General features: G+C 39.2%; 4 protein-coding genes across 7 annotated transcripts; 2 read left to right on the top strand and 2 right to left on the bottom strand.

Moving 5' to 3' along the window:
- The first annotated feature begins 33,835 nt into the window (after positions 1-33,835).
- mrps18a (mitochondrial ribosomal protein S18A) lies at positions 33,836-36,978 on the top strand. Its single transcript, XM_051408513.1, has 6 exons — positions 33,836-34,007; positions 34,535-34,566; positions 35,570-35,674; positions 35,792-35,915; positions 36,300-36,372; positions 36,467-36,978. Exons 1-6 carry the CDS (start codon positions 33,869-33,871, stop codon positions 36,609-36,611), a joined length of 618 nt encoding a protein of 205 aa, XP_051264473.1. The 5' UTR covers positions 33,836-33,868; the 3' UTR covers positions 36,612-36,978.
- A 54-nt stretch (positions 36,979-37,032) lies between these two features.
- On the bottom strand, positions 37,033-40,727 carry rsph9 (radial spoke head component 9). The gene is made up of 5 exons (XM_051408511.1): positions 40,168-40,727; positions 39,922-40,081; positions 39,410-39,539; positions 39,071-39,217; positions 37,033-37,328 (listed from the first exon to the last, which is right to left on the bottom strand). Exons 1-5 carry the CDS (start codon positions 40,392-40,394, stop codon positions 37,168-37,170), a joined length of 825 nt encoding a protein of 274 aa, XP_051264471.1. The 5' UTR covers positions 40,395-40,727; the 3' UTR covers positions 37,033-37,167.
- Positions 40,728-46,734: 6,007 nt separating this feature from the next.
- On the bottom strand, positions 46,735-59,264 carry tmem63a (transmembrane protein 63A). Of its 3 annotated transcripts, none has more exons than XM_051408509.1 (23): positions 59,158-59,264; positions 56,632-56,816; positions 56,296-56,372; positions 56,054-56,132; positions 55,733-55,770; positions 55,411-55,553; positions 55,002-55,053; positions 54,782-54,890; positions 54,450-54,520; positions 54,229-54,309; positions 53,703-53,820; positions 53,328-53,461; positions 52,857-53,000; positions 51,682-51,835; positions 51,495-51,601; positions 51,325-51,411; positions 51,008-51,073; positions 50,450-50,612; positions 49,813-49,918; positions 49,446-49,613; positions 48,933-49,048; positions 48,785-48,841; positions 46,735-47,920 (listed from the first exon to the last, which is right to left on the bottom strand). In XM_051408509.1, the coding sequence occupies exons 2-23, from the start codon at positions 56,797-56,799 to the stop codon at positions 47,786-47,788; spliced, it is 2,373 nt and encodes a 790-aa protein (XP_051264469.1). In that variant the 5' UTR covers positions 56,800-56,816; positions 59,158-59,264; the 3' UTR covers positions 46,735-47,785. The 3 variants fall into 3 exon arrangements, with proteins under 3 accessions (XP_051264469.1, XP_051264468.1, XP_051264470.1); XM_051408508.1 differs by lacking the exon at positions 59,158-59,264 and adding an exon at positions 58,917-59,085; XM_051408510.1 differs by lacking the exon at positions 59,158-59,264 and having other exon boundaries at positions 56,632-56,837.
- A 927-nt stretch (positions 59,265-60,191) lies between these two features.
- On the top strand, positions 60,192-67,197 carry LOC127368069 (G-protein coupled receptor family C group 6 member A). Of its 2 annotated transcripts, XM_051408506.1 has the most exons (7): positions 60,193-60,483; positions 60,612-60,778; positions 62,056-62,171; positions 62,727-63,509; positions 64,094-64,315; positions 64,943-65,069; positions 65,219-67,197. In XM_051408506.1, exons 1-7 carry the CDS (start codon positions 60,317-60,319, stop codon positions 66,385-66,387), a joined length of 2,751 nt encoding a protein of 916 aa, XP_051264466.1. In that variant the 5' UTR covers positions 60,193-60,316; the 3' UTR covers positions 66,388-67,197. The 2 variants fall into 2 exon arrangements, with proteins under 2 accessions (XP_051264467.1, XP_051264466.1); XM_051408507.1 differs by lacking the exons at positions 64,943-65,069; positions 65,219-67,197 and having other exon boundaries at positions 60,192-60,483; positions 62,727-64,120.
- The last annotated feature ends 4,614 nt before the right edge of the window (positions 67,198-71,811 follow it).

Below are 71,811 nucleotides of genomic sequence, written 5' to 3'. Positions count from 1 at the left end.
ATAGGGCAACACAAATCTTATTTACTGCCCTATTAAATTCATTCATAGGTTTTGGTGATGGGAAAACATATAGTAAAGAACCTAAAGGAGAGAATCTATGTGTTTTAGTTGAATCTCAGGCTGCAAATAGGCACCAAATTGTGGTAAACTGCAATGCATGCACAGAATTCATGGTCAAAACACAAGATGAGTGTTAGGTATAATAAAACACATATCCACGAGTGTGCACTATACACACACATATACACACACACACTGAGGCCTGCATCTTTCTGACCTGCTTTAAGGGAGTAAGCTTGGAGTTTCGAAGTTGTAGTTATAAACCACTGACCTTTTTTACCCTCAGCTTCCCACGTTACTTTTCCAATTGAAGTTGGAGTTCACCCTACCGTGGAAGTTGCTGATGCTTCATGTCGAAGGCTAATACTTCAGCTTCTTTGAAGATGACCCACATTCTACACATGGCTGAGGACACAGCAGGAGAAAGGACTACTTTCTGACCCTGCACTACACCGACCTGTGGATGACCTCTGCTGAAGTAAGAATGGGATCCCTTCAGTGAACACCGTCAACCAAAACACTGACCATTAACATGTCAGTTTTCACCAATCAGAAAGGTGATCCATGAACAAAGGCAGTGTCAAACAAAGGTAGAACATGTGTTTTAGTTTTGACATGATTTCTAATTAGGAGCCAGGGTCAAACAACATTGTCTGACCTTGATTTGGTGATTCTAACTGATATCACTGTTTCTCTTTTATCCAAAAAGCATCTGTGTTACCAAAACATCCTCTGGCTCGGCTATTTCCACCAACTTTATTTAAAAATGCTCCACTCATTGCCATGATTAGATCATCCTGTTTGGGGAAAGAAAACATCTTTTGGGTAGGTAAACAATGCAGGCGGAAACGGTGGTCACTTTAACCTCAGACCTCAAATATTCAGGAAAAACATTGGTGGTTTAGGAAGTACTCAAACACAACCAAACCAACAGGCAGCCCGGTCATCTAGATGGATGCCTGTTTTTCCTCTCCTGAGGTAGTTCAACACATGAGGATGTAATCTTTACCACCTACCAACACACACACCAGAAAAACACTAGATTTTGTATCATCATGGTAATTGTCTGAGGTAAGCCACAAAGGTTCCTTTCCTCTTGACCTCTTAAGAGTGTAACGACGCGAGTGTGTATGAAATGCCAGGCTGGGGTTTTAGGTCTGGGTTTCCTGTAAAATACCACCACAGAGAGTTCTCACTCTTACCAAAACAATAAACAGCCAACCACAACAAGATCACCACTGTTACGTTAGTTAGCCAGGAGAAAAACAATGCCAGCGTATAGCAGAAAGCTACCTGAATGGTTTCTCTGCTTATTTTGCGACCAATTAAACTCACTATTATGTTAATATAAGATAAGCTGGCTTTGGCATTTTTACAGCCGGATAAGCAGGTGCCTTTTTAACATCAAGGGACAATGATAAAATTGTTTGGGAGTTAAAGTCACAAGTAAGAGTATCAGATAATGTCAGAACAATAAAATGCTATCTAAAAATGTAATACGTTTTACACAAACCTCTTAATTATTAAAAGTGAATTCATTGTGGTGCATTCATGATATATCAAGAAATATATATCAGTCTGTTCCCTGAACTATGCCTTTGTTTGTGTGTTTTTACATTATGACCATCTACCAATCCTAGTGTGGTAGCACTTCAAGAAATTGCAAAAATAAAAATTACAAATAGTAACTAAAACATTTTTCATTTCAGTGAAGCATATTCTGACTATATATTTGTATTACTTGCTGTGGTAGGAACTTTAACAAATTACCATTAGGTTACTTTAGTCTCTTAGGGGATGTATAATTTTTTTACAAAAAAGGGGTTTTAAGCAACTTCACACAAAAATGTCTCTGAACAAGAGAGAAGAATCAAATTAATACAGAGTGAGCAAAGAGAGGAGGAAGGGCAAGAAGTTAAAGTAAAAAAAACTTTCAGGGAAAACGAGGGCGTGTGTGTGAGTTTGGACTTGAAAACTGATGTTGTGGGGACCTAAATATGTTTACACAGTGTCTTTGTGAGCACTCGCCTTCTTTTGGGGACAAAATGCGAGTCCCAATAATGTAAATAATTAAATTTCCGGGTGAAGACTTGGTTTAAGGTTAGGGTCAATGTAATGTCCTCTGAAGTGACGGAAACACGCCTGTGTGTGTGTGTGTGTGTGTGTGTGTGTGTGTATGCCTATGTGGTTTTGCTTGCCTGCACCTCTAAACAGGGCTGCTGGGGCCAGGTAGGGATGTGAGGAATAGTTGTCGACACACAAAAGACTGCGCTTTTTGTCACCCGGAGGAAGGCTGCATGCCAAAACTCGTACGTGATGTAGACAGATGACAGGCCTGACAACATCAAGAGTATATGGCCCGAGTAAGTCTGTAAGTGTGTTTTTGTGTGCGTGCACAAGGCAAAGTGGGCCTCAAGAGACAGATTTCTCCATTTGATTAGTTTTCTTTCTCAGGCCTTTGCTCCCCTCCTCCAGCAGCTTAAAACTGAATACATTTAGAGGTACAGTCCATTTGTTAATGTCTTGTTTCTAGTTTCTCATGTTTAATCTGCTTGCAATCAGTGCCAGATATTTAAACGCTGACTAATTTCCCCTTATTTCTAAAATAAAAACTTAAAAGGTATCTGAAAGCAAATTGGTGCTCTCACGATCCAGATAAGAAGATAGTAAAGTTTATTAGATAACATGCTGATTGATGAGTGGAGTACCTGCAGCCTTACTCATCCACCCTAAAATTCTCTAGGCTTCACGTTTTCTATAATGGATGATCTGCTGTAAAAGGGGAAGTTTTCAAAACTTTTTTTGTTCTGTACATAAACAAATGGCAGCAAAACCTCTGAAGGGAGGAAAATCTCTAACTATGTTGACTTTGAGCTTGTGCCAGTTTCAATAAAGTAAAGGCGTGCGGCACCCAAACAAAAAGTAAAGCGAAAAGCCCCAGAGAACACACTTACATTTCTCTCTCTGGCGCTTTCTGTCTCTCTCCCACCTTGCTAGTTTTGCAGAAAGTCAATATTGACCTTCAGTCATGCAGCAGGGTTTCAGATCTAATGTAATTTATTGCATACAGTAAAACCCAGAGATGTAAAGAAGAGAGCCCCCACGCACAAACAGACACACGTATGAAGATGTCTGGTAGATTATTTTGATTCTCGGTTATATTAAAACAAAAGTTGTGAAACGGAATAGATGTGAGGGGAGGGAGGAGGAAGGGAGATGAGAAGAAGGAGAAGGCTATGGAGAGGATGATAACACAACATAGAAGGCCTGGAGGAGGTGTTAAAGGCCAGTAGGTGAGAGAGTTTAGCAGGGGGACACAAAAAGAAAGGCAAAAGCCTGAGAGCAGTGCTGGAGGGCAGTGAAGGGGAAGAGAGAGGGGAGACAGGAGGGGTGAGAGGAGTTTCAGGGTGGCAGTGAAGGCTACTGAAGCTCTGCAGGAGTTTGGGAACCAGTGAACCTTGCCTCACCCCCCAAGCCCCCCCTCCTCATCCCCCTCTCCATCAATGTGAGGAAAGCCTCCTGGCGTGCTGGCGACGCGTTTCCCATGAGCTTTAACATGCGGCCCATTAACCCTTCTCTGTAATGTCCTGCGCTGTTATTATTCTGTGTTCTGTGGAATCTTTAGCGAAAACAAAACAATATTTAACAGAACACAGAATAACATTTTCGGGTAGGCAAGGGTGATTAAGATGAAATGAATGGAACATGCAGTGGTGGCTGTGGGGAGGATGATGATGGTCAGTTTAAGGACAATGACACAATGGTTTTCAGGGATAGAGATGTCGTCAGTCGTTCCACCACTTTAAATATCCACATGGCAACTATGGTAGGTTAAGGAAAGATCCTGGGTATGGCAAATACACTAAGTTTAGTTAGTCTACTACTTTCTGCTCTCACCCAACAATATGTTATTCCTTGTGTCAACACAGGAGGCGTTTTAGATGCATTTTTCAGTTGTTTGTCCCATGCACGTCATATCAGAGCGTACACTTCTATATAATCAATCCAGCTGTCTACACAGGCCATGTAACAGAAGTGTCTAAACGTTCAATTCACTGCTCACAAAGAGTGAACTTTTTAGTGTCTGTTGTAAAGGGAGTAGTATAGGAGTGAAGGAGGGAGTGATTTCGGACACAGCCCTGACCTTTTTCACAGAAGACATTTTGACCTGTCACAGTAGGAAAAGCACAGGTGTAAATAATACAATGATTGATGGTTGAATTCCATTTAGCTGCTTTCGTTTCAAGGTCCTGGTATCATTCATGCTGGCCCACTGTCACACTATCATGTCTTACTGGGACACTTGAATATAATAAAGCAATCATCAGTGTTCTGGTCTTATAAAGGTCAAGTCTTCTCATCAAAATGTATGAATCCACATATTTATACTCTCTGTTTTAATTTTTGTTTTTGTTTTGAGTTTTTGTTTTTGTTTTTGATACTTTGATACAGAGCCACATTCAACTGAGACACAACCAAATAATAAAAAATATTGAAATATTAATAGTCTCATTACTGATGGGAAGAACTGACTCCCCCCACCAACCCCCGATGATTTCACCGTGTATGTGTGTATGAGTATGTCTTTGTGTAAATAGGCAGTGATTAGATTCAATGCAAAAGCTCCTATATCGGACACACCCAGACACCCAGACAGACAGCTCTGAACTAATCCTGCAGGATATCAAAGAGAATCCAGACTGCTGGGAGAGATGGAGGGAGTGACTGCGGACGAGAGACAGACAGATGAGGGAGAGAGGTCAGGAAATAAGCAGGGAAGTTCAAAGAGGAGATGGAGAAAAAGAAAAGGAAGGAAGGAGGGTCTAGGAGAGAGTTAAGAGAGTTCAAGTGTAAAATTAAGAGAATAAAACCCTTTGTAATCTGCTACTTGCCCAGTGGTCAATCACTGGTTACCCATTGCTCACTGGAGCTCTTAAATCAGCTCAACCTCTGTAAGCCTTTTCGGATTTACGCAGGGCTTTTCATAGTCTTAAAGGTCATTTTATTGTCCGACTCTGCCATGCATACTACCAGAAAAAGGAATATCCAGCAGGAAGTGCATTTATCTCGCTAATGTGCCAAATAAACACCTGGAATTATTTAATTATTTTCATCAAACCTTTCTCGCTGTCATTACCAAGGTGCACTGAGCACTTTACAGTAAGGAGGCCAATGTGGAGTGTGTTTTGTCTGAGCGGCCCCCAAAGCCCGGAGCTGGCCTGCCTCATCAGCCTCCTCTTGTCCCGTTGCCCTTAGCGACACATCCCACCTGGAGTGAGGCCAGCACCCCATTAAGGAGATCAAAGCTGGATAAAGTGGATGAAGCTCTCTTTCTCTTTTTTTTTTGTCTCCGTTTCTCTTATTCACACGTGTTTACAACTGCCATGCTTTTTTCTCTCTCTTTGCAGTTGGTCCTCACTTCTTAATATTGTTCATAAAAATCCTCTCACTTGTCTTATTTATTGCTGTGACAGAGGGTCAGTGGAGGCAAGTGACAAAAATAAAAGTGAGCAGAAAGAACTTAAAGGCTCATGCAGATTGGTTAACAATTATCATCAGTGACAGTTTACAGATGTTGGTTGGCTACACTGGCAATGGGGCCTCCCACGCTGTCAACCAAAAAATGAATCAGGCATATTTTCCTCCCTTGGTGCAGAGGCTAACTTCTCCTAACTGTCAGCACTTTGCTTAGTGGGCAGTACTTTAAAGAAAAAGTCATGTTAATACCCACAGCCACTTCAGCCCTTCATATTTATGTTTGGTAACACTGGCCTCAAAAATTCATGCTCCCTGTTTGTGTAAGTTCTAAATATGAAACATAAATAATGCATCAATGACAAAGTCATGTACAAAAACAGTTGGAGGAGGACAACGGCCTGGTAACACAAACAGAGAGCTGGTGTTACTCTCATATGTCTCCTTGCTCCATTTGCTGTGTTTTAAGGAACAGTAGCGAAACCATGAGGTTGTCTTGGACGCCCTCATCTTCTGTTCAGTCCGGGTGAGTGGAAAATGGGAGTCATCAGAAAGGAGGCCAACTTGCAAGCGAGAAAGTCTTCCCAAAATAACTCCATCACTGTAAGGGTAGTATACAGTAAAATTAATTAGAAGAAACGTAATTCTAGCTCTTGCTTTCGTAGTTAAACAGGCCAAAAGGGGAAGTCAGCCTTGTGTAAATTCCATCATCTTTTCCTTAAATTTTCCTTTAAAAAAAAAAAATCATTGAACGGCAAATAAATCTGTAAGTTTTATTTCAGGAGACAGTTGAGTTATTTGCCTCGTGTTTCCTGAAATGATAGCCAGCAGTAAATGTTATGTCATGCATATGTTAAATACAGTCCATGCATAAAGCCTGCATGTCTCTGACACCTCTGTCAAATACTGATGGCTGGCACCTGTTGCAGCTATTAAACACTCAGAGACACAAGGTGAGTGTCACTATCCATAAATAATAATCTGCGATTTAGCTCAGCAACCTCCTGTAGCCTTTTATATGAGACACACATGAGGAAAAGTATACAGTGGGGGTGGAGCAGTAATAATATCATACCTGAATGATTGTGTCACTCATCTTGTGTATTAAAAGGTTTGTTTTCTTTCTCTGGAGGCTTTGCAGTATATAATGGGCTGAAAACAGTGTTTTACGCGCATTTGCATTTCTATGCTTCACGCTTTATGTCCGACTTTTTGTTTCCTCCAAGACTTCAGTGGAAAATAAATAAAACAGCATTATGAATATGTACTGCAAGATGTTTAGTCTTGAAAATAACGGCGTGGGTCACCAAAATGATCCAGGAACACATGAAAATGTTTATATTTGTGCCATTTAGTTATAGTCTAAAACAACTTTTTTTTGCTTTTAATGTAAATCTCTCTGTCTTTGTCAAACTCAGTAATGCTTTAGCGTGCAGCGTAGATTCTTACAGATTTAAAAAAGCAGCTTGCAGAAAAAGCAGCAAGGGTAGGCAGGATAAAGCAGCTTAAATATGGCACCTGTATGAGATTTGCCAATTGGATGCACGGAAAGGAATAAGCTGAGCAATCAGCTGATGTGGGCTGGCTTGACTTCATGGCCTGCCTGAACTAATGCTATACTAAACTCTTTGTAACCGAACGCTGTTACAAATGGTACTGCAGCTGATGTTGTGGTCTGTTTGTCACAACAAGGTATCAAACTGACAATGTGATCATGCCATAGTCATGTACAAACTTAAATAAACATTTCATACAACACTGCTATCATTTTACAAATAAACAATGAATTTAAGTTACTATTCCAGACTCTAAGTCACGTCAGAAGGCGGTTTGTATGTGAGTTCATCCCTGGGTTATTGTACAGTAGCATCACAGGTCCAGTCTGGTTTGTGTGGGAGAGGAATGTGAAGATGCATCTGTGTGTATTCTACAGTATCAACAAACAGGCATGAGAATGTGATGCCTCCAAGGCAGGAAGGGTTAGCAAATAAAGTAGCAATGCTTTGTTACTCAAGCTACGTAGATGTGGACTGCATGTTTTACTTGCACGCTACTCTGATTCTGGTTTGTATCTGTGTAAAACATAAGTCACCTTGTGAATCAACACAGCTGTGTACTGCTACCACTAAGAGGAAGTGGTGGATAAATATGGAAATTTACAGGATCCAACAACTGGAAATGAAGAAATTATTTTCATTGCTAGAGGGGAATCCTTGTTAAAAGTGATGCAAGCTCTGAATGCTTCGGTAGAAATAAATGTTGCCACCATACTTTCAGAAGCATGAGTAAAAGACTGGATACGTTCCAAAATGGACATGGACAGATGTGCATACATACATTGTGTGGCTGCATGTAGGCAAACATTCACACAAAGTTGAGGAGGAAAATCAGCTGACAAAACACAATTTACTGTAGTTTGCAGAAAACATGCAAATGTGTTGGTATGGTTGCTTCAGGTACTGGTCAGACAGTGCATGAAATTGTACCATCAATATACTATCGTGCAGAATTGTACAGCTCTGAAAGGTTATTTTGCTCCCTGTCTCTCTAAAATGGACAATTAAACAGCAGATTTTCACTGCTCATGTTACATAATGATCTTTTTGTCAGAGGCTTTTGCTTCTCAACCCCAAACCATTGAAATCAGCAAGTAGGCTGGTTTTTGGATGCTGTGCTGACGTTACTTTAAACACAGCCAGAGAATCCGCCTTCACTCCAACAAAGTCTTTCCTCCATGTATGGCATTAATACTTATTTCCATTTAAATCGGATAAGAAATATCTAAACTTTTTCTTCACTGCTTTTCTATTAAGTTTTACTTTTATGGCATCTGGAAACCTTTTTCCAACACTGTGTAGTGGGAGTTTGTGGATAATCAGCTTGCCTGTGGAAGCCTGGCTGAGGATCAGAAGAGTGTAACTTGGGAAACTCAGGTCAGTAGGGATCACTAAAGACACCCCCCTGCTCCAATAGTCTGCAGGAGGCAATACAGATAATGGTTTATAAACAGTAGTTGGGTTTATTCTGAGCAGCCAATGAACCTAAACACAGTACAAGTTCAAGACTGCACACGTACACTCACAGAAATGAATGACTTTCAGTGTTTATTGAAGAATTTGTCTCATCACTCATACACTCAAACCTACTTGTGGACATCCTGCTCTACTTCACGTTACCGCCGTCTTTGTTAGGCAGCAGCTTTACCAAAAGCCAAAACTAAACAAGGAAGGCATCAGAGATATTTGATCAGTTCCCATGGTAAACTCACAAACATCCCTGTATAGGGAAATACTCTACTGGCTGCAGTTACTGACAGGTCCTCAGGAAACACCGGCAAAAGCCATTTTCCAATTACAGTAAGTTTTGTCATCACTCTTCTCAAGTACCCATGTGACACCGGTTATGAGCCACCACTGCCTCTTGGATCAAAGTCAAGCACAGAAAGGCAGAAGGGAGTTTTGGGCCTTTCTTTTTATTTGAGGACACAGACAAACCTGTTAGTGTCAGACTGTATAGTGCCTTCATGCAATGATTCCGTCTGGCTGGCCTGTGAGGTGTCATACTGGAGCAGTGGTTCTCAACCTTTTTCCTGAAGGGATCCCTTTTCTATAATTTAGTAAACTGATGACCCCTGGCTGAGAGACATATTTTATGGATATTTCATATTATATTCAAAACTGTACAATTAAATATTAAATATTGAACTCAGTAACAGCACACAACAACACAGTCTGTGTAAGTAATTTGGATAATATTTAAGCAGATTTTAGACCCTAACCATAACCCTAACCCTTTTATAATTTTTAACAATCATACAGACTTAATTGGCTTTTATTTTCACCTAATTAGGTGTTTTACCGTGTCTGGTGCTAGCCCATCATTCTATTAGACAATATACTTCACATTCTACAAATTTTCTTGCACCCTGTAAAATCTCTGGCAACCCCTAGTGGGGGTCCCAACCTCCAGGTTGGAAAGCAATGAACTGGGGTATGTAGAGTTCTGTCTATAAGCACCTCCGAAAAACTACTGTTGGCCAAACGGTTTACAGAGCTGACCATGGAGTCTCAACAGGTGCTCTGAGCTGTATGCTAATGTAAAAAAAGTAAGAAAATTTGATGTGGTAATAGACTTTTAACACTCAACTGAAACATCACTTTCATTTAGCACAGGCAGTTGATGTTGGCGTTTGGACTCACAATAATGTGTTCCAGTTTTACCTGAGCCTCACTCTCTGGTCCAAGAACAATCATTTTTTCCATTTTTCGACTGTATTTTCCACAGGCAAACTGCCCAAATGTCTCTGTATGGGCTTTTTCTTGCCTACATTCTTCTAGGGAAGTTAACTGATACATGCTGTTTTTCTACAAATGCATGGTGTCAAAGTGTTCCAGTGAACAGCTGTGCTGTAGAAATCCTCATTCAAGGACAACTCAAAAGTAGCTTTTTTGAAAGAGTGTTTCTTATTAAATGCTCACTGACCAGTGCGGCCAGCCTTGTCTGGGGATCTGAAAATAAATCCTGTAAGAAGCCTGAAACCTTCAAGGTCTGATCCCTCATTTTTCTATCCTGTCTTTCAGAATAAAAGTCCTTTAACTCATTCACTGGTTAATAAGTGTAATAACTTTTGGACCATTTTATGTTCTGTCACAATAATAAATAAATAAATAAATAACTGTGAAACTATAACTATATAATAACTGTCAGACGTTGTATTATATACTGTAACATATATATCTGAAGAATATATATATATATATGAAGAATATATTTATGAAGATGTCAAAATAACTTCTGTTTGCTCACAAGAAAACTCCACAGGGCCCCTTTAAAAATAGTTTCACTGCAATTTTTTTTTGCCCTGGCGGACTTTGTTAATGTCACTTTGTTTTCAAATCTCAGCAATTACTTTGTATAGTTTCACATTATAATTACTGAAAGAAACAACAAGCTGTACTAAATTGGAACGTGAAGTTCTCAGTAGAGCTCTAACTGTGTTCTCAGTGATATCGCGTAAAACACTCACACTTGAAGACATCACAGAGCGCCACAATCAGCAAATGAGCAACCTCCGCCTGCCACCAAGTGAGGGGGAGTAGGAGTGAGAGACAGAGGGAGGAGGAGAGGAATGTTAGATGGAGTGGAGCAGTTCAGTAGTCATGCTTACTTTACTCTGTAGGTTAATTACCATACTGACAGATTGATTACTGAGAGTGACAGAGGAGGGGGGTCTGCAAGCAGCTCCCAGCTGTACTCCTTAACCTTCAAACTGTGTGTGTGTGTGTGTGTTGGTGAGAAAAACTGAGCCTCCAAATGTCAATTGGAGAGTGTATGAAGTTGTTGTGTGAATAATAGATGGTTAAAAAAGAACGGGTGCAAGTATTTCCAGACCTCAGTGGATCATTGCCTGGTTGACTGCAAAATCTGTCTCTCTCTTCGTGTTTGTGTGTGTGTTGGACACCTGGCGCTTGAATGGAGTGTTTAGGATGTCTGTATCCATATACTTTTCAGTTCAAGGGTCGCTGCAAAGGTCCTTCATGTCACCGCAGTTGGAAAACAGACACATCAACAGACACAGACACACATTTTCTTGTCAGCAGGTTCTGGCACTGGTCACATGATTGTGTTAATTATCATTACCGTGTGCTGTGGCAGATACAACATACAACCTTCTGAAATGATTACATAGACTGCTGAACTTACAAAGTAGACGCACATTTACACAAGAATACACAGTAATTACACTTCAAACTGTGTTTTCGGATATTTATAACATGGATGAATGAAACAAGTCGCCTAACCTTACACACTGAACCCAACACACAGATGTGCGTGTTGACACTAGTTTCAACACAGCTGTTTTTTATTTAGTTTTAAGCTTCATTTGGTACACAAAAGACACAAACACATAAAGTGTCTGACCCCTGCCAGAGGTCCAAAATCCTCTGTGTATGTCTGTGTTTTGTATATGTATTAAGCAAAAAAACAACAACCTAGCAATGTCTGCCCGGGTTAAATCAGATTTTTACATCTGCTGCATGCTGCCCTGCACAGCCTTATTGACCTCGTCCTTTGACATTACAGATCTTCAGGGCAGCGAGGCGAGGGATGAGCCAAGAGACTAAGAAGGAAGAGAAAGAAGAAGTGGGCTGTCTGCGTAGCTTAAGCGTTTTTTTCATCTTTGTCTGTTGGGGATCAAAGCTGGCTCTTGCTATAAGAACTTTCTCTCTCATAAGGAGGATTAGTAGGAAACAAATGCAGCTCTGACTCAGCCCTCGCTGTCCTCCACTGAAAGGAGGAGGAAGGGCACACTCCCAATGTGAGCAAAGATGATTATATTGCAAGCGCAAGGAGGCTAAATGACACCTCATTCGGAAAATATCCTGTAAAGTATTTTGGAAAGCGCTGAATATAAGATCATGATATCCCCCCCCACACAAAACATCCTTTTGATGCTGTGATGGGTGAGTATGCCGGGGGAAGCCCTTGTTCAGTCAAGCTCAACATCCGTCTGTCAGGCAGATAACCCAGCAGGTACGAAATGAAACACTGGAAAGTTGAACAGGTCCATAGTGACCACCCTCAGCAGTGTGTGTGTGTGTGTGTGTGTGTGTGTGCGCGTCTTTGTCCTTTTGCAGTATCTGAGTTAATGGGCGTTTTAGCAATAAGTTCATTTGAAATTGTCAACACTTTAACTACTTTTCTTTTGAACAATCTGTAATCGCTCTAAATTTGGTCGATGAAGATCAGAAATGTATTCTTCATCAGATAAACACATCCGGCAGCAGTGGCAAACCCTGTCCTCATGCCTATATTAGGCCGTCCTACTTCATATCAAACTAAAATAGAGTCGTGCAGCTGTCTGCCCCACCTGGCCAGCAACCTCACCACACAGGTGACTTTGCCCTCAACACCACAGCACACACTGTAAGTGAGACTGGCTTCTGTACAGTGTTTTGTATAAGAGTATGTGTGCACGGTGCGTACCCGGGAGGCATGAAAGACAGGAATGGCTGTTAGATGCCACAAGTAGTTTTCATTAATAGTGCTCTTCAAGCGTTGTGACATTTCAGTGCCCTGTGCCTCTCGACACCGTGTATCTGCCAAAGCCTGCATGGTCACACAGTCCTAACCTTATCGGACAAATGGCAAGCACGCCGTCACACTGACAATCATAATAAACACTGTGGATGAGTGGTCAAAAGATGAGTCATGGGACTGACACTACAGGGTGATGGGACACAGGAAATGTTGTATACTGAGTGCAAACATTCTGCACGGTCACAGAGAGACATACAGCACAACTGGGTCATCTGATATTATCAGCAAGGATGGTGATGTTACTCTAAATGTATCATGTTGTTATGATCACAGAAAAAGTATACACACTGACTTCACATATTCTGTATATATATCATAGCGCTCTGATTAAAGGAATAGTTTAGCATTTTCAGAAATATGCTTATTTGTTGTCTTGCATAGATTTGAGAAGATTAACCACTCTCATGTCTGTATGTCCAGCCCGTTCTCATTCCCACGTCAACAAATACCATCACTTTGTCTTCTTCAATATAAACCCATTACCATCCGGTGACATATTATAAAGAGCAAGAAAGTTTGCACCAAGAGGGGGTGAGGTGGATCGTGACGCTAGTGAAGTGTCGGTATTTGACAACCTGGGATGAGAACGGGTTGGTATGTTACAGACAAATCTCGAGCCAGGAGAGGTTAAGTTAGCTTAGCTTAGCACAAAGACTGAAAGTAGGGGGAAAAGGGAGCCTGGCTCTCTCCAAATGTAACATCCTACCCATACTCTTATAGCTCACTAACCAATATGTTATAACATATTTGTTTTTTAATTTTATGCAAAGCTAAGCTAACCAGCTACTTGTTTCTTCATATTAATATTAATCTTCTCTGATCTTCTCATGTAACTCTCAGCAAGGATATTTCCCAAAATGCTGAACTGTTCTTTTAACAAGTACAATAAAACAAATGTAGAAAATAAAAATGTGTAATAAAAATGATTAAAAAGCTCATATAGGTTTATAGTTTAAACTTAAATCCTGTCTGTGTTGGATCTAACTATGCAAAATGAAAATAAACAAACTTAGGCAAGCAAAACCCAGACTGAAGGCGTCTAATTAACTATGTGTGCACACACAAACCTCAGCACACTAGCAGTGTTGTTTAGGGGTTACCAGGCTTGTAGTTGTGCCGGGTCAACACACATTTCTTTCTCAAGTGACAAGCAGAGGGGCTGACATGTTCAGAGCTGTTTCACTTTGTTTCCTTTTTATACACAAACAACGTCCTACTGTCATCACTCCATCCTTCAAATACCAAAGGGCCCCCTTAAGAGTATGGTCTCAGTGTTGGCCTCTTGTCAGGCTCCGTGATTTCTCCTGGAAAGCACGTCCCCAAGGAAGGAACTTTTACTCAGTGCATGCTCAGAGATTTTTCAGAGGTTTTTTTTGTAAGCAGTCTTACATCCAGAATAACAGAAATATACCCAGAGCAACTGTGCTGATTTTACTGCCATTACCACATTCTCACATGGAAAGCTCTTATCCATTAAAAGGTGCTGTCAGAAGGACCCCCCCCCCCCCCATGTCATATGTCATGTGACATTAGGATTGCATTACACTCTGACATCACAGCACACCCTACCTGATTTTATTTTACAACTGGTAGTCAATCTCTCACCCTGTAAACCTGCCGGCCTGTGTCAGTACGTGTTAGTTGGAGTTTTCTCACAGGTTATCACTCTTACAGCTGTTTTTTCCTATTCTGGGGCTGTAATTTAAGCTATTCTGCGATGATAATGGATTTAACAGGTTCCTCGGACCAGATGTGCTCAGCAGCCTCGGGATAGACTACTAAGTATCACTATGTCTTCATATTGTCTTAGGTGGTCCATCATTATCAACCAGGTAAGGCTCACCTGGAGGTCCTGACCATGCCTCTTTATTACCCTTAAATTTCCTGTCATATACCTCCCCTGAGCTTCTTATCCTACCCCTATGTATGGTAGCATAGCCTCACACCTCATCTGATCTTCTCTGAACTCTTTTCTTCAGAGCTCATCCACCCTGAGAACTCCAATCTTAACACTCAACCCAGCAGCTCACCATGCTGATAATCTTGTTTCAAATACCCAATAGATTCCTCATTCCTTCCTTTCTCGCTGTTGCCGGTTCTTGCAATTGGCAGTGAGAAGACTGATACCACTCTTATATTTGTATGTTAAATATTAAGCTATAGCTAAGAGACAGCTTAGCTAAGCATTAAGACTTAAAACAGGGGTAAAGAGCTATCCTGCATCTGTCCAAAAGTAACAAGATTTGCATACCATCATCTCTGAAGCACACTCATTAACATGTTATATTTTGTTTGATTAATCTGTACGAATAACAAAGTGGGGGAAAATTTTGTTATGGTAAGCAGAATTATTTCTTTGTTGGCTGTAGTGACTTCCTGGAGTCACTGCTGGTTGCCAAGAAACCATGTGATGACACAAGATACCAAGAAATCCCAGCTCCCACTTTGTTTTTTTTTTTTTTTATGGTTTAAACAAATGAGATACAATGTGCTCATTAGTAAGCTTTATGGGCTGGTGGGTGTATTTTTCACCTTTGGACAGAGTCAAGTGAGCTGTTTTACCCTGATTCCAGTGTTTATCCATGCGTGCACAAATGAGACTGATGAGTTTCACTTCTTCATTAACTTCTCTTTTTTTCATTATTCACTCAACTACTTTTGTCACTTCTTCTTCCTCAACAAGGTGCAACAATATGAATGCCTTTGAGGAAAGACTAAAGTGTGCGTTTTTATCCTCATTTGTACAATTCATTACACCAAAATGACAAAGAAACGCAAAAGACACAGAAGGCAGTGTGATGCAGACAGGAGGAGGCTATGGCAACAGGCCTTTTTCCCCACTTGCAATAGCGGCCACTCAGAACAGGCATAAACACTTTTACCTTTAGACATGTTCAGTTGACTTCTATTTTCTTCTTATCTGTAGTCTACATCATGAACTATGATCACCATTTAAGTCATGACTACTGTGGAGCTTGAAGAGACATTTTCTGAGAGGTAATGTTTTCCAGGTTAACAAATTTTCCTGTGTCTTATGAACAAGGATTTGAATATAGTTCTTGCAGTCACTTTATGAAGCATCTCAACCTAAATGACCACAAAGCCAATATTTTTACACTCCTTAACCTTTCCCAGATGTGCAAGTCAACAGAGAGAAGAGGGTGTGGACGAAGAAGGTGCAGCAACAAGATGGGAAAATAGTGTTGAAATGAAGGAAAGAGGGGGGCAGTGGGAGAAGGAGAATATAGTAGGGTGAGTAAGGAGGGAACAGAGGCTGTCACTGCCTCCAGGGGTGAGGTAGGGGGCCAGAGGTAAGAAAGATGGGGGTCTCTGCTGTCTGGGTGGTGGGACCACGGGGAATGACAGAATTATTAGGAAGAGCATCTGACAGGAAATAAATACAGCGTGGGCAGAATTGCCATGAGGCAACCGGCCAGACATTGTTGAAAACTACAATAAACTGTAGTATATGGGTTAAGAAAAGTTTTCATAGTGTGCTGCACCAGAGAATTCATGACCTTTGGTGCTCAGACTGAAGGTAAATCATTTATTTTTTCCAGAGGGCATCATACAAATACTCTCATTTGCGATGTTCCTGTTGGTTTCTTAATTTTATTTATGAACTACTCTGTTGACTTTATCCAATTTAATAAAAACTGTTGATTAGAGATCATTCTTGTAGCAAAAAAAACAACCCCCCTCCCCCCCAAATTAACTGAGTTCCAGGACATTTTTGACATTCTTTTGGGAAAATATTTTCCTTTATCTTGTTCTGGTCATGTTTGTTGAGGTTGTTGGGATGTAACTGTGCGGGTTATGTTCCATCGTGTGTGGAATTGTAGTGATGTGTTGATTAACAGATGGAGCAGGAAGACAACTGGATACCTCAGTAGCTCCACGGGTTAAGGGTCATCCATCCTCTATGTCATTTGTACAAGGATATTTGAGAGGAAAAGAATGAAAGGCATGGAGAGCACAGAGTCAGAAGAGAGCAGTGACTTTGAAGAATCTTCTTCGTATATGTCATTGTCAAGAGTTTTCAGCCAAAGTGGACTCGGCACCCCTAAGCAACACAAACAAACAGCGGAAACACTCCATGGCTCTGCTTCTGACACAGCCAAGGAATAACATGAAAGAAAATTTTTCTCATTCTGCTCAAGACATGACTTATGTGGCATCCTCGGCTCCTTCTTCAGACACAGCCTTGACTTGGTTTTCAGCAATTCCCAGTGCAACGATAAGGGAGGCTAATGAAAAGCCAGGAAAATGTTACAGAAAATGGTAAATTAGCCTCAAACAGGGCAACTCAACTAATTTAATTGGCTTGAATGTCTGGACATAAAAATCGTAAAATTGTAGCTTCAGGGTAACTCGATGTGTTGCCTTGATGTGGTTTCGACATCTCAGAATGACTCCACAATAATCAAAGCAAATGACTGTACTAATGCTTCCTGGCCAGGAGATCAGGATAACGCTCATTCAATTTGTAATACTTCCTGACTACTAAACACACAGACAGCAGAGGCCTTCTAAGAGCTGTGTGTGAAAAGTAAATCAAAAGAAATGGCTGTTAAAATTCTTTCAAGTTAAGACATGGTATGTTAAGACAAATGTCACTTAGTTGTATTGGATCAAATATTTATTAAACTAGAATCCAGTGTTTTGTTTTACAAGCCAATTTTCTAGGAGGTGGTTGGAGTTCTAAAGAAATTTGAATCCAAGTCACTGAACTGGTGTTTTGATTGAAGATTTTTCACTGTTTATCCTTAAGCTAGCCTGGTTCCAGGCCTCTAAATTGCTGCTCAGATCTCCAGTTTCTCCAGTGATTAAAATAGGTCAGTTGTGGTGCTTAGTGACTGCTGTTTCTCTGTTTGGGGAACCAACTTTCAATCAGAGCTTTAACAGCAAGATTAAGATGAGAACCGGTTCTTTCAGAAATGTGGTTAGGGAAAAATTGACACAAAAATGGAACAAGCATGAATGCGTTTGACGTAGTTTTACACTCCAAATTACTTATAGCAACTGTTGATTAAAACAGCCATCAGGTGGACAGATATGTATGTATGTTTAACATCACATAACATGTCTAACATAAACAAAATGGTCTGAAAAGGATTCCTCAAATAAAGCTGTGATATTGATTGATTAGTGCCACTTGAAAACAAGACTAAGAATCTACAGCAATAGCAGTTCTGCAAGGCTGTACTGTTCACAGCGGTGCTTCGAGTTAAATGCTAACTTGCTTATGGAGCAACTTGATGTTGGTGCTAGGGGATAAGTCAGGGGATCACCAAAGTCATTAGGATTTATCGTGTAGTGTCTCTGAATATCTGTAGCAAATTTCGTCAGTAGCAAATTTCGTCAATCCATCCAGTAAGTCTGGACCAAAGTGACAGACAAACATTGCCATCCCTAGAGCCACGCTGTTAAAACATTAAAAAATGAAGCTGTATCAAAGATTTTCCATAGCAACAAAGCAGTAGTATGGTTCACCAAGCACCAATTTAAGATAAAATGTCCAAAATCAGTTTTGACTGTGCAAATTAAGTTACAGAACACAAAGTTGACGCATGACTGCACAGTTATTATAGTGTACATGTGTTTTGGGAAAAGAACAGAGTTCTTCAATTTAAGGGGGTCAAGCGGTCACTGCTGTGCAACAGGCATGAAGTTCGAGCAACATCCGTGAAATATATGTATGTTCTATACCATACCGACAAAATATCCCTTCGGTATGTTTAAGTGAGCATGTAATGCAAACTGTTTTCAACAGCCAAAGGGAGCGTGTGTCTATTCATCAACATTATCTTTAGCTATCTAAAAAGTAATATTATTCTGTATGTTATTTTAAATGTGACCACCATGCTCCTATGAAAAAGAGATAATTTAATTTCCAGCAGGGCCCCAGTCCACAGAGGCGTACTCTGCTTGGAGCGGATCCACAAGGATCCCCTGCTAAGATGTAAAGATCACAGACCAACACAGGCCCTCTGTTGGGAACACTGCATGGCTCTCAGTATGTCTTAAATAATACCATTTATGTCTTTATTGTACCTGTAGAAGATGACAAAGATCATTTTATTTCCATGTTTAAAGGCTGGTTGTGAAGGCTGAGCCCGTGGTCATGGGCCCTGAGGTCTCTCTAAACTTTTACAACTCCCCAAACCTATTTAATGTGGATACAATATAAACATTCTTGCATGTATGTCTTAATAAGTCAGTGGGGATATAGGCTATTGTGATTTTCATTATCCTTCAGTTCACTGCTGGGATTCAGCCATATCGCCAGAATGAGGTAAGACGATTATACCCCGGTGGTGGACCGTAGATAACTGTGATTGTAGTGCTTCCAATACCCCGTTGTATGAGCTATGTAAACATATTACAAGGATTTTGGCTATAGTAAAACTTCAAACTGATAAAGTAAGCTGTTCTGTTTCAGTGTGCCTGAAGAATATGCATTTGAAGATAACACAAACATTGCTAACAAACACTCCTTTCAAAGGGCAAACCCCAGGGGTCTTTGGTGTGATTGACAGTCAATGTGATTGCAATCTGGCAGAAATCCCAAAGAAATGCTCAGCTAGACCAGTTTCATATACTGTATATGGTCAGGTTAGAGGTTGTCTATGTCTTGTCCAACAGAATTAATGCCTGGACAGACGGTGTTATGTTGAACTCTCTGCAGAATTGTGTAGACACATATTAAAGGAAAATGATGGTTTATTTCAACCAGATGTATTTCACATAAATGTGGTTATTGTGACTGTATGGCTTGTGCTAACTTTGCACTTGACACCTTAGTTGTAGTGATTCAGGGAAACAAGAACTTGCGGAAAACAACGTACATAGGGGCAAGCCGCATCCGCCTGCTACAGCTTTCCAAATAAAGAAAGTTTTTGGTCTTGCCGGCTGAACTCCTTGGATAATCATCTACTCATACTCAAAAATTAATGGCGGATTATCACATGGATTATTATGAGGACAATTTTTTATGGTCAATCATATTTGTTTGATCCTGAGTAGACAGACGGTGAGCTAGATCAAATAGCGAGGAGATGCAAAGAATGGAGGCAGAGGCAGAAAGGAAACAGGACTGTCCCAAAAGACGACGTACCTCAGGTCCTGAGGTCCCTGCTCTCCACAGTCGACTATGGAGAAAACTTTTGCTGTAGAAAGTGGGACCTTAATGCAAGACTTAGAAAATAGATGTGTCCAAGGATGAGAGTGAGCCCAGCTGTGTAACTACAGCAAATTAATTTGCAGCGCTTATCGACATTGTCTTCCTGCAGACTTTGTTTCATCTCTCCAAAATCAACTGGAAGGAAAGACAGAGGCCAGCTGGACCAAAAAGTCAGCTCTCCATACGGTAAGAGAGATTACAATATGTGTGACTCCCCAGCAATAAATTCGAGCATCTTTCCCACTACAAGCAGAAATTCCAATGGTAGCTGAAAGAATTGTGTCGAAAAATTGCCCCCCAGCAATAACATATCCTTAAATAAAAAGGATGCAGCTTCTCTGAGCAAACTGCACAGTGATTATCTTATAATTGTATTGTTGGAAACTTGCATGCCCTCATTTGGTACTACTCTAGCACAAACACACGCTAAATGGAAAGCTATCCACAGCCTTTCACATGTTAACAAACCGATTTGCAAGTGTGCCCTGGATCACTATGCAGTTCCAGGCATCTACTTTCTGTTTTTAGTTTTGTCAAACAAAGCCACAATAGCCACATTTTTGGGAAAAGCAACAAGTTGATATAAACTGGAATTATCCTTTAAGACATCAAACAATGACAGTCAGATATTGTAGTGGGAATAAATGGGACCAAAAACACAGGAACCAAGGCAGATGTTTTATGTCTGGGCTCATATTCATTAACACTAGTAGAACAAATCACCGGTGAAGACCAAGGCTATATGTCATATCAAGATAACAACAGATACAGGCAACAATAGATAGCTGGGCAGCTAGCAAGCATCATATATTAAATTGATCTTATCAATATCTTCCAGAAGTGATACCACTCATATTTTCATAAAAATGCATGCATGTTATATGTAGATTTTCAAATTAAAATATGAAATACAGTTTTCTAATTATAAAATACAAGATCAACTCGATACAATTGATATGCAATTAAGTAAATGTCGTATTTAACAGGGAGATACTAAGCTTCTTTTCTATTCCACTTGAGACTTGCTGGAATAGTAAAACAACTGTTGATACAGGATCTGTTGCAGTTGGGAAATGAAACTTCTCAAATATTTGCAGTTAAAAACAGTAAAGCCCACCAAAGGTACTGGAGAGCCTTCACTTACTTGGAATAGAGTTGCAAATATTTTGACAGTGCATGAGTTTAATGATGTTGGACTATCCTATTATTAGTGGCATGCAAACTCTATACCTCCTGTCAGTGAATGCTCTGTTGCCTCAGGCTAAGCAGATATTACTTCAGGGAAAAGAATCTCATTCAGCTGGCAGGTAATACTGTCTGTGTCCTCAGAGACTGTTGTCTGCTATCTGGATTTGAACAGCGGAGTTCACAGCCCAGAGCGCAAGAGTTTAACATGATTTTCTGGATGATGACAAAGGTATGTCTTCCTTGTAAGTGTGGCCTATTGTGTTAAATATATAGTATATCTGTTTCACATTACTGTGCCTCTCTAGGTTTAGCCTGCAACTCACTCAACATACAGCTCCAATAATCAGAGCCACATTTCTGCTGCAGGGAGGGAGCTTTTGGGACTGAGATATATGAGGTCCAGGTAGTTATCATACAGTCAAATTGCCGGGGATGATTATTCTTTGCTGGTTAAAAGGTCTCCTGGACCAAGCATATGCAATAAGTGAAAAGCAGGGTTAATCATAAAAGCTCTGAAATTCTCTGTCAGTCTTCTAAATAATGAGAAAGATAAGAAGGTTGATATAATTCTCATTCCAGTTAGCTTAGCTTAGCATAAAGACTGGAATCAGGAAGTACCACTTAGCCTGTGTCAAAAGGTAACAAAATACACCTACCAGCACCTCTAAAGATCACAAATTATTGTTTGTTTAATCTGTACAGAAACAAAAGTATAGAAACCAATTTGTCATTTGATGAGGAGTTATGTGCTAGATTATTTCTTGTCTGAGAGTTAATATAATGTGATATTGACTATAATTTAGAGGTAGTGCGAGGTGGATTTTTTTTTTTTTTTACTTTTGGAAGGAGACAGGCTGTCTGTTTCCCCCTGTTTCCAGTTGTAGTGCTAAGCTAAGCTAACCAGTTGCTGGCTGTAGCTTTATGTTTCTAAGGTGGATATGAGAGAGGTACTGTATCAATGTTCTCGACTGTATTTCCAAAAGTGTTGCACCTTTAGTTAAGTTTTACATCTTCTTTTTGTTCAAAGTTTAGATGAGGTAAATCAAATGTGTTTTTTAATAATTATTGATGATATTTGTGCCCAGAAAACTAAAGAAAATAGACCTGTTGCTGAGGAAGCCCACCGGGATGTAAACTTAATAACATGTACATACAAAAGTGTCAAGTTACTGTCTCTAATAGTTGTTAGTGGCATGGATTTTGCCCAGCTTTCATTTAATTTTTGGTTCCGCATGGAGCACACACACAAGCTCTTTTTGAACTTTCAAAGAGATCTTTCTCAGATCAAATATCTGCAGATTTCCTGAGGATCAGTAGTAGATTAACTCCAGTAGTGATTGAATCATACAGAACACTTACAAAAACAAAAGATAGATCTTCTTAACTTCGAACAGATGGAGCAGTCAATGCTAAAAGAGTTCCCCAATCAGTATCATGTAAAATGTACTGTACATATAGGTGCACTGCTGTGTAAGTCAGACAAACCAATTGTATGTGCTCCAGCTTGATGAAAACAAGTTGTACAGCAACAGCAAACCGTTATTTAGTGTGGAAAAGTATCTTAGGATAAAACTTTTTTTTTTTTTTTTACATACTAAGCTTAAGAGATTTATAAATCTGTCAAAATGAAATTTTCTCTGGAGATGAGTATGAGACGCTCCAAAGAGCTATCTCTATTTAAAAATGGAAACCTATTGTACATGAAGGGAGTGAAGCCCTGACATGATCCAGATGCAGCCAAAGAGCAATTTTTAGGAAAAGCCTTCCTGAACACAGAACATGAGGTCAGCCGAGATTAGATTATACCAGCAGGCTTTCATTCAAACTCCAAAACACTGATTTAGTGGAAAATCTACATTAATATCACTGCCATTATTTTATAATCATCTCTATTTCTCTACCCATGTTGGTTCGGACTAAGATAACAATTTTATGTATTTCCATGTCATTTTGTGAAAGCATTCATCCTTATAGTGCCACATTTAGGATTTAAACTTGTGGATTTGAGTTAAACATCTCATCAACTGTGTTTCAAAATACTACTTGGCGGTTTCTGCACAATGTCTATTTTTTGCTGTAAGACACATCTGTGTTATATGTTATTAGAGCTGTGGTTACATATTCCAGGTGGGAAGCCACCAAAAAGAAAGCATGAAGACGAAGAGAAAAGTCACAGAGGTCTGTATTTTGCAAGAGGTGGCATCTTAGAGGTGTTATTTACACAGTATTTTCATGTTCAGATTATGTTCATAGATGCTTTAGGAATAATCATATTGTACATATTGTATTGGCGCCTGTGGTATTGGAGAAGGCAATTCACATGTAGCTCCCATCATATCAAGTGAGTGATTTGGTTGGCTATTTGTCATAGCAAGATAACAACAGATACAGGCAACAATAGTTAGCTGCGCAGCTTGTTTGTTTGTTTGTTTGTTTCATTTATTGTCCACAATGTGGAAATTTGTCTTTGGTCTCATAAAAACAACAAGCAGGACGGCAACAACAACAACAACAACAACACTTACACTCAAACATCTTCAGGGCAAAAAGCAGGACAGCAATGGCAGTTACATTAAAAACGCATCAACGGGACATGGTGTTCAGTTCTCCAATGGCACTCGGGATGAAGGAATTTTTAAAGATATTACGATTTGCCCTTGGCACTTTGTATCGTCTACCAGAGGGAAGAAGTTCAAACTCCCTATTAAGTGGATGAGAGGGATCGTTTGCTATTTTGACAGCTTTTTTCCTAAGCACATCCTCATACACACAACTTAATTATTTCTGTCTTATACCTATGATTTTTGAGGCTATGTTTACTATTGTCTGCAGCTTGCTTCTTCCTTTTATGTTTAGATTACCGTACCACATTGCCATGTTAAAAGTTAGGATGCCCTCTATCAGGTTCTTATAAACTATATATACTATATATATATAAATAAAAAGCATCATATTTTAAAGTGATCTTATCAATATCTTCATGTAGATTTAAAAAAAAAAAAGTATTTAACAGAAATAGTTAAATTACAGATAATCAACATGCAAAGCTACAGCAGTGTATTGCTGCCATGACAGATAAAGAAAATTAGATCAGTATCACATTATAACGTGAAAAGTTTTGGTTATACAAAGTTATTGTTGACGATGTATCACTTTATAAAAAAAACATTTTCTTATATATTATTTATCTTGGTATAATGTGAAAAGTGATTTAATAACTTATTGTTATAACATAAAATGTTTCATGTCATAACAAGATAACTTTTCTTGTTAAACAATATACCGTAAAACTTCTAATAATAGCCCGGGTGTTTATTTGCTTAAATCACTGAACTCCCCCTGCCTTTATTTGGGACAGGCGTCTATTTGGGACAGGCGTTTAATTTCTTTAGCATTAAACTAAACACTTACTGCTGCTTCTCTTGAGATTTTGTTCAGCAAATTTGACAACTAACATGATGATTATGATTGCTTCAGAGGTTTTTTTCCATCTCTCTTTTTTACCATGTTACCTGTAAGTCAGAATGAATTAACGTAATACTTTGTTGTTGATCGTTTTTGTAAAATATAGTGAACAATTGAATTGTGGAGAATCTAAAACAGAAGTTTAAACATTTATATTTGTGTAGGAGATTGAAATGACTTAAAATTGCTCAAGCGGGCGACCCGGTGGGTTTTGAGAGGTAATTTCTATAAAATCCAGACCAGGCCTCTATTGGAGACCTGCATTTATTTGTCAAAACGTGTAGCCACACCAGGCTTTTAAATGAGACCTGGGTCTATTAGGGACCCTGCTTTTATTGGAAGTTTTACGGTACTATTTAACGCATTACAGTTATTATTATCACAATGAGTTATCACTTTATAGCAGGATTAATAGTGTATTGTTAGTTTCTTGCTACAACGTGATAAGTTTGTATGTCATAATAGCATGAAAATATAACAATAAATGGCAGCAATATGCTTCCATACAAAACAAATTGCTTTCCACAGAAATAGTCATGTTGCACAGTAATTGTTTTTAACTTGATGCATAGCAGATGTAACACTTGTTATTCCAAAAAGAGACTTGAGACTTTGAGTTGTTTAAATTACTCGTGGAGATTTCTGGCTTGTACACACACTAAACAATATTAAAACACAAAGCAATTTGTACTTTGAGAAGTTTATGGTTTAAGTAATAAAAGTATGAAAGTTTTTTTACTTTTACTTTAACATTTATTTCTATGGGAGTGGCTGTACATTTACTTGAGTAAAGATTTTCAGTGCTCTATCCAGAAGTGATACCACTCATATTTTCATAAAAATGCACAAAAAAAGTACAAAGATTACCCTCATTATCCTTGCTTGAAAAAACCCAGGTAGAAATCTCCCATCTCTCTCAAACAGCTGTGGGGTCAAAAACATGAAAGAGCACATGACACATGATCAAATATAGGGGGCATGAGGGACCAGAGTCTTTGATGCTTTTGTGCTTATTTTTTCCCTGTATGAGCATATGGGGAGACTCTGACAACAGGGTGTTTATCAAACATAAAGAGACTTAAATCAGCTGAGAGGACTTGTGTTTGTTCTTCCCGGTACTTCACTGTGTTTCTGTGTTTCCTCACTGTTCACTCTCCTCTTTAATGCCTTTCTTTTTTTCCGCCATCGCAGCCCATGAAGGTCCCTTGTGAGCTCCCTTTGCTTGGGATCAATTGTGCTTTCCACAACAAAGAGAAAACATCCCACATTTGTAAATGGGCTCTTGCCAGTTGGACGGGTTTTTTAAACAAGCATTTCAGCAGGGGAAAGGAAGTCTGCTCCTCTGAATCTCAGCAGCCAACAGTGTGGACTGAGGATGAAATGAGTTATACAATCAGATCTAATTAGATTTTCACTATGTTTAACACACTTGACACTTTCCTAAGCACTGTGATGCAAGTCCTCTGTGTCTATTTACAGATATTGAGTGCCGAGTGAGATCCCAAATATTTCTTTTATCATCACTGTGATTCTTGTGAGCTGTAGGGGATTTATTAATCATAACATTGACTTGTTTCTTTTCCAGGTTTTTCCCTTGGACAGTATGTTTTCCTTTATTTCCTTAATGGGAATTAATGTATTACTTCTAAGTCAGCCAGATGTTTAACACTCTGGGACTTAATACCAAATGAAAACAACTACCACTTGATTGGACTCACTTCTTCATTGCCAACAAGATAATATAGCAGAAAATAAATCATACAATCCTACCATAGTAAACTGTGAAATTACATCTTATATTATATAATTAAGTCTATAGAACCATCTTTGACACCTTTGCTATGTCTCAAATGGATGAGCATTAAATTAAGTCAGCCACAGAAGAACCAAGGTGGCAACCCGCCCGGGTGTCAAGGAAGATTTGGTCTGCCGAAGCAGTGCCATTAGAAAAAGCCACAGAGCAAACACTAACAACAAATATACAACATATGGTAAAATAGCCAGATTTATTTCAGAAATTTGAAACATCTGGATAACAGTATCGAAACGCTTCCATCCAATGCTCATCTACAACACCTAAGAAGATGTGGGTGTTGCGGCTAAAAGTAAAAAGTTAGTGATCTACAGTTGACCAACAAAAATCCCCTAATGATCGTCACGTCAAGGTAAAGTATACAAACTTACAGCCGAATATTCTCCTTCCCCCTTGCTAATTTGGTAATAGTAATCACATTCTGTCTGATTACTGCCTTTTGTTTTACTTCCTTTTGGTCCTTATGGTAATCATGTAACGTCCTGTGACTGCCTGATCAATCGCTCTTGGTCGAGTGTATAAAAGTGCTTCATTTAATTTGCTCTGGGTCAGCTTACCGACTCAGATCTGCTCTGTGTTTGTAAGTTCAACAGGATACCATCATGCTTTAATAAACTCACACCACCACAGCAAACCTGAACTGGACTTTTTCTTTACAACAGTGTAAAATGGGTTTACTGCGTGCAGTACAAATAATGAAATAGCACTGCAGACACAACCTTCTTTAGAGACTGCAAATGCATTCATCTGTGCATAGTAGTGTTTTATTAAAGGAAACAATTTTTTAAAGTGGGATTACGTAAACTTTTGAACAAAGACATATTGCAACCTTCCTTTTACAAATGAAAAGTTGAATTCACAAGTAATGAAACACACCCTTAGTCCACTTGGGTTTCACTGATGCTTTATGTCTGTGTGTTATAACCAGTACTACTGTCACCAAACAAAACAACGTTGTGAAACCCTCAGCCCGTTGGTCTTTATGATAACTTTGTGATAATAGCTTGCGTGGTAACCCGGCAGTAAACATGCTAGCAGATTAGCTAGTTTGGTGACCCTTTCATGTAACCCTTAAAGGTAGGAGCAGTGCATCAAGAGTCTCCCTGTCCCATTTGCCTTCAGTCACGTTGTTTTATGATGATGTCTTTACCGCAAATGATTCAGGACACTTTTGGGAAATTGAAGGAAGTTCAGTATGCTGTCATCATGTACTTGCTTCATTGAAAACATTTCCTGAGAACTGAAACACTGCAAAAAAAAAAAAAAAAAAGTCGCAAAGCACGTAGTGAAATTGTTATTATTTGTTGTGAACGGATAAAATTAAATATGTGAGTCCGCTTCGACTGGATGAAAAAGCAGTTATTTGGAAAAAGTACTCTTCCTCTCTGACTGTTCAGTCCTGTGTTTGCCAGCGATGGAATTTTACTGGAGAGTTTACCTTGTGTTTGACTGCCCAGTCCTTGTACATACAAGTGAATGGGAGATGGAAGGACTTCAGATTTGCTTCTTTTCAGCGTCCACTCTTTTGTTGCATCATGTCTCTTTGTGTTGAGAAAATGTCTCCTAATTAAGCTTGATGCATAAAGACTGAAGAAACTCTTGACTGATTGCCGTTCACTGTACTACTCCTTCTCACTGTGGCTGCAGACCGGACACACACACACACACACACACACACACACACACACACACACACACACACACACACACACACACACACACACACACACACACACACAAAGTAAGGCTTTTACATTCTCATTCAGGGGACAAGAAGTATTGGACATGGTGTTAAAAATTCAACAAAAAAGAGGGTAGTAAAAATAGGAAAAAAAAGATGGTCTCAAGTTGTTTCCATGAAAGACCCCCAACTGGGAAAGGAAGAGAACAAGGGACAAAGATCATGTACCCCATCAGGGACCCCACATAACATGTCTGTGGGGTGGAAGAGGGGGTTTCTGAAGTCTGAAAACACATTGCTCTGGAGGAAAGGTCATTAACTTCTCAGTTTTTATTCTAGTTGTAGACAGGAGACATTTAATTCTTTCATTATTAATGTGCCTTTTATGTAAGTTGAACAGAATCAGTTTATTTAGGTTTATATGACTAGTACCTCATCTGCTCTATTCAATTTAATAACTGAACCTGCTTGGCCTATATGTTGTGAAAGCTGTGTCCTTGGTAACATCCAGTTGAATGTGTTTTATTATTTAATCTTGAAGGTCTCCCTGACTGACAGGCTGTTTCTAAAGGGCGACTGTCTACAGAAGGTGGTGTAGGCAGTCAAGTGTCAGTGGAGCGAAGCTGCACCTGACAATCACCACTGCCCCCTGCTGGGCTCCACCTGTCTACAATTTAGACCTTCTTTCTGTGCAGTCTATACTATTCAATACATTCACCCAGGTTCAGTCACCATAGGAGTCAGAGAAAAGAAGACAGACTAATGAGGGTGAAGAAAATGCTGAAGTGAACTTGTGTACCACCGGGTTTCTTTACAAGCCAGGAGTGGTTCACATAAAGGAGGTATATAGGGCAACCAGATAGCTGCTGTCCCCACTTTCTGTCTTCTGTGATAAAAAAACATCATCATATGTTAACAACGCAAGTGTTACTATCCATTGAATTAAGTGTAAAAAAAATCCTCTAAATGCCATTATTTCAACTACATATAAACTTTAAAATGTGCCCCATTGTGTGGGGGTGCAGGTAAACCAGTTCACATTTTGCTGAAATAAGTATGTTAAGTTATGTAATGTAGATAAGCATGGCAACATTAAAGTAAACTGACAGATTTCACAATGGAGTTCGACGTGAATTTCTCACCCATACAAGAAGGGAAAGAATGGCACATATTGAGGCCACGCTGAGATAATGGGTCTGATAAGTGATGAAATAAGCATTGGCGAAATAAACATGAGACTTTGAGATGGAAATATCAACAAAACCCAATAGACAAAAATAACCCCAGTATGACGTGACAGAAATAATCTACCATAGATTTGGGTCAAACTGTCATGTCAAAGCAGGCCTTTCCCACAGGAATGATTGAGAATATAAAGCTGCTCTGATCAATATTTTTATGTTGACAATGGATCAAATGTGTAATGTGTAAGAGGTCGATAATGCCTCCCAAAATCTGTAGTTCCTCTCAGCTCTACAGAGCTTTTTAGTATGTTAGGGGTGCCCTGGTAGCTCATCTGATAGACCTGGTCCCCCATGGACCAAGGCTGGAGCAGTCATGGGTTCAGCTCTGACCTGTGGCCTTTTGTAAACATGCCCCAACTTTATAAGGTGATGTTATGTAAAAGTTGTGTTTTTGTCTTGTTGCACTGCCCCCAAGTGGCAATCAGTTAATCAAAAAATCTATTAATGCAGGTCTGAATTTAGTAGATCAACCAGAAGAGTAAAATCAATGCATAATATTGTAAGCCTGGATAAGCGGATAAAGATGAAGATGAATATTGTAAGCCAGATATAAAATAAGGTAAAAAAAATCATAAGTCACATGACCACCTGTAGACAGTCTTTTAGTAAAAGGGACTGCAGTTGACTGGAAACCATCTGGTCTATGTGAGAATGCTGCTGCAGGCGTCATGGCAACATGCACAAGGAGGAAGTCAAGAGCAAAGGACAACCATGGTGGGAAACTGATCTGGGCAGTGCTGCGCATATCAGCACAGCATGAGATAGCCATGTATCACATCAAAACACTCTTCAGAGCATATATGATTCACAAGTTATATGTTTTTGTTGTCGTTTCTACACGTGAAACATAATTCTTTAATCTAAAACAGATGGACTGAATTCCACGTCAGACTTTGAGCTGGTAGATGTCTCCTCGTTCTGCTCAGCCTTTTCCCCTCTGCTTTAATTGACTTCCTTGTTCCTAGCCACTGGGGGTGACCCTTTGAAAGGACAAACACAACTCAACCAGAGGAGACTGGACCTCGGGAGGTGTAGCACCAGTCCCAAACTAAGACAAAAACTAAATCCCAGCGAGAGTACAAAATGTTTTCCAACATTTGAAGAGGACCACTCAGGAGCCAAGGAGCTATTGTATCACAGGCAACGCAACCTGCATGAAAATTGTACCGACTCCACATATGAGAGTAACAGATGCAAGGGAGCATGTGTTTGTGTGTGTACGTGTACTTACGGGCATCCTCAGTGTGTGTGAGAGAGGGGATAGAAGCTGGCACTGTCAGAACGCCAAGCGAAGGAGAAACGGGGATAAGAGCCTCTTCAAAGAGCGGTGAATTTGTTGAAGAAGCCAGTGCCATTTAGCGCGTACACTCAAATAAGTGCCGGAAGAGTAGTGAGTGAGAGAGCTGAGAAACAGAAGGGGGAGGGGGGGCTTGGTGGTACTTGGATAGATGAAGATTCATGTCACATTTGCGAGAAAGCTTTACCCAACATCAGAGAAAGAAAGGCGCACTTATTGTCACCCCTGAGCTCTTCTCCCTGGACGATGAAACCTTGCTTCTAGGTTTCCAGTTGTGTGCTTTGGCAAGCTTCCTCCTTCTCACCTCATTTTACAAGCAGTGGGGGCCTTTAAGCAAAGTCGTTCCCTTGAAATAGGCTAATTGTGTTCAGTTGACTTCCTTGGATGCAACAGCCCTTACAAGTTAATCACCCAGGAAAGCCTCTTAGTGACAGCTATGCCTTAATTGCATACCAGACTGTGCCCATCAATTTGGATGGCAGCAAATCCACACATTCCATCCGCATGGGAATGAGACGTTCTGTCGAAAACTTTCGGCTCTCGCTGAAAGAAATCTTCATCTGAGGAAGCCCACAGCAGAGAGAAGCATTAGAAATCCATGCCACAGCAGTCAGATTGTGTAATAGAGGGATTCTGATTAAAGTTACCACCCCAACTTCAGCTTCTAAAATCCCACGGTGTTGCTGTTATGACCCTCCAGCAGGTCTTTTTGTGTTTAGACTCGTCAGCAGAAGTTATCGCCGGGGGCCCTTCAATCCTCACCAAAACATTAAAGGCAAAACAAACTGACCAGTGTGACAATAAAAGGGGAATGCAGCGGGGTGGATTTGTTTTTGTGTGATGTGACCGTGCCTACTCATCTTCGCCACAGTCTCGGCTCTTCTGCTCGTCCCATGCTGCGTCTTAGCAGTTTATCCAGGGGAGCGGGGTGAAAACGCTAACCTTTTCCACACAGCAATAACTTCCCACCATGACACCGAACCAACATTGCTTCAGTGTCCCTCAGCGCTCGCTGTGAAAATGTCAGACAAGCTCTTTTCATCTGAGGGAAATCCTATCTGATTTACTCTCCCCCCTCTTCCTCAGCCGAGGCGCCTGTTTGTTCAGGGCCATGTTTCATTTGAATATCAAAGCCTGTGAGGAGGTGGCCAGACACTTTTAATGCCATTTTTTTGGGCTTTTCTCAAGGAATGTGACTGCTTAAGTGTCCTTGACGAAGGGACCTGATCACTGAGACAATTCTTCCTTTGTGGCGGCAGGGTGACGGTAATCTCTATCTATCTTCTCTCCACTCTGTAGACGAGACGAACACAGAAGTCCATTTGCATCTCAGTGTGCAGCTCTTTTAGGCTCCACAGTCTTAGATGGCATTTGAGAAATTGTTCACATTTTTGTCCGTGAAACCAAACAACCATGATGGTGAACATGCTCCTGGCATGTCCTACTTGTATTTACTAAGCTGCATTCATAATTAACTATGCTGAACCAACTGTTGAAGAGACACACTAGAGTCAGTGTTGGGCTCTGGCACAGCTGCTCCTACTAACACAGTGCTTGGAAAGTTGATACAAGAACAACTTAATTGTTTAATGCGTGTTACACAAGTTTTTCTCCACATTACCGCAATTGTTTCTGACCAAAATCGTGTTGAGTGCATTTCCTCCCCCTTAAAAAACTGTACAGTTGATTTTTAAATACCTAAAATCATGATTGTTTTCATCTATGTTTTACTAGCTCGCTGTCTTCTTCTTTCTTGCCTTTAATGGTGCATCGCTTGCATGATGCAGCCAACTGTCAATCAGAGGAATAATGTGAAATCGTTGGCAGGAATGTGTATCGCAATGCCCCCGTACTTGAGTCATTCATGTGCATCCACATACATAAGATACAAACAAAATAAGGCTACACCCATAAAAACACTGCTTCTATTAGTGGTCAGAAACTCTATATGGTACCTTTACTTCATAAAGGATGTCATACTACTAACTACTACTACTACTAAAGGGGCCTACTAACCATCAACACTTTCTCATTTGTTGTTATTTTGACCTCTCTAAGAGGAGGAACCCATAAAACAGCTAATATTAAATAGTAAAATCAAGAGAATGTTGCATGCACATTGAAGCTTGTGGCCAACTGAATGATACATATTCATATTTCTATAATTTACTTGGGAAAATTGAGAAAAGACAAAAAGGAAACCTGTGCAACGACAATAATTGTTATATCAAACCACACAAGGGGGTATAATGATACTGTTTACCTTAAATTTGGGCAATAGTAGATGCTGAAACATGAGGCTGTGTCTTGCGATGGCCGTGCTTCAATTTATCAGCTCTAATTTGGACAAGAATAGGTTCCACATATATGCATTTTACTGAATCTAAGAAGGAACGTCTGTAAGCAGATCTATTGTTGCAGCCTGCCTCTCTTCTTTATGCAAACAGATGAAGACATGAGATAAATCCTGCAAAAAACCAAACAAAAACATGACAACTGGACAATGGCATAGTGTTCTCACAGTAACACTATCAACCATCAAACTCTTTACCCTCTCTCAGCCTCTTTATCTGGGCATGAAGGATCTACCTGTAGCTTCTTTCTTCTGCGACAAACGTTTGACGTGTTCCAACAATGCTCTCCAGGTGGCCCTCATACTTTCATCTGATGAGCGTGAAATGAATAGAGGTACGAACAGTGACCCTTGTGTCTTTGTTATGAACTCTAAAGCATCTAAACAAAAGCAACACATGGGTTAAGGTAGCCAAAGATGCCTGCTGCAGTTTATTGTATGGACTGCAGGATTTATTTTCCCCTGCACTGGCATGTTAGGTTTAAAGTTTCACACTGATCTCTCTAGCTCTGTGATCTGGAAGTCAGTCACCTTTTCCTGGGCGTTCTCCCTTGTCTTAGAGTCAACACACCATGTCCACATTGCTATTTTCCCCCTTGTGTTTAATTTTATTTGATAGTGTGCTGCAGTTTGTTTTGTGGGTGGTTGTAATTAATTCGATTTAGATCTTGGCTCATAATTCGTGTGTCCTTTGAGGCAAAGCTTTTGATAAAGAATCCTTAAACCTTGCTATAATTAATTATCTGGACTTGAAAAGGAATTTCCTCTTGGCCGTGCAACCATTTTTATCAAAGCAGTTCACTAAAGAAAAACAAAAGCAATACACGCACACAGGGGCGATTTACGTTGATTTGTTTACTTGTGTAACCTACTTTCTGTTGGAGATTGTCTTTTGTTGGTCTTCACCATAGACTGCAGCGGTGCAATACGCTGTCTTCACCGAGGACGTCGCTGTTTAAATTCTCGCGAGATTACCAAACAGGAAGAGACGAAGGTCAAGAATTAAACATGGCAGCCCGTAGCATGTTGAGGTCTGTGTGGACCTCGTTTGCAGGCTTAAAATTAGGTACCAACGTGAGGGTTCAACAGTGGATAAATGTCCCCCAGCTACCGGCAACAACCATTCAGAGCCGAGGGATCCGCATAGGTGAGACTTGTCCGCAAATGTTGACGTTAGCTCGGCGATGGGAGAAGAGCTACGCTAGCTAGCATGCTAACGTACAGAAACAGAAACAGTGATCGTCTTTAGAGTCATACAGAGAGGTGAACAACATACACTGTGAAGAATATACTGCAGTGCAAGAGCAACAACAACAACAGCTATAAAATAAAACAGTGATTTCGGTAAATGTCAGTGTTTATCAGAAGTCATGTGTCCATTGAGGCAGTCCCTTCCTCTTCATAGCTTTCATGTTATGTTTTTAAGTTACAATACACTTTGGCACATATGTGATGTTTGATTTCATAATAAACACTCAGTAACTCAATAATATAAACAATTGTTGTTGCTGGCTGGTTTTTTACTGGCTGGCATATTAATTGTGTGACTAATGATTGTATCAGTCAGGATCATGATCACCTAAAATATACTTCCAATAGTAGGAAGGCAGTAATGAAAAATGTTAATTTATGTTCATGATTAAGTCCTAACATCAGATAATGTCTGTTTTACAGTGGTGGAGAAGACAGAAGGTAAAACAACAACGGTAAGTAAAGTCAGGCTGGGATGTGAAGCTGATGATGATATTTTATTTGCATCATGACAGCTGTTATTAAAACCACCAACATTAAATAATATTAATATCAATCATTTAGACATTTTAATGAATCTTATTCTAGTGGTAAGCAGAAATACACATATTTAATGCATTTAATGCAATTCCTGATTGCTTTGTCTTGTAGTTCCTAAAGAACCAAATTAAAAGCCCAATAGAGGAAACTGCTCACTTGTTATAGACACTCTTTATGTAATAGCAGTAATGAGGTATTCTGTGCAGTACGTTAAATTAAACAGTGATATATATGCTGTTGGTGTTGGGATAGATGATTAGAGTAGGTATGAATGTAACTATTAAAGGTCCAGTGTGTAACATTTTGGATGATCTATTGAAAGAAATCGAATATAATATTCATAGGTATGTTTTTGTTAGTGTATAATCATCTGAAAATATACCAGCGTAGGTTCTCTTACACGCTCGGAAAGCTGAGCTATATTCAGATGGTTGCTATCTACAACTTTACTGCTAGATGCCACTGAATCCTACACACTGGTCCTCTAAAGGAAAAATGTTCTGTCATAAAGGATAGGAGTAGCAGGTATAAACTCCAATAACATCCCCATTTTTTATTTTTTAATTTTGCACTGTCTGCACTTTGTATCTTAACTGTAATTTTTTCAGCAGAGCAGTTTTACACAGCATCGACATTTTGTGTCAACTTAGGGCCAGATTAGATAATTGCAACCACGAGAGCAACACATGCATTGAAGGATAAATTTCACCCAGTTTTCCAAGGAGAGGCTCTGTCAGGTGTGGAGATGCAACAAAGGGAAACTCCTTTGACCTACACTGGCACCTCTACAACCAACAGTTGGATTGGATAGTGGGAGAGATGGACGCATGTTAAAAAAAAAACCCATTTCATATGTAAATATTCAGTCAACCATATCTTATTATCATACTAACTGTACTCATGTTAATTGTCTGTCAGATTGAGGGTCAAATATTGGACGTTCCAGAAGGACCACAGCCTCCAAACCCTGCAGCCAAGTGTCCTATCTACAGATGGAACCTGCAGCATAAATACAATTACACGGTAAATACATCCACAGGCATCTAATCACCTTATTATCTCACGTTATGGAAAGTGTATTAGATGTAAAAGTGTGCCTTGTTTTATTTCTTTTTTTCTTTTTTTTTTATACCGGGCTAGGATGTCTTGTTGCTCAGTCAGTTCATCAGGTCAGATGGAGGGATGTTACCCAAGAGAATCACTGGTCTCTGTCCAGAGGAGCATAATAAGATCGCCATCTGTGTGCAGATGGCCCATAGAGCAGGTCAGTGTTACTGCCTGCCCCATGTCTGTGTATTTACATCTTCATCCACTCCAAACTCCAATTACCCTCGCCCTTTATTATCTGTTTGACACTGGGTACCTTAAGTTACAAATCTAAAATGATTCCACAAATTTCAAATACAGTTCAGTGTAGTAGATAAGCAAATGAAGGCATAAACAAATGTAGGTATTGACATTGTCAATATGGTGAGAAGTTGTACCAAGTGACCAAAAAAAATCTCAAAATTACATATGAATTTATTGCAGACCATAATATTGTGACTTAATGCTGAATCAGTTATCATATTTTTGTTTCTTTCAGTTTATTAATTGACATTCAAATTAAGTACATAAACATGACATTTGTCTTTCCTCTGTGCTCAAGGTCTGCTGCCTGACCACAGACCCAAACTTCCAGAGGGCCATGTCCCAAAGAAGCCCAAAGCACAGCTTAAAAGGTAATGTATACATGTGTGTTTCCCACTATTACCTATCAGTTGTCAGAAACTGAAGCTAGCAATAATTTGATCACATCTGCTGTTTATTGTACAGATACCTGACCCGTTGGTCCATTGACTCGGTGAAACCCATCTATAAAACTGGATTGAAGTGGTGTAAGAAACACATGGCTGTCGGCCACCCAGCACTCAAGGACAATGTGCGTTATGGTGTCAAGCCCCTTTGCTTAAAACACTGAAGGACAGAAAGCCTGACTAATCGGTACAACAACTGGACGAGAGTGGGTGGGCCCTTTTATGCAAGGGCACAGTTCCAAGTGCATTGACTTCATACTGCCATGGGAAAAGGCCTAAAAGCTTCATCCATCTGTATTTATACTACCTTTTGTTTATTAAGCTGCGTCACGCTTTTAATGAATCATGCTCAGCCCCACCCAGAACCATCCATTCTGTCTCTGTTGGTTTTGAAAAAGCCCTTGAAGTGAACTCTCTTGACAACTTAATGTGAGTATCAACTGGGTTAATGCTGCAGTTGCAAAGTAGGTGGTATGTTGACTTTGTATACATAAGGCAACAGATGTGCAAATAAAATGCTCTCAACACGTGTTTACTGTATAGGAATAGCTTTTGTGCACGAGAACTAAATGGAACAAAGAGAACAACTGTACCTCTTCAGTTTATTTCTTTTCAGCTAAGACAAACAAAAACTCCAGCAATATGTTGGCTTTGATACATTTTGAGGGTTGATACACAAAGGGGATTTCTAGCTTGAAATTGGGTGTACGATGTATCTTTTTATAGCATGAAGGGAAGGTCCAAATTCTTGGTCCCATCACCGATATAGATGTATCCGTGCTGTGGCGTCATCGGCACATGGTAGGAGGTCAGGCCGAGCCACAGCAGGCTGCGAAGCACGCACACTTTGCTAGCACATTCAAACTGAAGACTCCATGATCCTACACACAAACAAAGAAGACTTTTTGTAAACAATTGATGATAAATACAAGAGGCTGCCACGTCATGTTCTGTTGAGCCAAATTGAAAGAGAGGCTATGCTTAATCTTTATTATCAGTCCAAGAAGATTATACTATTCACATGCTAGAGGCAGACAAGGGATACAATAAATCAACCCTTTATGCTTTACATATCTTCAGTCTAACCTGTTTCTCAATATGTTGAGAATGTGTGGGTGTGACCATGAACCCAAGACCCAGGGGATTAAGAACAAGAACTGGAACTGCTACTCTGTAAACATACCAGCCCTTTGATTGATTTATTTTACATAAAAGGGAGATGATTCTGATAAATTAGATGGTTGTTGCGCCACATTTTTATCTTTGAACTTTTCTGGAAAAGGTATGATTCAATTAAAGGTTAAAAAAAACTACAAGTTCAGTATCTAACATGCAACATGTGGTGTACAGGTCATAACTGTGCTGCTGCAGGAGGAGAAACCTTAGGCCATAAATCAGGAGGTGGAAACAGTTTGCAGGACTGTTGTGGAAAAGAGGAGCAGCCCACCTTAGGGTCTCAGAGGAAAGCACCTGTCTTTTGGCTGCTATACATCATACTGCATTTCCCCCAGAGTCGCATTAAAAAAAAAAAAAAGTTAACTTTTTTTATTCAGCAAACGCATGCAATCTTGTGGACAATGCTCTTAGGACGGCTACAGTGAGTGTGGCATTGAGACAGCTGTGTAATGTCTGCTGCAGCGACGACACTGCAGACATCCGTATCAACTCAAAGAACACACACAAACATTTACACATGTGGAAGCCCTCTTAAATCAGACATCTGTTGCGTGTTTGGTTATGGGGGCTAAACATTTTTTTTTTTCCTCTCTCTTTCACACATACACTTACCATTCAGAGTCTCACTTTATCTGCACTCACTATCATCCAGCTGAGCAACCAACTCCAAAACTTGCTAGACACAACTAAACACGACTAAATTCACATTATTCTTTTTACAATATTAGGTTTGCTTATTGTTTGTTTGATGGGATTTTTCTAACATATTTAATACTCTTCAGCAGCCCAATACTGTTTCTTTCCTGTTTTTTTTTAATCTAACCACTATTGGGAAATGGTGTTAGTTCTCTCTAATTTTCCTCCTTCAGGCCAGACTTACAGTAGACAGATATTTCTAATCCAACAGTAGTTGCCTAGTTATTGACCACTGTATGCAAAACCTCACTGATTTATTTGGTTCAATAGTGGGCAAAGTTAAGGGAAATTCTTATAACATATTAACAGGAAACCCTATTTTAGGTGGGCAGCAGGTTGACAGAGTTCCTGTAATCATTTTTCTTTGGGAATGATTCAGTTGTTCCCACTTGGAAGAAATACCTCTTGACCTTCAGTCAGCTGAATCACTATAATGATTTGTGCTAAAATCACGTAATTTAGTTGTAATGTAGCATGGCAGTTGAAACACACTAGATGGGGAAAAACTTAATGTTGTACCGCTGGTGTTGTAAAGGCTCCAAATCACAGGATGAGCTTTTTCTACACTGCTTTGATTTGTTGTAGTTTTCTTAACAAAACCTCTTACTGTTCATTGCTCATAAGATATAAAAGGGCTAGCTGAAGACGTGTTCATGTACTTCAACACAGAAATTCAACAAGATATATTTGTTTGCATGAGATGAAATAACTGGTTGAAAACGAAGTGTATGGTAGATTGAACTGGTTTCACCTTTAGGAATATCATCACTCAGTACATCCAGGAAGTCGATAGCTGGGTTCAAATCGCCCATTTCCAGGATGGATTTCTTCTTCAGATTCTTTGGTTCTCTGAAGTGAAGGAAGTTGTCAAGCTTCCCCGCTTCTGAGTGAGACAGACCTGAGGAACATTGTACATTCACTGGCTTGTAATTAAAACTGAATTGTAGCAATGATAATGCAGTTATACGGTAAAATGATGACGTATATGTATCATATCTGTAAAATTAAAGTAAATATGACTTTATATATAAAATAAGGTCCCACAGTGAGACACAGGTACACAACATGTGTCAGAGTCATATATATTTACCACCAAAGCTGCGGTTGATGTTGACATGGCCATGTGGACTCTTGATGAAGGCGCCACGTGGTACCACAGACACTTGCTCATCGATCTGATGAATTGTTACTGCTAGCCTGCTCTCCTCGTTGACTTTGGTCTAAAACCAAGAACACCACCATCACTAAGCTAGAATTTCGTGACTGTACAGATGTTGTTGGGATCAGCCAGAAACAATAAATCACTGCAAAACTTCACCTTTGACATTTTAGCCGCAATTCTCTTTTGCACTAATTCTTCTTGTTTGTTGCAGAGATATCTGAGATATTGTTAGTCTAAATATATGTTGGCAAAAGAAGGGCATAGTCTCTCTCGTAATGCTTTACTAGAATATTTTTGGATAATAGTAACTGAATGTATACATATATTTATAAACTACCTACAAGATAATTAAACTCTTCCTCTGATGCAGTACAGCTGAATACAATAACACTTGTTCTTGAGTTTCATCTGGCATCCTACACAGGATTGATCATACGTACCACTACCTCCTCCTCATCCATCTCTCCTTGCCTGTGGATCTCAAAATGCTCATACACATATGATGGGTCTCCTATGAAGCGACCCTTTGCTGCTTTGGACACTTCCTCGATCATAGTGTCTGTGGCAGGGGGGAGCAGGAGCCAGTCCATGCAGTTGAAGCTGAAGATAACACAGGCAGGAATATACACTTAAAGTAGACATTAAGTAGCTACAATGACACAGAATCACAACTGAGGCTGTCTTACCTATAGAGATTCTTTCTATCCTGCATCTCATCCTCTCCTCTCCCCTGGGCGATAAAGTAATCCTCCTTTAATCCCAATATTTTGCCCCAAAACAAGACTCGACGGAACTTGTAGTTTTTCTTCAGGATCACCAAGGAAGTCTGCAGAGCGGTTCTTTGCTCAACGTTTAAAGTGTATCCGCTACCGGCAACCAGTTCCAAAGAGTAGTATAACGAGTCTGAGTCCATTTTTTATGTAATAAATATGAATAAATATTAGTTACCTTAACGTTACTTGGTGTTTTAAACTATTACTCGCTAGCTAGGCTAACCAAACCCTTCAGGTCCCGAACGCTAGTTTGGTTGCTAATGACAACAAACCTTGTTGCGCTCGTTGTCATAGCAACCTGTTTTCTTTCTTTCTTTCTTTCTTTCCTTCTTTCTTTCGAGTGTATCGTGCCGCCACTAAATATCACGGTCAAAACAGAAACAAAACAAAACGTCTCATCCTGGGTGTGTTTGCTTGTGCTGTTTACACGAACCAGACCACGCGCGCGTCTGGTCTGATGGTCTGACGTCAAGCCCTATCTTTTTCAAGGGTGTGCGTGCAAGCAGGAAGCTGTCCCAATAAATCAGACGACATGAATATCAATATGTCTGTATTTGGTCTAATTTGTCGCTAGGAGAGAGAATAATCAAAGCTCTCACCCCACAGACTGAGTGTAGCGTATACACCCTAAACTGCTGGTGCTCAGGCAGGCCACACACATTATTCATTTCACTTAGATATTCAGTTAAACCAAAAAAAAAAAAACGAAAAAACCCCCCCCACAGTATCTTGATATTGCCTGTGTCTACTACTGACCTAACACTTACTAATATCAGAAACTTAAAGCAGCCTCTCAGCAACAGCAGGGGCAGCATTAATGATGGCTTTATTCCATTTAAGTGTCCCAGTAAGCCAGGACAGTGAGGATACATAGCAGTTCATTCACAAAAGCACCTACATGGAATGCAAACATACTGTAAGGTAAATGTCTGCTATGAAAAAGGTCTGGTCTGTGGGCCATATAGTCATGAAACACTGACACTAAACTATGTTACTTGTCTCTTAATTTAGATTTGTCAAATTGTAAGAAAAAAAATCCATTAGTGCACTCACTGTTATTTTGCTTTGTTGTATTGCATTGCATTGTCAACTGTAGAACAATAGTGTGCAAACAGTGATGCGACAGTATGATATGGATTCATATCTGTTTTGCTCTTCCCTAATTCAGTTTCTTTAGCATTCTTTGACAATACACATTGAGCACTTTACCATATACAGTAGAGCTCACAGAAGGAGATTATCATCTACTGTACATAACAGTGTCAGAGAAAGAGGAGCAAAGATAGACATATTTTCCTGCCCTCATACGTATCGTACATGATTACTAGAGTATCTGATGTAGTTTGAGGAATGATCTTGCTTTCTTACAGAAAATCTGTCAGTTTTTTGTCTGGCTGTTTCTGAAAGACAGAATTGGTTAAGCCCTTTAGCACAGCTGGCAGGATGCATGCTTAGATCCCTTTAACATGACTGCATGGGCCATGGGAATAGGAGTGCTAGGATATCATCTTATCACTGTAATCATAGCGTAGTGGGTTTTTCTCCGTATTAGGGACTAGAAACAGCATGAGAGAGAGTTGGTGTTCACTTGGGTTGGTAACAAACAAATACCTGTAATTAGAGATGGGATATCATGGACGTACAAGTCCTCCCATGGCCATTATTCATGGTAATTTACCAGCTTGTGACATGGACTCACAACATACAGCAGACTGGCTTCCTTTTGGGCTTATGGAAATTTCATAAATAGGATTTAGAGAGGCAGTGTGTGTGTGTGTGTGTGTGTCTGTTTTAGGCTTGAGGCTACAGAGGTGATTTGGCTGCAACTGAAAAAGTTAAAACATTAACTACAATGTGAGAGGTGGAAGCAGGGGATAGGTGTGTGCTGTGTGATTTTGTCATTGTGTTGAATATTTGCAGTTTGTTGTTTTATCTGTATTTTGCAGTCGATTCTGTTTGCTTTCCAAGGGTGGCGTAGCAAAGAGTTCTTTTATATTGATAGTGGAATTCCTCTATTGCTTTCTCTCTCTTCTACTGGTGAGATTTTCTTTCAGCTCAAATCTTTGTTCATAAGTTCCCAATATTTCATTGATTTTCCTCTTTCACATTCAGTGGAAACCTTTCATTTACAGATTTTACTGATTTCTGGTCCAAGTTTTCATCTGCCATCTGCTCCAGAAAGTCAATTCCAAAGGTCCTCTCCTAGCGCCAAAAACCTGCATTTTATTGAGACACTTTACTGTACTCGAACTGCTGAAACCTTTCTCCGTTGTCATTTCAGTTCTTTATTGTTTTTCATTACCATTTGCTGGTGATGTAACTTCCTGAACTTAGTACATGCAGTGATCTATACTGTATGTACAGGCAGACTGAGTAGTGCTGAAATCACTGGCTGCTCTGGGCAGCGTAAGGAGCAAAATCCTGTTTAACACTAAACGGACATCAGTTGTTTGGTTTATCCTGGATCAGATCCAGCAGTCTTAGCCCTTATAAACAGTGTGAAGTTGGCTTAAGTTACACTTAGAAAAATATGTTTGGGTTCTGTCCAACAAATGATTTTTGACAGTCGACACTGTTTATTGGGCTTGGGGATCCTATTTTTGGTCACCTTGCTTGACAGTCTTTGAAAAAATCCAAGTATGTGAGGCTTTCTCCATTAAGAACTTAATTTAGATACATTTATACTTTATATGGTTGTTTTTGTTTCTGCTGTTGTATTTGTAATAGGCTCTTTATAAAATAGTTTGTGGCAGGGTCTGCCATTCAGATTGCCCTCACATGCACAGGTGTTTTTACATGAAATGAGGCATGTATGTACTCCAGCTCTTACTGTTTTTAATTTGATCTCATTGATATTAGCCTGTCTGTTTACTGTTCACCCACCTAACAGTGTATCTGAGCTGTATCAAGTTACTGCTAATGCAAATACTACATTTCCTACTGCTGCTGCATTTAACTAGTCAATTTAATGTGAAGCAGCAGCAAGTAGGACATGTGGTTTACTTGTAGTTCCTTGTTAATTCCCTGAGGGCGTGAAGGCAATTCAAACACCAGCATGGGAACTCTAACAATGCAAACTAAAGAGGTAATTAAAGAATGTAAACACATTGAATAGCTATTACAGGGAAAACACCGACCATAAATAGTATCAAAGATTGGGTTTGATTTCATGAAAATTTTATGGGTTGTAACTTTAAGAACTCTTTGTGGGCAGGTTCTCTCAAGAACAACAATCTGAAATAACAAAACCAGGTTTTAATAAGTCCTAATGTCCAGTCATTCCCATGCTTGCCTATTCCCATGACACACTGCATTTCCAGGGCTCTGTGTGTTGGCTGTAATTGTCCAAACAAAAGGGCCTCGGTCTGGAGTCACATGCTTCATCAGCAGCGGTGATTTCAGCTGTCTGGCCCTCCGCCCTTCTGGCTAATGTAGTCCACCAACAGAAAAAAGAGGGAGAGTGGGGTGACTTTTCTACAGAGTACCCCACACAGAAGAGAGCACATAAGGACAGCCCCTCACCAACCCACCCACTCACTCGCACAGACAAACACACTTTGAGCTTGTGGCTCAGGATGGCACCTCATTAGAGTTGGCAGTGTAGGTGGAAGTTTTGGAGTTGGAGGCCACAGTGTGACACACAGACACACCACTCCACTTCTGTTTCCCAATTGGCCGGGAAGGAAGTTATACTTGGAATGAAGCAGTCTGTTTCTGTCCTGGTCCCGCTGCTCTGGGAAACTCACCTCCCAGGCGACCAGCGTTGCCACGGCACTAATCCTGACGGACAAAAGATGGGAGTGCCACAGAGCACGATGCTGCCAGATGCTTTCATTGGTTGGCACCATCCCACGCGATGCCGTGATTGGCCAGGGCCATGTTTATATACAAATTGGAGCAGTCAGAGGTCACATCCATCGATCTTGGTGGTGACATGAAGGAAACCTGACCTCAAAACCTCAGAACCTTAAATGGGTTTAATTCTTGTTTGATACACACATATATAAACACCCACCCACACACACACACACACACACACACACACACACACACACACACACACACACACACACACACACACACACACACACACACACAGTGGTTCTTTCTTAAGTTCAGTAGCCTGGGAGAGCAGAATGAAGTGAATACTGAGAGGGAGTGACTAAAAGTGACTAAATAATAGTGTCTGTGATATACAAAAGCACAGACGACAACAATACCAAGAATCCACAGAGGGCACTGAGTTCAGTGGGTTGCACACCTAAACACAGTCACAGAGGTTTTGGATTAACGCTGGATAAATATTTTGTCCCGTGGAGGGGTGTGTTGTCTAAGCTACTAATATCTTACAGGCTAAATCACTGCTTCATATGAGCCGAGGTGCCAACAATCTGCTCCAAACCAATAATTATTATCATCAATAGGTTTTATCCGTTCTCCTCAAATTCCAAAGCTTATTCCATTTTCTTGTTACTCTCCTCCTTTACTTCTGTATTTTTTAAATCTATTTAGTATCAACACTTTCTCCTCTTCAGTTTAGTTTATAAAAATAGACAAATATATACATAAATTCAAATTAAATGCTAACATAACCTTGAGAGCTACTTTTGGTGCAAAACAGGCCAGCTGAACATGCAAAAATTAAAAATTTCTGTAGAGGCAAGCACACAATTCAGCATATTTTTCAATGATAAATGAATAATTAATTAATAGCTACTTTGGTTTAAAAAGAGCTTCTCTTTCAAGGACATTTATATTTTAACCAGACCACACAAATTGAAGGGATACTCTACTAGGGATACTGAAGGGGAAAAATGTTTGTATGTTATGTGCCTGCAAAAAATTATTCATTATCTGATTTTTGTCGAAGACATTAACCCTGATGATGTCATCCGAAAGCCGGCAAATCTTGGAACAGATTAAATGATTTATGGGAAATGTAGGTCCAGTGTTTTTGGATTTCATCCTATGTGAGGGACTGAAGGTCAGGATAACTCAGCCTTCAGATGTTGAGCATTGTACCTATACGCGGCACTAAACATCACAAATATATATCTGTGTGAAGATCTGAATGAGTTGTTTGAACATCAGATGCCAGAAACCGCTCCCAGTTTGCATGTTATTGGATCAAACTTCAGATCAGACTTTCACACACCCATTACTAGAAGCCCAGAACCGTGTGGGCCGAAATTGAGCCAGTGAAGTTGTGGTCTGTTTAACTTCGGGTCAAAGTTTAGTGTGTGTGGAAAGTTCTACATTGTAGTTCTGGCTGATAGACAGAGCTGCTTCCCAGGCTCCTGCAGCTTTAACATGCCCATTACTCCTGCACCGCCGAGCTTGCAGGAGACAGTCCTCTCAAGCAGCAAGTGCATTAAACACACATTTCAGACACATAGCCCAAAGACAGTATATCAGGTGTCTAATATGAAACATCTCTTTCCCAGCTCATCCTCTGGCAGGCACCACATGAGAATATCTGCAAGTTATTAGTGCCCCCGCATCCTGACCCTGCACAGCTTTCTCATGTGACTTGGATGAGGTAGCGTACGTCTGCTGAATCTGCCTCCAAGCGTCTTTGCATGGGAGTCCTGCAGCGTATGTTTGTGTGGTTATTAGATTTTCATCAAAAACCAGCCTATATTATGTGTTTTATTACTTTTTTAAGCGTACTGGTCAGATCATTCAGCACTGAGAACAGTGTCTTTATTGCTTAATCACACACAAACACAATGGATTAATACTTGAGAAAGACTAAACAAGAGAGATTGTTTTGTAATACTAAATCTTTGTCCAACATTAGGGTTAAAGCACAGTCAATAACCTTTGTACACTCCGATCTTACAAGTGTTTTTCAAAGTCTTTGTCTGCGTGTGAGGCCTGAAAGTGAAAATGTGCACATCTATAAGGCCTAAGAGAAAAGTGTCAGGTGCTTTAGCCAGGAAGTACTCATTTGCTGCTAAGCTATTAAGAACTACTTCAGTAGTTGCTTTTTCCTGAGTTGTGTTGCTCATTTCAAAAACTATTGTGAGGCTCCATAAGGGTACACTGATGCTCGTCCAACAGTCCAAACCCCTCTTTTCACCATGGCTAATAACCTAGATATGTTGTTAGCTTAGCACTTCATTACCCATATTTAACAACTGTGCTAATCTAAAGAGCACACTAAAAGCACTCAAATGACAATAGAGGTCTTACTCAGCTGTGGCAGGTACCGTGGTGAGAAAGGGGAAAAGGGCACGAAAAGAGGAAGCAAAAAGAAAGGGAACAGAAAGGGAGACAATAGGGAAAGATCAGGTGAGGAGGTGGAGCTTCTGGTATTGTCACCCAGTAAAGTGGCTCCAGTGTCAGAATAAGTTAGAAATCCTCAATGCAACACTGTGCATTTGTCCTTTGTCACTGCTGTATGAATATTTAAGAGGTTAAGCTACCCCACTGCAGCTCGACAGTGCCCCCCAATGACGAGACACGCTCAGAACTGCATCGTTTTTCCTGTGGTTTATGTTTTAAAGCTGCATGTAAGAGTTTAAAATATTGACATATACAAACCATCTACAAAGTTGAGGCATTTAACTTCAACACTCCTATTACCCACCACTGAACAGATACAAGTCTGCTTTTAGGTTTTAGTTCCTTGTTAAAAAGCAAATTTAAAAAAAGAGAAAGAAAAACTGTAACTTCATTGTAAATAAAACAAAAATAAACCTTGACCTATTTAATAAAACAAAAATGATGGTTGCTGCACTGATATAAATGATTGTTCTCTTCTCAAATTACAAAAGTAAAAACATTCACCCTAGTAAGTTAGTAAACACATGGCAGGCCTCTCTTGATACAAACATTGCAATATTAACATTAGACAATAAATTATTCCCTTGGCATGTGGTGTCCTCTGGCATCAAACAAAGGCACTGTGAAGAAATCTGGACAAAAAAAAACAGCAAGCTGTGCTTGTCCACCTCTTTGGCATCAGTGGTGCTGGCTTGATTATCTTGTTCTGGTAATACCCTTCATACAGTAATTACCTTTGGCATGTGCAAGAAATGAATTCATTCTTTTTTGACAAAAATTATGGCTTGTTTGAAATGGCAGGCTTTGGCGACACATTACTTGGTGAATTGGTCCTTAACAGAGAGGCCTCATACATAAAAATACAACAAGTAACACTGCTTTATGACGGATATGACTGATAATAGAAGAATAGGCAGATTTCTCATGGATGTGTGTGCTGTGCTGATCAAGTGCAAATAATGATCCAAATTCAACACACTGTCCTCATTTGTGCATTTAACTCATTCCTTTCCAAAAGCAGAAGGTTAGGAAGTTGGACTAGTTCTAGTCTTTGGAATCCATTGCACCATCGTCTCTTGTACCATCTGGATATTTCCTCTCAGTGGGACAGACTGTGTCTGATTGAGCAAGTAGGATGGAGGTGAATTCAAACCCTGGCTTCAATGCTAAAATCATTGTGAAAGAAGCAGGTTCACAATCAGGAGTCGTCTCCAAAGTTTTGACTCTGTTGCAATACACTGATTCAGCTATCTGACATGCTTCCCTCCACTGGGTTGTGGGCCTTGCTGTCCTCTGTAGAGCCGTAAGACTGCTGATATTTGGGCCCCTGTGAGGCGCTTGCAGGTGATTTGGGATTAAGCACTCTGGGGAGGTAGACCTGTAATGACATAATAAAAAAAGAGACGAGTAATGAAAGCAAACAAAAGGGCTCTTAAGGGTGTTTCTTAATATTTAGTTTAGTTAATCCTTTAATCCTCCCTGATGTGTGTGATGCAATACTGCATGTTGAATGTTGAGGATTAGGGAAAGATAACGCTCTGGAAAATTTATGAGGTGATCAAACACACTTCCAAAATGAACTTGGCCTGTGAAAAAGACCAAAGTCCACTGTAAGAACAGCTCATTATGAACAACAATCAACTCTTTGTTATTGTTCAGAAAACAGGGATGAAAACATTCTGACGACCTGGTATCACTGTAAAACCTAGCAGCATATGTTAAGAAAAGGAAGTTAACATAACTTAATCCTCCAAAACATGTGTAGTCACTCAATCTCATAAAGTAAACTCAACTAAAAATGAATTATTGTAGTAATGACGCAGTTGTCTTAGTTCACTTGAACTTGTGCAGTATTTAAGTACTGGTGATATAATTCAAGTTTATTCCATTCAATGTAAGATTATCACAAAACTGTAACTTTATAGTTTAGGATTTTTTAAAAATGGTTTCTATTTCAGTTCATAAATCCTCATATGCCCAAGTATGCGTCAATTCTTAAAGAATAAAGATTTGATTTTAGTCACATAAAAAACAAGTAGTAACTTAATTACAGCAGTATGAATGACTTTTTTTATGCTTAAATTGTTTGAGTTAATAAACTTAAATCACTTCATGCAATCGGTTTCTTCAAACAGTTTGAGTTTAACTAACTTATTGGGTAATCTGTTGTGCTGGCATAATGGTATAATTTGTTCTGATCTTTATTTGTCCTGTGGATTTTGTTATGGAACAAATATAATACCATGTTGTTTTCTTCCACTTCCTCTTCAGCATCTTCCTCATCCTCCTCCTTTTTCACCTGCAAAACAACACCAACAATATGAGGGCTCAGTGTGAAGGTGGCAAAGAAGTCACACACGCACGCACACACACAAGCACACAATGTTCACCTCATAGTTGTGCGGACTGAGGTACTTGAAATGGCCAAAGCAGGCGTAGCTGATGCAGATGAAGACGGTGATACACAGGACGACCAGTGTGAATAGAGATGTGGGAGCCCAGAAACCTGAAACACCACATACACATTTAGTTTAAATAGCGGCATATATTTTATTTATTATGTGGCGACATGTAATTATATAGTAAGTGGTGGGAGTTTTGGGAACTTTGAACATTGAGAGAAACATGTTGTCTGAGCCTTTTCAACTCTTAGGAAGTTTAACTTGACACATTAATACTTATTAATTAATTTAAGGCACAAGCTCAGTTTAGAAACTGTATATCTATTGTTATAGTGTTGATATGAAGAAAAAAACAACAACATTCAGAAATGGTGTCTGTACTTACAGATTTATAACATCATTAGCTATGGTTAAGACATAGTATTTAATTGCCATCAGTGAATCTCAGGTCACTTTACTGATGTTTACTCTTTCCAGGTATAGTTAATACTTGGTTCTAACCTGTTCTGAGGACAGAAAAGAAGTAAAGCCATATTAGGCAGATGATGGGCGCAGCCAGAGCTTGATTGACAGCTTCCAGGTGGACCCGGCTGTCTAAGTGAGTTGGCAGATAAGCAAAGTAGAGGTTGTGTTTGTCCACCAGATGCTTCAGCATCATGTACAGGAGACCTAGAGAGAGAGTGAGAGTGAGAGTGAGAGAGAGACATACACACACACTTTAAAAAACCTACCACTGAAGTGCCTGGAAATAAGTGTGTATAGGACACCGACTGGCAAAGGTTGACCGATCGATCAATCAAGAGAAATAGATCCACTGATGATATGATGAATGTGTTGAGTGCACGCTTGTGTACAGTGTACTACTCACCAAAAGGCACAATGATAGGACATGTGATGCTGTAAGCCATAATGACAGTGAACACACAAAGGGTCCAGCCATACATAGCTCCATATTCAAACTCATAGGCCTGGTTCTGTAAGCAAAAGTCAAAACACAGTAGTTGACTTGTAAATATTGAGGTGAGGCTGAGAATAAAGCAAACCACAAACAAAATATTCTCTTCTTCTTCTCTAACTTTTCAGTTAGAATATACAAGAAAAGACAGCACATGAGAAAATACATGAATCACTGTTTGGCCAGAGCACTTATAGATTATATATACATATTTCTATCACACATTGTACATCTGTTTATAGGCACATTTACACTTGTTTACATATTCTGCATAGGCTGGAACACCAAGCAACCAACACAAGATATTCTGAAAGTGGTCACCATTTATGAATTTGACTAAGGACCCTTAAAAACAGTAGCACAGTATCAAGACATTTCTCAAAAACTCACTAAATATTTTTTAAATCTTCCACAAGTCACAGCTGGTTCATCAAACTTCATCAAGGATCAAAGATTAGTTCTCTGTTCCAGGCTTTATGAGATAGTGAAACAAAATATAGTAATGGATTTTAGGTGTAGCATTCCTTTAATGGACAACGACATCACAAACCTGTTTGACATATTTCCTTTCAGCAGCTGAGCGAGCAAACACCATGCGAATGGTGTAAAGCAGTAACCCTGGCAACCGTAGCAACTCCATCCCAGAGCCCACCAGGGCCGCTGTGATCACATAGTTGACAAAAAATGCCCCTTGGTCAGGTAAGAACACACACCTGGTGTAAGGAAGGAAAGGAAAACAGAAAGATAAAAGAAAAGAGGACTATAAATTCCAACCAAAGACAATTTTACAAACACTTTAAACTTAAACAGTTTTTATTAAGAACATTTTAATAAAAATTACAACTAACCTTTAAAAAGTGAAATATGGAACTAGATTACAAAACAATGCAGTCTTTGGTGACTGCAGCAATAGTGGGTTAAACATTGAAACAAAAGAGATGTTTGACTACAGCTGAACCTGTGTCACTAAACTGAAATATCATCTCTTTTTATACATATCATCAATGTGAGAGGACTATAAAATAGTCTGAAAATCCTTCATTTAAATTGATAGTACATTTTTGATTAGAATTTTAAAAACCGAGAAGCAATAAGAGGAAATACTTACTCAAACCTCAGTTTCGCGCCTGAGAGAAACTCCTTATCAAACAGCCAGCGGAAAAGCACTGCGAGACTTAACAGAGAAAAACAGAAGTGAATCCATTAGCCTGGGAGGGGTCCCTTTCAGCCACTTCTTTATATTCTAAAATATTACATGTCAACTGCAAGTCACATTCTCCTCAATTTTGAAGTGTGTATGTTCCCCATATGTTACTGTTACTGATTGATAGAGTAAACTACAACTAAATTATTACTATAAATAAACAATTAGCCTAGATGCTGGGCAATCTTTTGCCTATTCAAACTGATGGTAATGCAAATTACCTGGTGAGTCCTAGCGAGGGCAGGATGAGCACCATGAAGAGCAGGAAGAAGTACAGCTTACGCATCATGCTCAGCTGCTCACTGGACCTGGGACATACATGGCACCGGATCAAAACATTTTCCTTCTTCCTCAGAAACCAATCACTACAGTACCATTGTGTGTGTAATACCTGCTCCAGTGTGCTTCTCCTAGAGTAGAATAGTAGACTATGGTGGGCAGCAGCGCAGAGAAGGTCCACAGCAGGAGAGTGGGGAAGAACTGACTGATTATAGGGCTCTAGGGTGAAAAACAAAACAAACTTAGCTTGGAAAAGCACAATTGTGACAAGTATGAATGTCTGCACGCGTGAGTCTCACATTGAGATAGTAGATGGGCTTAGTCACGTTGAACTTGTCAATGGTGTTGATAATGATGGTGGGAGTTGTGAGGAAGGTGAGCAGGAAAAAAAGGAAGAAGTTGATGGTCATGTAGCGCATGAACCAGGAGAAACCCTGCACTGAGAGACTTTGCCTGTGGGAATGGGGGAAAAATAAATAACAGAGGCAACAGAGCAGTTACACACAACCAGGCAGTTCAAAGCAGAGAAAACACAACAGTGTCGGGTAGGGATGTCCAGCCCTCCGATGTTATCAGACGATATTCACTAAAAAATTTAATATCGGGAATTATCGGTATCGGGTTTTTATAACCGGTTTGTTCTGTAGGCTTCAGCATTTCCGAGCCTGCATGAACGCAGCATGGGACGTTTACCGGCGCGCGCTAGATGACGTATAACAACAACTACTACTACACGCTAGACTGGTTGGTTGCTAACCGTGGCTAACAAGCAAACAATTTAAAGCTGAATGATTTTAATATTAACACAAACACATTAACCAAAGCTAGCGCTTAGCTAGCGATTAGCTTTAGCACTCTTTTCAGTATTCATACAATGAAAGTTGAAGTTGTTCTCTTATTTTGCACACAGTTTATATTTGGAAAGCCATGTTGCATTTCTGTAAAGGGGTATCCCTAATCCATCCTAGGGATCAGTATTAAATCAGATCCGGGTATACTTTAATGGCTCAATACCAGTTAAAATGAAGCTCGTCATAATCCAATCTTTTTGGTACTGAACTCTATAGTGTTTTTTCCACTTCAGCCTGCTAGTGTTGCTGTGCTGCTCTCCTTAATGACAACCGGACTCGATACTGGTAACAGTGTAGAGTCTGATCTTGCTTTGCCACATTGCAAGATCACATACAACATTTTTGAACTGGTCTATTTAACTATTTCAATATAATTAACTATGTTCCACTGTTGCATTACAAAACAAACATTACAACGTATAAAAAAATAAAAACTTAATTGGAGTCATTCATTTGGCCATCAGACTTTTGTCAAAGAATAAGATCATATTATTCCACTAAAAATAAAGTAATGATAATATTGAATTATTGCCCAGCCATATTGGCACCAGTATTATAAATACCAAGTCATATGATCTGCATGGAGCAATTAGTGGGTGAAGGGTTGGTGTTTCAGACCTTACCAATACACATTTTTGGGATGGGGTGCAAAGCTGACCCTCCATTGGTTCACTTTCAGAGGTTGACAGTTGGATGAAGGTTGGGGCAGCCTCCCACAGCAGCAGCTTCTGTCCCCACACTCGAGTGCATTGAAGTCTTTCAGAATGCTGAAGTGAGTAAATGACAGCTGTTACATATTAGCCAGCTTTCAACAATAACGGCTGCCCAAAGGCCTGCTTCCGGTAAAAATATATGTGGGGACAATAAAATCCAGAGATCACCGTCCTGATCAGGCAAGAGACAAAAAAAAACAAACAAAAAAAAAAAACAGAGAAGCAAGCCAAGTCAGCTGATATAACACCGCTGCCAGACAGCTACTCGTGGTAGAAAACATTGGCACATACTATATTCCAACCAATCATTCCTGGTATTTCCTTCTCCCGTAAATACAGACACAGGTACTGACAGAAAAACACCTTTAAATTGGCACTCACTGCTTGGCCATAGCCTCGGTCTGCAAGGTGACGAAGGCAATCCCCAGGGGGCGCTCTGGCACCACTTCTGACTGCTTCCTCACTTCTTCCAGCAGGTCTTTTTCTTTAGTACTGTAGTATTCAATAGCATCAACCTGGAGAAAGACACACAAAGATTAAATGCTATAATAAAACTGAAACAACCCTTTTCATTTTATCACAATATTTAGAGTTTGCAGTAATAATAATAATAATAATAATAAAAATTATAATTATAATTATAATAATAGGTATATGCACTATTTGCTTACGTTTCTTAACCTAAATTGTGAAATAAAAACTGAAAGCATCCAGAACCCCTGCACAAAACCTGACTTATCATCTGGTCCATCTCACCTTCCCAGAGCTGGTGCAGCAGCAGAGGTGACCACACAAACGTGGGTTAATCAGCTCACGTATCCCTGTGTTGTCTAAGACACGTTCATAATAGCGCAGGTTTTTTCCAGCTCTCACCCTGGGGTGAAGAAAACAAACAAAAACGCACATACAAGTTGATTTGACTTAGTAAAAATACAGCTAAATATCCCTAAACATTTTAAATACACATATCTAGGCCTGGAATATGCATCACATGTTGATGCTTAAATTTGTGGGCCATAAAACTCAATAATGAGCCATAGGATGCTAAAACGCTCACTACAGCTGCTGTGTGAGGTGACTATTATTTCTGCACACAATAATTTCACAATGCAAAATGAAGCTAGATACTGATAAAATAAAAAATATTAATTAGTAGCACGCACCAAAAAGAAACCTTATTATTTACAATGAACTGTGCACAATAAGGCTCTATCGGTCATGACTTTGTGGCCATTTTCACAGATCACATGATTCTTATTTAGGGTCATTTCTGACTACTTACCTTTCCTTATCAAGGTACATGAGCTTAGCCACGTCATAGCCCAGGGTCACAGCACACACTTTACAGGTAGGGTACGCCTCTCTATACAAAAACAGCACTGACATTGAGGAATGGAGAAAGTGGCCACCATTTAAAGTGACATGCAAGTTCACTACAGCAAGACTCTACAACAAAATTCAATCTAACAAAGAACAGAAAAATTGTCACTTGAGCCTACTCACGAGAAATGGGTCTTTATAGCTTCTGCTGTTGCACCTTTAGGTACTGAACACACAAACAAAGTGTTTCTGGTCTACAAATAGAGAGACAGTATGATCATTATAGGTGAGTGACATTCATCATCTACTTCATATAATTAAACAGTCTTTCATTATGTGCTCAGCTCCTCAGAGACAGGTGGAATCCAACGTAAAATAAACAGAGACAATAAAACAAGTAATATGCACAAGTAAAATGACTCTATTCAAATGTATACATTTATAGGAGACATTTAGACCAAGTGCAGATGCGCATAGCTTTAATGAATCTTGTATTCTTGTAGTCAGAGACTTACTGTGTCTCTGCGCAGGTCTTTGATTTTTGATGTGTGACGTTGCAGCAGAATAACTGTCAGGAACAGGTACAGAACTGCAAACACAGTATGTAGCCATAACAGGTTGTTTCTAGAAGGAAAATTGATAAGACACCAAGATGCATTTTGTCATGACCAAACCACAAAACTGTTGGTCGTTTCCAGTACAAACTTTTGTTTATATATCGTATGCTGTAGTTACCCTTTTTGAAGATTCCCAATAGTTGTCCTTCCAAAATTCTCTGGGTCGTAACCTAAAATACATGAACAGCATTAAAAGAAAACTTTTTTGAAAAAAACTAAAACATGAACAGGAAGAGTCAGAATACAAGCAACCTAACCCTAGATTTAAAAAATGTGTTTTAATGATCAATTGGTCAAAATCAGCTATGAAAAAAAGAACATACTTTAGTGAACAGTCACTGATTGTGAAGTGGACAGTGCAGCTGCTGAGTTTTGATTGCTTGATTCACATTTGAAGCCATAATAATACACACACTAAATACACACCTGACTCATAATCTGCACATAAAACAGCCTTAAAAATATGTAAACTGTAATTTTAGCTATTAACGGACACCGGTTGTCATCACTATTGTACACCAACCCACCCTGCAGGTCTCCAGTCAGGTTGACAGGCAGTATGATTGCGAGGGAGGTGACAACAATGACCATCAGCAGGGCGATCAGATGACGCTGGAAGGACAGGTAGTGAACAGCATCCATGCCACATCTGGCTTTTATTTTTTCCTTGCTAAAACACACACACACACACACACACACACACACACACACACACACACACACACACACACACACACACACACACACACACACACACACACACACACACACACACACACAGATTAGAAGGAATCAACACATGGCTTGTACACACAGCGTGATAATGACCAGCAAACAAACTACACTCACTCCATTCTGAGGATGTAAGGCAGCCAAGAGCAGAATCCCTAAATAGAAAGAGATACATTCCGATTACACCAACATACAAGACTTGAGACTAAAACCACATTAATACAATATCATGTCAAGTCAGCAAAATAAAAATCATCTCAGTTTTTTTAAAGTGCATTTAAGTGTGTTTTAAAATAGCAGTGCTGATAAGCCAGTAGGTAATGATGTGATACATATAAGGTGATTATTTATCTCACTTATCTCGTTACTTATTCTTTTATGCTTTATGAATACTGATTTTACAGCTGAAACTGATGACAAAGATTTTCTTTTACATACCAATTCATACTCAGGGTCATCCACGCTGGCCAGAATTGACGACTTGTGTCCAACCTGACGTTGTGTTGACTCACTTAACCTAATGGATAAAGTTCAATGTCAAAGACTAAATCAAATTCACAAAAAAAGAAAAAGAGAAGATCTCACTATTCTGGTCAGTATTTATGTATATGCATGTTACTTGTAGTGCTTGTCTATCATGGTAATAATTAACTTTGAAGCGTGTGAGATCATGAACTAACCCATCGTCAGCAACTAATGCCAGACGTCCATAGTCCCAGAACTTCCGCCTGATAATAGTGAAGAGGATCAGCAACACCTGTAGGTGACATGAGAAATATAACCAGTGAGCTTTCACGTCATTGTTTGACATGAGTAAAGTTCCTAAAAAAAAAAAAAAGATGCAATTTATTAGTTAATGCTTAATGTTGCATAATGGTAAAGACATTCTTGTGCAATTTTTAAAGTGACACAAAGAAAATACAAAGGACTTTGGGGCTGTCTCTTGCCTACAAGGACAATACAGAAAGAAACACATCACTGGGGTCTTCAACACACGCAGGAGGACAGACACATACCAAAAAGACACAGAAATCAAGCAGTAACACAACTGGAACTCCTCCAAATTGGACTCCCTTGAGTACGGTGCTCTGTTTGGAGCTGATGCAGCTACTGTTGTCTATGCCTGATCGATCGGTGGCATTTCTGTCCAGCAGGGGCCACTGCTCCCACCACGGGGAAGACATCACTGGAAGCCGTTTGTCTGCAGAGATTGATTACAGTATATCTTGAGAAATGTCCTGGGAAAAATAGTACAGCAGCAAGTAACAATTATTTTCATGACTGATTAATCTGTCAGTTTATTGTTCAGTTAATAAAATGTCTGAAAATATTGAAAAATGTTGGTCACAGTTTCTCAGAGCCCAAGGTGACGTCTTCAAATTGCTCATTTTGTCCAACCAACAGCACAAAATCCTTAAAAATAGAGAACCAGACTAAATTTTTTTAAAACAACTTTTCTTTTGTGGTGTCATCATTGGTTGCACTGAAAGCCTACCAGCTCTTGCTTCCAGTTTCAGATCTTATGAAAGTAGCAAAATAAAAGTTTCTACAAACTCTGTAACAAGCAAGTAAATCTTAAGTAATGGTATGTTAATGGGATTTGAATGTTTGGCTCATTATGCAGCAGAATGGGCCCTCTCTGGTGTCATTTTATCATAATATCCTTGGAATATTATTACAGTAGAGCTGTATGTATATCATTTAAATCATGTGTTAAGAGTTTTACGCTACATCACGTGTGCGCTAACACACACAAAGTCCACAGATCTTGTGCCAATAGCGTCAGGGTCTCTACCTGTCTTCTTGCATTGTATGAAGGCAGTCAGTAGGTAAAGCTTGTGGAGCACATTTGACCTTCTCTCTCACTCTTTCTCAGGATGTTTCTATAGCTTATACGTAAATACTTCATTTGATCTTCTCCCTCTCTTTGTAGATTTTCATTTTATTTTACTTTTTAACTTCAAATATACAATGTCCCTGTAGTGTGTTTGTGATTATTTGGCTAAAAAAACATAACAATGGTCAAAGTCTATGTAAATTTCCATCGCTGTATACCAGTCAAGGAAATAGGTTTGGATTTGCACTGCAGTTTGTAGTGATGCATTTATTGATCAAACAGTTAGAAATAAACAAGAAACAGTAACTCAACCAATGAAGAATAAAGAAAAGAATAAGGAAAACTGATTGTAGAAAAACACCTAGGGTGATTTCATTTTTTTACTCCGATATAATTGTAGGAAACGACTAGTGGAACTTCCATGGACGACCAGAGAGAGTCAATGTGATGTTATTAAACTACAGTTGCTATGTAAAATGAAAAGAAACTTAAATGGTTGTTAAGTCAGACGGCTGAAAGTGCGAGACGTAGTGACAGTTGGACAATGAGGAATAACTTAAATTCAAGCCCTGGTTGGGGAAAAACAAGACATCTGAGGACGTCACCATGTCCTTTTCAGGTAATTACCAACATTTTATGGACCAAACAACTAATCCATTAATCGAGAAAATGCTTCACAGTTAAATTCGCTACTGAAAGTTATTGTTAGTTGCAGCTCTATTTTACAGCCGCATTGCTGTGTGAGCAGCTTTTTGTAGCTTCTGGAACTAAAGCTAGTATACTTTATATATTGTTGAGTACTTTATGAAAATGCATAGTATTTTATAAACTGACCACCTGTATTTGTATGTAGAACAAAAGTAACTATGTAGATATGTAAAAAGTTCATATCCACATCTGAATTTTAAAGCATAAGTTCAAAGCAACATTAAATGGAAACCCTGAGAATTATACAGAACTTGAGTTACAACATCTTGATTATTTGACTTTATTTAGAAAGACATGTGTAGCATCATAATTACAACAGTGGGCTTTAATTTTTCTAAGATTAAACTCGGTCTTAGGCTGATTCTGTCACGCTGAACCATGACCTGTCCTGAAGCACAGATGAGGCTGTCAGTGACTGTGTGGTTGCAGTACTGCAGTCCATGTCCAATCCCAAATCTTCACAAGTCATTAACAAGGCCCTCGCGCCCCCACCGCCCTAAAATAGATGGAGCACGCACCCAGAGTCACGCGGACGCAGTTATAAAGTGATATAGTTAAAAGTTTATAAGATGGTCGTTGACCCTTCCTGTGAAATGTGATGGCGAGATAACACAACTAACAACGCAGCAGATAATTTAGGTTCAGTTTGACTGCAGACATTTCTCCCTCTTCCTTGTCCTGACAGCTGTTTGATATTTTGACTCTCCTGACTGAGCCCACTGTGTGTTGGTTAGAGTAGATAACTTATAGACTCACCGAGCTTTAAGGTAAACAAAAGCGTACTGTGTCTATGTGTTTGGACGGGCTAATTAAAAAGCTACACTGTACACAAGTTATACGAAAAGTTTGCTAATGCTAATGAGGCAATGTTAAGAAAAAGTTTCCCAACGGGCTACGTCAACATCCGCTAACATAACTTAATTTACATGTCTCAAAATAGCACAAGTATCGCGTTTCCAGTTAACCTCCGTGGGTATGCGGCATTAACCTGTCCTACCTGTGTTTCCGTCTGTTATCCTACCGATAAGGAACCGTCTTTATAATGTAGATACGCCGTCTCCGCTGCGTCTCTTCCCCTTTATGTTCCGCGTATGCGCAGAAGCTGCAGCACACTAAACGTCCCGTGCTTCAAAACATCCTGTAGTGACACGCGGCAGGGACCTCCCTCTGGTTACACACCCGAGAGGAGAAGTAGTAAAGTATATTTTACTTAAGCACAACATTAATAACCTACTACGACTGGAAAATATGTTTACTTTATCGAAATAACTTTATTTATCCGTCAGGAACTTCTGTAAACAACAACATAGCCGGACAGATGACAAACAAAGAGTAAACAACAGGTGTCTTTTTTTTTTTTTTTTTTTTTAAATGCCAGTTTTAAAATCTTCTTATTTGAAACTTGGAAATGCCACCACTAGGGTTTTAGTGCACTACACATCTCTAGTTATAATTTTATTGAGCGGTACAAAGACAAAACGTGATTCAAGTGACTGACTCAATGATTAGCTCCAAGTCAATTCATCAGTTTTGGAAATTTAAAACTCATTCAGCTGTCAGTAAAATGTCAGTTTGGACTAATAATATGCTATTGTAGTTTTGATTGCTTGTGTTTTGTTGGGAAATTAGCCAACAGAGACAAGGAAGTAGTTTATTCCACAGAACCTATCCATAAACAATTGGTTGCAGAGCAGGCTCCTTTACTCGGGTTAATACCTTCCTTTATCTTCTTGCCAAGGTAAAGTTTGATGAGAGGCTGGTATTATATAATACTGCTGCCGTCAAGCATGGGCCCACTAAACTGTCACTACAATGATCTTTTCACAAAGTGAACAGGACTTCACATCACTGAACTACAGCAACATGACCAATTAATAAAAAAACAAAACATGTTGCATATGTCAAACCTTCAGCTAAATCATGAGCCTGTGGTCACTAATGATAGGAACAGGAAGAAAACCGACATTATTTACATTCCACACGTATGACGTCTTGGTGACACCCGCTGGGAAAGTTAAGTAGCATCAAGTATCAAGTTGATCTACACTCGGTCTTCTGCTGCCACACTGACCTGACGCACACGACTGAAATTTGAGAGCAGATTTTGGAAATCAGAGCCACTTTGAAGCAGATTTGTACTAATATAACAGAAGAAGATGAAACATTTTTTTACTTTCTACATCTTTTCCTCGGTTTTACTAGACCAGTTTTTTGGTGCCACATGTTTGGATGATGCCACAGCTCCAGGTGACATTATCATTGGAGGATTGTTCCCAATACATGAAAGTGTTAAAGAGGTCAACGGTACATGGATCTGTGACAGGTATGTGTGGTTTTTTTACCTTGCTGTGTGTGTGTTGTTATGACACACTGAGCAGTAACAATGTGAATGTGTTAAAGTAGGGTGCACTTGTATGTAATTGTGTGTGTGTGTGTGTGTGTGTGACACAGGTTCAGCACGGCTCGGCTGGTCCAGTCTCTGATAATGGTGCATGCGGTGGAGGAAGTAAACAAGAGGCAGGTGTTGGGGAATCTAACCCTTGGGTATCGTATAGTGGACTCCTGCTCTGACGTTACCACTTCCCTGAAAAAGGCCCTTTCCTTCATGAGGAAAAACAGTGAGTAGTCTCAGGACCAGAAGTGTAATACACTGATTTAAAATAACTTTATCAATAACTTTAGTGTAAGAACTTATTAACAATCTTTTTTGCTGTGCTCAAATCTTACCTTGAATACAAGAGCTGGCTTGTAAAAGTATTTGATGCTCACCCTTTTTTCTTGTCTCTTCATTTGTATCACAAAACAATTATTCTTTCTCAAATTGCCTCACCCTCTGCTGCTCCTAGGATCATAGCTAACACTCATTGTGTTAACAAACACAAAAATAAAAATATATTTACTCAAAATGTTTCTGTAACATGCATTGTAATTATCCTGGTCATTACAAAGCAGATCACAGATACTATGCTGTCACTCTTTGGTAAATGTATATGTTTTAAGTATTAGGTCTTATTCTTATAAACTATCTAAAAGAAAAATATTTAAGTTTATTTTAATGACTTTTATCTGCCAGTGTAGACTTTGTCTTGTTGGTTATGACTAGGGATGGGGATCATTCATTTTTTATTGATATTGACACCATTTTTGAGACTCCTTATTGATCTGAGTCTTTATCAATAACACTATCAATAATTTTCTATTTGGTAGAAAGACGAGACGACAATAACTTCTTAACAGAACTGGTATTGCTGTTTTGCTTAATTACAGTTGGTAGGCAAATTAATTCAAAAACTTTATTAGACAATCGATGTATCTTTGTGTATCAGTGATATAATTTAAATGACTCTCATCTCTCAACTAGGGCTGAAGCTATCGGTTAATTAAGTAATCGAGTATTCTATTGATTATTTAATAGTAGAAATAATGCAATAGTAATACAATAGAGAAAATAACACATGCCTTTTACATTTGTTTCAGAGTTTCCTCTATGATTTCTTTCAGCAGTGGAGTAAAGGCTTCTGTTTGTTTAAGCCCTACTCGAGACATAACATTATGGGACCCGCTAGTCTTGATATCAGTATTGATAAGCTCAGACCTGATTGATTTTCAGGTTTTGCGGAATCTGGAACAGAGTCTTTATAGAAAAGGGTCTCGATCCCCATCCCTAGTTATGACAACTTTTGAACTACAGGAACCTGACTGGAAATGGGCCAACTGCAATGTAAAATGATGGCATGATGGGGATGGATGTACAGTAATGGAAATCAAGGAATTATCAGCTATAGATTGATATAGTTTAAAAATCCTAAAGAATTAGGAATATAATATAATATACAGTAATATATAGTAATATAATATAATGTTTATTTGATCATATTATATTACATGTTTTCAGATACCAGGAGTGTTGCAGAGCAGCCCTCCCCACCTGTATTGGCTGTCGTCGGTGGTTACCACTCGGAGATATCCATTGCGGTTACGAGGCTACTCAACTTGGAGAACATTCCTCAGGTATGACTGAGCTTAAAGACCTACTCTTGATTGTTATGTATTTTGTATTGTATGATTTTGGATGACAGATTTTATATTCATAAACTTCAGAACTCAGATCTAAAATGTAAAAAATTATCATCAAATCTTTTTTAAATGTGTCGACATTTGGGGAAATTAGAGAAATAGAAATTAAAACATTTACCTGCAGTTGGTTAGCTCAGCTTAGCTTAGCAGAAAGCCTGAAAATAAGGGGAACAAAAACCAGTCTTCAGCAGAAACTCCAGGAAGCAACTTTTCCCAGCCAATAAAATTGTAGATTCAACAAATGAGACCTTTTTATCTTTCGATATTCAAGTATTTATGCTAAATAAAGATCGCTGGCCACTTGCACTAGCTTCATATTTACCAAGAGTGGGATCAATATTCTCATCTAATTCTTGGCAGGAAAGCGAATGTACATATTGTCCAAAAATTTCCATTTAAAGATATCTAGTATATGAATGCAGACAAAATTTGTGATATCAATCTTGTGTGTTTCTCTATTTACTGTGCTGCTCTGTGATATTCCCTCAGATAAGTTACGGTGCAACTACTGGTTTCCTGAGTGATAAAATACGTTTTCCAAGCTTTATGAGGACTGTACCAGAGGATGATCACCAAGTGCGCGCCATCCTCAATATTCTAAAAAGCCACCAGTGGACCTGGGTCGGTATAGTGACAACGGATGGTGACTATGGTCGCTACGCAGTTCAACGCCTCGAGCAGCATGCAAAAGGCACCAACATCTGCTTCGCCTTCACTTCTGTTCTTCCAGATGTTCTGCGTGACAGCCAACTTCAGGACTCTATCAGTGCTACAGTCAAAAGCATTACTGAAAATACAAATGTCAAGGTCATTGTGTCCTTTGCCAAACCTAACCATATGATGTATCTTTTTAACCGTCTTCTCAAGGAGCCTAAAGGCAAGGGGAAAGTTTGGGTGGCGAGTGATAATTGGTCGCAATCACCTAGCATACTGAGGGGGAGGACTTTGAGTGAAGTAGGAACAATCTTTGGGACCACATTGAAATCTGGAAACCCAACCAAATTTGAGCAGTATCTCAAGAATCTTGATGTAGATCCTGAACACCACAGGAACAATGTATTCTTGTATCAGTTTCTAAAGAATCAGACACAACAAGGAAAAAGGGCGAAGCCAGGAACTGCCAATGACACAGCCATTGAGACATTAATCAATATGATATATCCATATGCTGTGTTCAGTGTTGAGTTGGCAGTTGAAGCTATTGGTCAGGCTGTTGCAAACCTCTGCATCGAAAGGGACTGTAAGACAAGAGAGAGATTACAGCCCTCTGAGGTGAACACACTTACACACATACACATATATATTCATGATGAAACCACTGCATTTTAAAGAGGATATAATATATTTGTATATTAATATTGGAGTACATGGCTACTTGTATGTGAATGGGGTCCCTTTAAGCAAATCCATAGAGATTTATCACCTGACTCTAAAGTCCCACAATTTTACTGTTTTGATTCACTCTCACTGCATTCAGTTGTTTTCAGCAAAACACTCTTAAAAGTCCCCTGTACACTACCTTCCCAGCACCACTTGACAGACAGAAACCATTAGCCACTAGCTAGTGAACCAACTGCAGCATTTTGAAGCTAAAGAGCCAGATTTTTCCCTCAGGACTTGGTGGAGACCAAAAACAGAGCAAAAATGAGACTGAATATTGGACTTAGATTCATCACATGGCCAGAAACAAATGGATGTGAATGCTTCTCCTTATCTACTGGATGTATAAATAGACCACTGTTTGCTAAAAAAGTTGACCTTATAAACTTTATCAATGATAAAAGTCTGATTTAAGGTATATGATATAAAATGTTTTGTGGAAATTAAATGAGAATCACAAATTCTTTTTCTTTCAGTTACGAGATGCCTTAAGGAAGCAAACGTTCACCATGGATGGGAATAATTATACATTCGACAAGAACGGTGATCTTAACTCAGGATACGATATCATCTTGTGGAATCAGAAATCACCAACCACTGTGGATGTGCACAATATTGTAGCTACTTTTAGTATTAAAAAAAACCACACGTTGACTTTTATCTCACAAGAAAAACAACAAGAAGTCACCAGTGTCACAGTAAGGGTTGTCCTCTTATGAGTTATTTTACTCTTATCATTATTAATCACTCTTATGTGTCTACATATCCTCATTTTCTACAGTACATGTTAGTGGTGTGACATTATGAATGGCAAAGACAAATGGTCTACCACTTTGGCGCAAGCTTAAAAATAATATAACATAAGTAACCGATGGATTATTGCCTTGACATTTTCTATAGGCATTAATATTCCCTAGAAGATTAATTTTACTGACTTTGGTGATCCCCTTAACTTCTACTCTAGCGCCACAGTGAAGTTGACATTTTAAATTATTTGTGAAATGTCTTGACCACTATTGGGTAGATTGCCATGAAATTTGGTAGCGACATTTATGTCATCCCTAGGATAAATTGTAATAACTTCAAAATTTCACTTTGTTCAATACTTTTGTGAATGACCAATTACTTGCAAATGTTTGCATGCTAACATGCAAAGCTAAGCTAAGCTTAGCAAGTTAACACTGCAATTGTGAACATGTTGGCATGCTAATCTTAGTGTTCACCAAAGCTTTAGTTGTAATGTTCTTCCTATATCTCAAAGACTGTTGTGTATATTGATGAACTCTACCAAAAAGTTGCATAATGAGGACACTTTCTCTTCTTAGGGAGATGTGATTTCCATTTGCTCAAATAAATGTGCTCCAGGTACCAGGAAGCAGTCAGCTCAGGGCCAACCTGTTTGCTGCTATGAATGCAAATCCTGTCCCGAGAACCACTTTTCCAACACCAGTGGTATGTATCAGTAAACACCAGTAACATTGATTAACTGTATAATACAATAAAAAAAACATTAAGCTATGAGGTCTATCATCTTGTCAACTGTAAGGAATCACGTATATCCAACTTGAAGATTATAATGAGCATTTGTCCTCTGTTTACAGATTCTACAGTTTGTGATCTGTGTGATACCAGGACCCATTACTCCCCCATGGGAAGTAAAACATGTATGCTCAAAGAAATTCTGTTCCTGAAATGGACTGATAAGTATCATAAAACGCTTCTGGCATTTACTGCTCTAGGTGCACTGCTTACCCTTGTTGTTGGGATCATCTTCGTTGCACGCTGGAATACCCCAGTTGTGCGTGCATCTGTGGGCCCCATCTGCATCATCCTTCTCTTCTCTCTCTTGAGCACATTTGCGAGTGTGATATTATTTGGTGGTAAACCCAACAACAAGCAGTGCAAAGCACGGCAGGTACTGTTTGGCTTGAGCTTCACCCTGTGTGTCTCCTGTATCATGGTCAAGTCCTTTAAGATCATCTTGGCCTTTGAGTTTGACCCCAGCATTAAAAGAGTCCTGAATAAGCTCTACAAGCCTTACATCATTATTGCAGTGTGCTTGTCAGGTCAAGTTATAATCTGTGCTCTGTGGCTTGCACTCAAGTCTCCAGAAACCAAATGGGCCAAATTGGAAAACACGAAGCGTCTGCTCAGGTGCGAGGAGACATCTAATGAGGCATTTGGAGCCATGCTGTGCTATATTGGTGTTTTATGTCTTATCTGCTTTGGTGTTGCTTTCAAAGGCAGAAAGCTGCCTCACAGTTACAACGAGTCAAAGTTCATCACCTTTGCTATGCTGATTTACTTCATCTGCTGGATCATCTTTGTCCCAGTTTATGTCAATGTCACAGGCCAGTACCTTCCAGCAGTGGAGATGGTCGTCATCCTCATCTCAGCCTACGGCATCCTGTTTTGTCAGTTTTTTACAAAGTGTTACGTTATTCTATTCAAGAAGGAAGCAAACACAGAGCATGCGTTCCGCCAGGATGTTAGAAATCATTCCTTGGGTAGTATCTCAGAAATTAACTCATCTTCAGTGACCTCTATAGGGATCCAAAACCCTGCTTTTGATGTGGAGTTACCAATGTCAAATTCGATGTCATTAGTTCCACTGACTGATCAAAACCCACCCATGGGCTCTGATCAGTCATCATTGTCTCTTTCTCCAGTCTCCAACCCACAGCTCACTAGGCTGCAGAATGACGACAGTTTCAATAAGAAACATTTAAAGAGATATTCGAGCTTGCCAGCAGTGATTTGCAAGAGCTAAAAGTTTTATTTTATTTTATTTATTTTTTATTTATTGGTTTATTTTAACAGGGACAGTGTACAATTGAAATGTTTAAAACTGCAGCACAAAATGTAATGCTTCAAATATCAAGGGCTGCCATTAACATTTTCATTATTGATTAATGGGCTTATTTTTTGTCTTAAAATGTCTGAAAAATAGTAATGGAAAAATCAGTCCAAAATCCAAGTATTTTCACTTTGATGATTTCAAAAAGCAATCCTTTTAGTTTAGGACCTGCTCCTCAGAGAATTAATCCTAATGACGATGAGGATCAACTGACTTTTCACCTACCGCCACCAGCAGTTACATTTTCTTTTACTGTAAATGTCTTTAAAATTTAATTGCTATGAAATGTGCAACAAGGATTCATGTTCCTCTCAGGTCAAATTGTAATTGCTAGACTGCCTGTTTGTGGTTATGTTAGCCTTATGCACAATCTGCCCCTGTTTTTATTTATATATTTATCTTCAGTTTACATTTTATATTATCCACAGTAATCATTATTCTTGCACTTGTTTTACTTTTTAATCACCTTACATTTGCACTACTTCCTTTACTCTGTTATAATAACAGCTCTCTGTAGTAGCTCTGCTAGCTACTTACTTTACTTTCACTTTTCCTTTTATTATATTCTTGCGTGTATTGGGGTTCAGTATGTATGGTATAAGCTAGTGGATGCCTATCTATTTTTTCTATTTTATGTATTTTATTCTCCCTTGTATAAAGAAATGTAAGATTTCGAACATTATTTTTACAAAACCTCAATAAACAGAAATTTCAAAAAGAAAATGTATTATATATCTATTTAATAATTTTAGTGATGCATTAACTTTTAATCTAGTGCCACCATCATGTCAGAGCTTTAATCCGTCAAACACTTTAGACTATGACTAAATACCTGCAAAACTAATGACATTTCGATCAGCCTCAGCTGTACTTTATTTTTGTGCTAAGTAACAAATGTATACCCATATGTATCCACATGGGGAAATGCACTTACAGTAAGTCACTTTGGATAAAAACATCCGTTAGATAGATGTATACTTTGTACATATAGGCAGAAAACATTAAAGAGTGCACAGAAGTACAAAACAAATAATACATAAACAATACTAATACAAAAATACACACTGTGAAGCGTCAATCAGTTGCAGTTATGTGCTTATTTCTAAAACTCTGACACACAGGAGTTCTTAGATAAATATAATGTAGTCATTCAAAAATCAAAGGAATAATTCATCGGCCCTTATAGACATTTTGCGATTTTATTTGGTATTTTTAACATAGGCTACTCACTTATTTTGTTCTTCCTGATGTACAAAAATACTTCCTGTTAAAGGCCATTGCCACACGAATCAGTATTAAGTAATTGAATTACCCTTTTGAATTATTATGGTTTTCTCTGTTATGTTTTTGTATCTGTTTAAATATATGTGATAGTTGAAAGTATAGAGCATCTTTCTTGGGGCTGATATCATTTCACACAAACCTTAGAGAGGGAAAGATGTTGAAAATCTTCAAAATCTTGTGCCACCTTGTGATGGCGGTAAGAGGAAATGGAAAATTCAGACTGATTATCTCTTACGTATATTTAGTCTCCAAAAGAAGAGGCTCTGGTATGGCATCTGTCTGTGGCACTACAACTAATAACAACTCATGGTGGGGAATAAACAGAAAAAGTTTCCCTTCCTTGTTTTGCAACTGTGAAATTCCTTACGTTTGTGTCACTGTGATTAGGGGAAGATCATGTCTGACTTATTGTGTTCCTTATGAAAAGAAAAGACAATGAAAACGAAACACTTTGACCTGTTGTTTACCAGGTCAAATATTAAACGCTGGCGGCACTGTTGCATCACAGCTGATAATTATACATTTCCTGTGCCTCTGGAAAAATCACTTCAAGCAAGTCTCATTGTTGATGGGCACCAAACACACCCAAATCCTCCTCCTGTAGCTCTGCAGACATTCCTCTGAATGATCAGTTACACTGACTGTCATAAATAGAAACCAGAGCAGATCAGTGTGTCTTCTCCTCTTTCAACCAACTGAAGAGGAGCTATAATGCACTCTTTGTGACTTCTTCCATCTCATCTGATCAATGCTGTGCTTTACTGAGATTTGAACAAGAATTAGCATAACATCAGACATAGCGGGGAGAATCTGAATTGTTCCACATTTGAGACATCACAGAAGAGGTGTTGTTGTGGTTTGTAGGACAGAGCATCGCTAACCAATGTCACGGGCCCCTATCAGATGTGCCAGTGGTCAAATTAACAAATCCAATGCAATTAGTCATTCAATTTACTGTGAGATTCTGTGGTTGCTCAGAATATGTCTCCCTCCCTGCCTCATCCTCTCTCTCTTTTTTTCCCTGCTTTTCCATTATGGGATTTTCTGTTTATCTGTTGTGGTCTTGACTGTTCATTTCTGCTTCCCATGTCGTGCTGTGTGTATTTGTGTGTGTTTCTTGTCTCTGTGTGAATGTGTACACACAGTGATGTCCGTGTTGTCAGTGTGTACACACATCAATCTACCTGTGTGTGTGTGTGTGTGTGTGTGTGTGTGTGTGTGTGTGTGTGTGTGTGTGTGTGTGTGTGTGTGGTGACTGTTCATGCCTCACTGTGGGACGCGTTGATTAGCGCTCACTGCGGCTCAGCTCCCAGCTGTCCTTGCGGCTGGCTGCTGATTGAAACCAATCAGGCTTGCGATGGCCCCATCGCGGTGACCCCTCACCCCTCCCACCCCCGGCCTAATCACCTGCTGATTGGCCCACGCAGGGCCCCCTCCCGTTGGCACGGAAGGTTAATTTGACCGGTGGATGAAGGCTCCAGGAGGGAATAGGAACGTGCGCTGGGTGATATTGCATGGATATAGCCCAACTGTCAATCACAGCCACTTAAAGGGGAGCAGCAAGGGAAACACTGTGACAACCAGGGAGGAAGAGAGAGAGAGAAAGGTAGAGGAAAGGAAATAATAAGGAATGGTGATGTTGGTCTTTTTATCAGCAGTTTACTTTTGGAAGCAGTTTTATTTTTTCACATTTAAAGATCCTCACTCAAGGTCCACTTACTATCTCTTTCCAGAGCGTCTTGTGGTCTTCCTTTGAACAAATATACTGTATATATTCATTATGGGGGTAGTCTGAAATAACAGTAACAGAGCAAACAAGACAACAAGATGTGGTTGAAAGCTCATATGGTTTGTTTTTGTCGACAATCTGTTGATGTCTTTTGTATTTCATTGCCCTTACTTTACTCCTCTTTTTTCACAAATGATGACTTAAATCATCTCTACTTTTTGATATATATTTAGAAAGGGTTGTTTAAAAATTCTATTGTAATTCAGTAGATTTGAAAAGGATACAGGCACCATACAACTATAATTTCATTCACAAAAATAATATAATTGCATAATGTATGTTTTTTATTAGCTCTATAGACATACGTATGGATAAAATCACAAGCTCTGAAGTCCTAACACTTCCATTTAACTGCTATCCAAGTTACAATAATGCCACAGTTTCATTACAATCAGTATATTGCAAATACTGTACATTATAGAGCCTGTAGTGTACAGGTTAATCCAGAGGGTGGCAGTGTTGTATTCAATGTAAAAAGTTGCAGCCTGTGTAATAAAAGGTCTATTAATAGTCCACTTTTTACAATATATGTATATCCTATATAATTTATATATTGCCTATTTATAAATATAAATATATTTGAGTGTAAGGGTTCAGGTTCACAAAATGTTTGAAGTTAGTCCTCTAACCAGCCTTTTTCCAGCAATTATCTTGTGACAGTTCATCAGTGGATGAAGTTTGCTCAGTTGTCGTCAGCAGTGATTCGGATGAAAAGCTCAAATATATCTAGTAAGTAGACACAGAGTTAAAAGAAAAATTCTGTCAAACTCTTAATATGTAGAAATTTTCTTCTGCAGCACAGCGCTGATTTTCATTTGTAAGTTTTGTGAAGTGGTACACAAAAAGTGCAGTATATTACAATTTATAGCAAAATAAAATGTGTGTGTGCGCGTGTGCGTGATCATCCAAAGATACTTCTCACCATCAACATTTTGACAATGACACACCCCATCCCCCACACCGGTCTAACTCTCTGCTTAGCCATGTCAGTCCATAGATTTCACCTTATCCCTGTGCAGTGGTAAGTGTGTGTGTGTGTGTGTGTGTGTGTGTGTGTGTGTGTGTGTGTGTGTGTGTTGTGGCAGGTTCTTCTCCCTCCTAGTCTCTGGTGGGCAGAATAATGTTGCCAGATTACCATATCATTACCATATCATTTCCATGTCATTATCATACTTCTGCCCGCAATGTGTGTCTGTGTGTGTGCATGCATGTATGCGTGTGTCTGAACTTTGCATCAGATCTTCAACTGTTTCCCTTTGTGTTGCTCACAAACACACACACACACACACACAAAATCCCCCATAGGAATACACACATCCCTCTGACATGCTCCCTCTGTTTTTCACTGTCATAGACTCTATCTCTCTATCTCTGTCCCACACCCATGTAAGCACATCATAATTCTCAATAATCTGCCATTCATGATCCTCGTTTGCTTATTTGTTTGTGTTAATCTAAATGCCAATTAAAGTTAACCTTTAAGAAGGATGGCAACAATAGCTAACGCTTATTTTAGAGAAAGAGATGGACCTGATAAATTGACAGAAAATAAATCAACAACTATTTTAGGCATAAACTGGAAGTCAATCAGACACTCTTACATACGGCAGTGAGGAAGGAAGTATTAAAAGTATTTATTGTAGTTGCTGAATCGTTAAAACAACCCAACATGTTTTGACTATTGTAGATCCTCTTCAGGGCTTGCCTGTATTGCCTTCCAGGTAATCCTGTTTTTTCCCCATTCCCAAGAGCACCTCACACATTTTTGATATACAGAACAACCAGTCATCTTCTTTTCCAACTATTTTGAATAATCGGTGAATCATTTAAATCAATTTGTTTCAAAAATATAAAGATAAGATAAGATAAGAAAACCTTTATTTGTCCCGCAATGGGGAAATTGCAGTTTGCAACAGCATACAGAAAGGGCAGAATAAAAAATAACAAGAGCACAAAGAATAGCTAAAAATATATTTGCTGGTTTTCCTTAAAGCAAATATCTCAGAATTTTAAACTGTTGCTTAAATTGCACATGTCAACTTTTGAGAAATAAGAAATTGTGATTGTGATGGGCATTTTTTCACTTGTTGAATTGAGGAAATCATTGGCAAATAGATACATAACAACATAAATCGTTAGTTGCAGTTATTACAGACTGCATAAAAATCTAGGACTAGATTCCACTTTTAAATTGTGTTAACTTAATTTTAATGATTTAGTCCATACGAATAAATTGGTTCTGCATTTAATGAATCTGTAATTTA

The sequence above is a fragment of the Dicentrarchus labrax genome, unplaced genomic scaffold (genome assembly GCF_905237075.1).
Source record: "Dicentrarchus labrax unplaced genomic scaffold, dlabrax2021, whole genome shotgun sequence".
Lineage (NCBI taxonomy): Eukaryota > Metazoa > Chordata > Actinopteri > Moronidae > Dicentrarchus > Dicentrarchus labrax.
Note: the sequence above shows the minus strand (reverse complement) of the source record. Positions and strands in the feature narration are given on the sequence as shown.

Bases quoted from the DNA above. Each gene is read 5' to 3' on its own strand.
- mrps18a (XM_051408513.1), top strand. From the start codon at position 33,869: ATGGCAGCCCGTAGCATGTTGAGGTCTGTGTGGACCTCGTTTGCAGGC. The intron at 35,675-35,791 runs GTAAATACATCC...ATACCGGGCTAG, and splicing joins AGCATAAATACAATTACACG to GATGTCTTGTTGCTCAGTCA. The intron at 35,916-36,299 runs GTCAGTGTTACT...TCTGTGCTCAAG, and splicing joins GCAGATGGCCCATAGAGCAG to GTCTGCTGCCTGACCACAGA.
- LOC127368069 (XM_051408506.1), top strand. From the start codon at position 60,317: ATGAAACATTTTTTTACTTTCTACATCTTTTCCTCGGTTTTACTAGAC. The intron at 60,484-60,611 runs GTATGTGTGGTT...TGTGTGACACAG, and splicing joins GGTACATGGATCTGTGACAG to GTTCAGCACGGCTCGGCTGG. The intron at 64,316-64,942 runs GTAAGGGTTGTC...TTCTCTTCTTAG, and splicing joins AAGAAGTCACCAGTGTCACA to GGAGATGTGATTTCCATTTG.
- rsph9 (XM_051408511.1), bottom strand. From the start codon at position 40,394: ATGGACTCAGACTCGTTATACTACTCTTTGGAACTGGTTGCCGGTAGC. The intron at 40,082-40,167 runs GTAAGACAGCCT...TGTTATCTTCAG, and splicing joins GATAGAAAGAATCTCTATAG to CTTCAACTGCATGGACTGGC. The intron at 39,540-39,921 runs GTACGTATGATC...TCTTGGTTTTAG, and splicing joins TGGATGAGGAGGAGGTAGTG to ACCAAAGTCAACGAGGAGAG.
- tmem63a (XM_051408509.1), bottom strand. From the start codon at position 56,799: ATGTCTTCCCCGTGGTGGGAGCAGTGGCCCCTGCTGGACAGAAATGCC. The intron at 54,310-54,449 runs GTGAGTAGGCTC...GTTTTTGTATAG, and splicing joins GCTATAAAGACCCATTTCTC to AGAGGCGTACCCTACCTGTA. The intron at 51,602-51,681 runs GTGAGACTCACG...TTTTCACCCTAG, and splicing joins AGCCCATCTACTATCTCAAT to AGCCCTATAATCAGTCAGTT.